The sequence below is a fragment of the Corylus avellana genome, chromosome 7, assembly GCF_965113065.1.
Source record: "Corylus avellana chromosome 7, dhCorAvel1.hap1.2, whole genome shotgun sequence".
Taxonomy (NCBI): domain Eukaryota; kingdom Viridiplantae; phylum Streptophyta; class Magnoliopsida; order Fagales; family Betulaceae; genus Corylus; species Corylus avellana.
In genome coordinates this window covers 17,519,886-17,591,974 of record NC_142496.1, presented here as the reverse complement: position 1 = coordinate 17,591,974, position 72,089 = coordinate 17,519,886, and the positions used below count along the sequence as shown (strand labels likewise).

Below are 72,089 nucleotides of genomic sequence, written 5' to 3'. Positions count from 1 at the left end.
AAAGTTTTACAATAATGAAAGTGTCATTATATATATATATATATTGATGACTTGCTTATTTTTTAACTAACATTGATGTTGTGCATGGACCTAAACATTTCTTATATCTAATTTTGATATGAAATACATAGGTAAATCTAATATCATCTTAGACATTAAAGTTATAAGAGATAATGATTGTATTATTTTATCTCAAACATATTATGTAGCACCCCAGATTTAAAATCCTCATTTAAAGATATTAATTTGAAGATAATATTATTTTAATATTTATATTAAGTAATGAGATTTGTTCTTAAAGAATTTATGGATTATATGAGTATTATAGGAATGAATTTTTATTCAAAATCATTACATCCTAAGGTTTAGGATAGATTATAACTTGATAATTTAGTTTGTGACTTTAAGAGATATGATGATATAATGATACATATTATACATTTGAAGGAAAGTTAGCTTTGAGGGATAGCTGATTTGGTGTTAGCAAATGAAGAAGGGTGTGAGAATTTTTAGATGAGATTAGATATAATTTTAATAAGGATTAGGCCCAATGTATTGTTAATAATGCTCATCTCTTATTATATAGGACTGGACCCCTTCATGCATAATGCACACCATTTTCTTTCTTTTCCTTTATTTATTCCTCTCTTTTACTATGCAGCCCCCACCCAGTGTCTTTTCTTCCTTTCTTATTTTTCTACCAACATACCAACCCCTTTCTTCCCCACCTTTCCCCAACGCCACTTACTACCACTCATTACTCCTTTCATTTTTCTCCCTTCCTTCTTTTACCACGCGGCTTGGACTTTTTTTCTTTTTTTTTTTTTCATATTCTTGACTTCACCTACTTTCATTGCTTTATTACCTAACGGAGAGCAAGAAACGAGAAGATAGAGAGAGTGAGCCTTACGGATGTAAGAAAGAGAAGACAGGGGAAGATAGATGTTGGTATAGAGTGAGAGATGGACAGAGAAGCATGAGAAAGAGAAAGGGGGAGAAACAGAGATTGAGAAGATGGTCAAGAGAGAGATTTCCAGAATAATAAAAATGGGTTCTTCAAAGGTAAAATTCTTCTTCCATTACCTATGGGTATTTGATTTTAAGTTGAGTAATAGGCCTTAGATGAGAACCTTTTGATTTAATCAGGATGATATTGGGTGGTTTTACTCTTGAGGATTTTGAATTAGTTTTGGGAGTTAATTCTCTATTTTTGGGCTGAGTTATAAGATGTTTTGAGTTGGATTTTAATGGGTTAACTTCCCTAAAGGAGTAGACTAGAGTATTTGATTTTGATAATTCCTAGTTAGATTTCTTGAGGCTTAGCCGAATGAGTTGTTCTTGATTGCTGGGTATCAATTTTTGGAAGAACCCGTGAGTGGTATTTTGGGGGCTTGATGTTTAAAGTCTTGTTCTTAGTTGACTTTTGGGTAGTGGGGAGTTAATTGATTTTCGTGAATTGTTATTAATTTAGTTTTGAATAAACAGAATAGAACAACAAGATATTTTTTTCAAGATGATTAATTCGCAGTTTAAAGACTGCTCATAGCTTCAGTCTAGAGGTAAGTAAATTCACTACCCCTTCTAAAATTACTTCATGTCATGCTATTTATATATTCTTGTATTAAACTGTAAATAATTATTTTATTTACCATCATGGAGATATGTTGCATGCATTGAAAAATTTCTAAATGAATTATTTAGAAAGCTTCTATTTCTTTTAAATTCTTTCTAAATACAGTAAGTTTATATTTGGAAAAGTTTCAATTTTAAGAAAATAAACTTGGGAAATGATGATGATTAAAAAAAAAAAAAAAATGCTGGTAAACTCTCCTACATGTTGTCCTAAGATGCATCAAGAAAAGTACAAGAGATGAGATGAATGTTTATAAAATAAGGCCACATGTATGGAGGAGAGTATTTTTGGCCCCAAGACAATTAAGAATGAGAGAAATTCGGTACGGATACTCGGATGGAGGCGAAACCACTGAAGGAGGCTATGCAAAAAGGTGGTATTCCATCAGCATAACCGTTGAGTGCACCAATAAGAGTTAATTGACGGTCGGGCATGGCTGAGGCCACAGTTCAGTGTCATGGTCACAATAACCTACAACACTCGTATACAGGAGTAACAGTGTAGATGGGCCATATTATGAGATAATAACTAAAGATAAATGCATTGATGATTTATAACGATGAATTATAATGATGAATTATGACGATGATCTATTGCTATATATATATATATATATATATAGCAATAGATCATATATATAATTGGTTGTATATTTATTTGTGAAAACATTTTTTCAAACGAGGGGACAAGGGGTAAAATTATTTATGGTTGTAGATTTTGCTTACTGGGCCCCTTTGGCCTATTTCTTATTCTCAGGTAAGGAGCAAACTGGAATACAAGGCCAGAATGGGAGCGAAAATATATTATCCAATAATTTGTAATAAGCACTCTGATAGACTTTATAGATCTTTTGCAAAAAAATTTTGTTGTAAAAGAAGAAAAGTGACAAACTCAGCCTTAACGGGCTGGGGATGTTACATATTATGTTGAAAGATGCTTAAAAGATTTGAGTACTTTGATTATCTGTCTATGTCTACACCATATGATTCAAAAGTACACTTGGTTAAGAGTCACAGTGTTGGTGTTTTGCGAGAAAAATTTACATAAATCATTGATACCTTGATGTTTTGACAAACTATACATGCCCTAATATTGCATATGTTGTTAGCAGATTGAGTAGATATACTCAAACCAAAAACAAATCCGAATTTCCATAGAAAGTGCCAAAAAAAGCACTATTCCAAAAATGTAGATGCCCAAAAATCTCAGAGTAACTTATAGATCGAAGATGCCCAAGATCTTAAAAGCGGAAGTGAAAAAGCTCTAAAGCAAGGTGACTTAATTACTGTCATGACGTTTCCGTCGATTCTCTGGCGGTGATTTCAGTCGTACTACAAAACCCAATAGCTCACCTTGAGATGGACGCAAGAATTGGTGGGAAAGATGAAGACGACGGCATGGACAGTGAATTGGTGGGGAAGATGAAGATGATGGCGGCACATGGGGATATAGAAGGATTATGTTTATTTAATTTGACGTGGAGTGTGTGTTGGAGCCTCAAAATGACGTGAAAAAACTTATTTATCATTTTTTAAAAGTACAAATAAAAAAAAAAATACGCGCCTTATTTTTATTGGGTGTGAGGTGGCAATGAAACCATTTTTGTTAAGTCATTTAACGGAAAACGAGTTTAGGGAGTAAAATATTATTTTGGCCTTACCTTAGGGGCCTATAAATTATATTTTAAACCACATAGAGCGACTTGTAAGTTAGGTCAACCGTATGGACAAATTTTGCATTTATCCCTAAAAAAAAATAAATAGAATTATAGATTCAGCCTAGCCAGCTAATCAAAACGTTTCTCCTTTCTCCTCGGAGCTACGAGATTTCTTTCTCTTCTTCAAACTTCTCCTCTCAAAATCCGTTTTGCCGGTAAGGCCATAGAAAAATTAAAAAAATTAATTCTCCATGGATATAATCGATGCTCATGCACAAGTAGCCTAAAAACAAAACCAGCTCTTCAACGCTGCTTCTTGTGAAGAGGGAAAAAAAGATTGGGAGAAAAACTCTCCAAAGGTACTCATTTCCCACTCTCCTTTATTGCTCAAAGTGACGTTCAAGTTTAGAGGTCTTTAATTTTGATTATATATTTTCTGATTGCATTTTGGTTCGGTGGGTAATTTGCCTACGCTATCAAGTGTTAGATATCAGTCATTGTGGGTTTGGTTCAAATTTCTTGGAAACAAAATGGGTATAATTACATTGATCCAGATTCACAGGCACAGATAATATCCACCAAAAGTTTGTCATTGGCTCAGTTCTGAAGCACTATGGCCTCAAGCTTCTGATAAGTAGCAATCGATTACCTTAACCCAGATATAATTCAAGTTACTTAGTTTCAAAAAAGTAAGAATTTTAAGCGAAGGAAAAAAAATGTGTGGAAAACGAAAGTATATCAAATTACAATTTCTGAATTATCCATGAACCTGTATGTCATTGATATATCATGTAATTGGTGACAAAAACCCCTACTTTCTTTTTGCCAATAGAAAAACTAGGACATATATGAGCTATTTGGGATATACATGCATACATACATATGTACACAAACATACATACATACGCACGCATGCATTTATGTACTTATGTATCGGTAGGATCAAACGAAACCGATATAAAACTTAGCTAGCGCAAAAAGCTAATGGCCAACTAACTAGTTTAATTCATTCACTACTGTTTTTTTCTCTCTTTAAGCCCTTCAAAAAAAAAAAAAAAAAAAAAACTAACTTAATTTGTAGTGCTATTCATGCATTGTGTGAAAAGCTGGAGATTAGTTATTTGTTTGTCAGTTGATGCCTTTGAAAAGAATATATGTACAATTGCATATTGTAGGTCGAAGGCGTTTGGTCGGTCTCACACTTTTACACATGTTAGTGAGGTTCATCCCTGCTTGCCTGAGTGTATCTCAGAAACCCCCGAGTTTGAACTCTCTCTCCAAACACATTGCATTAAGCAAATTCAAAAGAGGAATAAGAAGGTGTTGCCTCAAACGGCCTCAAATACTACCTTCTACTTCTGGAGATGCTGTTGGCTTGAGTGTATTTGTGCTCTCTGACTTGCACACAGACTATGCAGAGAACATGAAATGGGTGAAGTCCCTGTCAACTGTGAGACACAGGAAAGATGTTCTTCTCGTTGCAGGTGATGTGGCAGAAACATATGACAACTTTGTTTTGACTATGTCTCTCCTGAAGGATGGATTTGAGCATGTCTTCTATGTACCCGGAAACCATGATCTTTGGTGTCGGGATGGACAAGATAATGTAAGAAACATAATTTCTTTGCTAGGACTTTGCGTCCTCTACACTCAGCCGAATCTTTTATATTTAAGTATTTAATAGCTGAGAATGTACTAGGTTTATATATGTCTTCCTTTGCGTATGTATCTATGCATGTACACATGAATACTCGTTTAGCAATTTACCAGGTTATCAATGTGTATGTTGTTTATTAACCTTACAGTTTTGAATGAGTTACTGAGCAAGCCAAATGGGATCAAATGTTGGGATACTCTAGCTCAGTTTGGTTGATATTGAATCCAGTTGCTTGAATTATTAACCCTGTAAGTCTGGTGTTTGACAATGTTTAAGCTTGTTTATAGGTGTAATGGCGTAGCTTAGTGTTTCATTTATATGTTATAATTTGATAGCTGTACCATCATTGACTAATTTGTTTTTTTAATTTTAATCTTTAAAAAAAGAAGAAGAAGCAAACCATCATTGACTATAATTTACAGGGATAAGATATTTGTTATAAATTATTTCAAATTCTTGTGAATCCCATATTGAAAAGAGAGAAGCAAGGAGGTGCAGTAGTTCCTATGTAAGGGTGGTCATGCCATATTAGTACGAAAAGAGTAATGAGGGGGGGGGGGGGGGTGGGGACGGGGGAGGGATTTCTCCTATATGGGGAGGCATTTTGGTGGATTTTGAGGTTGAAATATTCCTCCATGTATGAGTAGTGTGGTGGCTTTTGGGATTGAAATATATCCACATGTGTGATTGAGAGTTTGTTTATTGTTTGAGTGCGAGAGCACTGCTGGGTCTATTGAGTTTTTGATATTGTGAGAGTTAGTCAAGTGTTTGTAATCAGTAAAAATAATATATTTTAGTTGGCATTGCCCATAGATGAGGGTATGGAGTTGGAAAAACCACATTAATTCTTATTGTCTTGTGTGGACGTTTCTTTTTTATTTTTTAATGTGGTGTGCTTTTGTTAGTCCATATTGCAACAATTCATAGCGGAACCCCCCCACCGCCCCACCCCACCCACACCCCCCCCCCCCCCCCAAAAAAAAAAAGAACTGGTATCAAATCGTGTTTGTTCAACAATATTGATGAAGCTGTTTCAACTGTTTATCATCTCTTCTGTATTTTCGACTTGAGAAGTAACATCACTGTACCATCCTTTTCTCAACTATTCTGTCAGCCTCGTGTTGCTCTAGCTTGGCTTGTCAACTGATTGAAATAGAAACTAAAAGCTTGGGTTTTGCTTCTTTAGGCTGGTGAAAGACAGAGAGAGCTTATTAATTATCCTAGCTTGAGCAAAATGCTTTTGTTTTACCTACTTATTACTAAAAGCTCTAATTTCTCCAATGTGTATCGTACTTGGTGGGGCGCCTAAGAAAGCTAACACTTGTGCAATTTGGGTTCAGCTTGATCTAAAAGCCAGCCCTTCTAAACTTAAGCTCCCCTTCCTTGATTATTAAATAACTCTGTAGGAGAATCTTAACAATCTGGACCTGATTCTTTAGACTAACTGCTTGTTTTGTTTAGACATCTGATGTGTAGTTCTGTTAGAGATAGACATTGAAAATTGCTCTCTCTAGTCTGGGATTTTCTTGTATTCATTCATCTTTGAATGCTTAGTAATGACATTAACTGCATCTGTTTCACAATGTGGTTCTTGTTAATACTCAATCTTCAATTTCTTTTTATGATACTTCAATGCTTACTTTCTACTTATGGAAAAAATCGTCTCAGCATCTAGAGTTGTATTTTCAGGATGATTCTCTTGAAAAGCTAAATAAATTGCTTGATGCATGTAGAGGACTTGGAGTTGAGACCAATCCCATGGTTATAGATGGCTTGGGAATTATTCCTTTATTCTCCTGGTACCATGAGGTGATTGGTTTACTGTTGTTCATTATACATCCTTTTTGCAGTTTTTAGCTACTCTATCATTCATGACTTGTTCCATCGGGTGCTTAATTATGCATTTATGTATGGATACACACTCTTGTATTGCAGAGCTTTGATCGAGAGAAGGATATAACTGGCTTCTACATCCCGTCTTTGGAGATGGTGATTCACTTTCTTTCTTACTAGTAAGGGTTTTCATGTGCATTTTACATCCTTTTCGCAGTTTTGGCCCCTTGATGACTTGTTCCATATAGGTTCCTATTGGTTTATTCTATGTGCAGTACATGATGTTGAAAGCCTTGGATCCAAGAACATTTTAATAGGACAAACAGCAGACCTAGTGTTTTCAGTGAAAATAATAATCACCACTGCATAATAATTAAACAGAACAAGCACTGTGCCGAACATTTTCATGTTGCCTAACTAGTTGTGTTTGGAATGAAGGTTCCATTACTAGATTGTTTGGGTTCTCAAAGAAAATCTTTTTGCATCCAACAAGCTCCATAGTGAGTAACCCAAAAAAAATAAAAAATTGCTTCTTTGCACCCTTTCTTTTCATTTTTATTAATAAAAGATGAATTGGACACCAAACAAAATGTTTAATTAGCACATGTGAAACAAATTACAGGCTTATGTTTGTTTATGGAGAATGTCATCATTCTAAGTGGTCATCTTTATAGGTATTCTTCTTTTTGATTGTTTTTTTGGTGATTTACTTGCCATAGAGGCTGCTTTTGGATTGTTTATTTGGTGATTTACTTGCCATAGAGGCTGTTATTTGTGCGACACTACATTCCATTTGAAATTGGGGTGTTGGACACTTGAGTACACAACATCTATGACTGGCACTTGAGTATACAACACCTATGTCTGACCCTTTTTCGGAGAGGTAAAACAAGTTTACCTTTATTAACCAAAATTTGTAGATTTATATGAGTGTTTTGCACTTTTGTTGATAAATTTATACATTTTTGACGTTTTCTGAACGTTTTATGTTTCTTATCTATGTCAGCACCCAAACATCCATAAACATAAATGTTATATTATTTACTCATGATGGAATATAGCAGGATCCCATACAGAAATCGTGGACCAGCTGCGTCGAGCACCCATTTCTGTGTCAAAAGATGGCCCTCATGTCCATTTCCACAAACCATTGCATATAGGCTGGATATAGATAATGTTATTTGAATTTATTTTTGTGGGCTGTTTTCACTTCCTGTATCGATCTATTTCTATATTATATTTGGTTACTTGGTTAACATCATTGAGGATTTCATTTGACTGGCTTATAACAGTAGGTCCTCTAATTATGAAATGGTTATCTGCCTATATTTTTTATTTCTCATGTAGGCATGTAAGGACTTTCATGCATGTAAGTGGCCTGGGGAACTTTCAAATGGGGATACCTCCCTTGCTTTGTACTTCGATGCAATTAACGAAAACAATCTGAATGAGATCAAGGAAATCCAGAGGACTTGTAGCCACATAATCACATTTTCTCACTTCGTTCCCAGGTCAGTTATTCACTCTTCTGAACATCTAATATTCTTTGAATAGGTTCCTTCTCATGTAAAATTGGACAGTTGGATAATGTGCTGATTGTAGTTATGGCCAGGTTCTAAGAATCTTATACTACTAGCTGTTTAGCACATTTATCAGAATCAATGTTTATAATCTTAGTCATTTTGGATTCAGTACTCCCCACTACCCACTCTTTTGTACTGAAAAAGACCCTTTTCATGGCCTTATTTTGATTGCCCAAAACTAGAGTTTTAAGACGTGCGATTGAAAGTAAGCAAGAAAATGGCTGCACATTAGCTTACTAACATGCAATGGCTTTCACGCTAAGGTGATTGGCCATTGCTTGTTTCCCTTTCTTGGTTACATGTAGTCCCTTCAGTAGGCACATATTCATTGTGAGGCCTGTTAAAATTCCAGCTATTACAATCCATTTTTCTGTTTGGTATGTCTTTAGTTGTATTGTATTGCTGAAATAGGATTTGGTATTGAAGCCCCACTTTTTCATTTTTGGGCAATACAATTTTTAGGCCTTCATGTAAGTATATTACTCTACAACATTTCAGTTATGGCTAATTTTTAGGTTTGGACGCATTTGTGGAGGAAATATCAATCAGTGGACCATGGAAAAATGCTACGCACACTCCCTGATGTGGCAATAACAATCATAATTGGATACAAAATTCAATAGTGATCCATCTAAAATCTAATGGTTATTTTTACTTCCACGTCAGGGAGTGTGTAGCATTTTCTTCTGGACCATGATTGTGTATGCTTTGCTCACCTTGGGCCTTGGCTTAGGTACTAAAGAGGTTGAGTGGGGATGGGGTAGGTTTTAGTTTCAAATCTTACAATTTAATATAGATGTATTTAGGTTTTCCTATATATATATGTGTGTGTGTGTGTCGTTTAATTTATTTTCTTTTAATTTTTAATATGGAAACAATATCCTACTTGCCAATGGTTGGCTGAAAATTCAGAACTCTTCCGTTAAAAGGGGCCCCTATTGTCCCATAGTTGAAAATTCTGAGAGGATCTGATGAAGGGCAGATTTGCATTTCCAGTAATAGCAATGCAGTGTGTTTGTAGGTTTAATTGGTGGTAAAGTTTGGGGAAAAGATTGTACTTTTTGAAGTTCTAAAGTATGGGAAAGGGATTTGGGTTTAAAATTGGCCCAAAAGGATTCAACCTTGATGGCATTTTAACTGCTGCAAACCAAATTGAAGTTGCAGGATTATTGGAATCGGTGAATCTGCGTATAACTGTTTTGGGGTGTTATGGAGGTCATCTTACAGGTCGAGTTAGAGAAAAAGAATGAAAAATATTTGGATTTGGGGTTGGTTTATTGTGTCACAGCACGGTTGAAAATTAATGGAAAGAAGAAAAGGACAAGATAAACCTATCAAGCACACTTTCTTATAGCTTCAAAAGCTACTGGAAAACCTCTCTAATCTTTGTCCCAGTTGACAGAATATGTATATGATATCCTGTATTGTAAAAGGTAAGTCTCACATAGGTGGACTATGAAGGCATGTATGTGCCAAGTTTTCCATTGATTGTGTACTAGATGAGACTGGATTATTTAAGTGACTTTAGGGAGCTCTAAACGCTTTCATGATTCATTACAAATGATAGTAGAGTTAATCTAGTAACATCATGTGGTGCTTGGGTATTGCAACATAATGTGGGTGTTGATGAGGATATCAGGCATTTGATTGAAGGAGATTATGATATCTCGAATAGTGAAAGTTGAGTCTCACATTGGATGGGTGGACTATGAAGGCATTAATGTGCTGAGTCTCAAATTGATTATGTACTAGGTAAGACTGGAGTGGATCTAGGTAGATCCAATAATAACTTTGACCCTTTTGGGGAATATTATAGATGTGGTTAGCACCGCCCTGAATTGTTACAATTAGGTTATGTATAAGCTGTTGTTTGCACCCCTCATTTATACTTATCAAAAAAAATAAGCTGTTGGTTACACCTTTCCGTAATAGGCTAGAAAAAAGAGAAAACTATTTAGTTAGTTTGACTAGGAAAAAGCTATAATGTACTCAGCAGTAAATAAAGATCTAGGACCAAAATAAGACTCATTAGCGATTGTCACAGCCAATTCCAGTATCGGATTACCCCTGGCCTTTTAAAATCAAACAAACTTGAAGAAAACTAAACCACTGCACATGACCTTAAGTAAAAACATAAAAAGAAGACATGCCTCAACCGAAAATTGGTCATACATATCTCCAAATAGGAATCACATTATTGACCATCTCACTAAACTTCTAGACTTGCTCGTACTCACTTTGCTCTTTTTGCATTATGTTTTCAATGTGAATTTGAACAAATTATAGTGTTAAATCAAGAAAAATATTTTTGAATCCTTGAAGAAAGGCTGAAAAAACTTGATATAGTTGCCTGGAATTTTGCTATTGGCTCTTGTACTATTTTGGGATTCACTGTTGGAAATCTTTAAAGCATGCATGGCTCGTCATTGGCTTGTAGTTGAGGTCAGACCAAGCTTAACATAAGGATTAGGACTGGTACCAATCATCTTATGAATTTTTTTTATTCGAGTGCCCTAGTAAGATAACTTTAGCTCTGCAAAACTTTCATCCTCTTCCTGCTTGTAGAACAGGCAGCTGGGTTGGGAATTTCTGAAAAGAGTAGCACTAGCACCCATGGCAAACTGCAAATTTTTTTTGGTAATGTTGAATATGCAGAACACATTGATGGCAGAGTTTTAGGAGTTGGCTAAACTGAGATAGTAGCAGAACTGGTGGTTCTAGTGGTGGCAGTAGTATTGCAAGTGATACTGCTGGCATTGGGGAAATATACATGGAATTGATGGTTTGTATTCAAATCTTAGTTATGGTAATTGTGATCTATGTTGTGGTGCTACAGTGGTGGGTGGTGGTTCCAGTGATAGTGAACTTGTTAAATTGGTGGAATGATGTTAGCAGCAGCGGTTGGACAGTCTTGGTGGTGCTCCTGGTAATATTAGAGTGTCTATAGTGTTCTTCATTTACCAAAAAAGACAATAAAATGATACAAATGGTTCATGCCATAATTTTTTTTTTTTTTTTGGTATGAGTAACTGAAATTTCATTAAAAGCAAAATAGGGTTACTTAGGGACACAAGGAATTTACAGGAGAAACACCTAGGTAGGAGGAGAAAAAAGAAGAAAATTATAAAAACTAAGCTCCTAGGGAGCTACAGATGCAGCTGCAACTATATAGAGTTAAAAAGAAAAAGGACTCGAGCTCAGTCAACGACCTCTCACAGTCCTCAAAACTTCTGTCATTTCTTTCTCTCCAAAAACACCAGAAGTGGCAAGAAGGCACCATCTTACATAGCAGCACTTTGTGTTCTACCATGAGTCCACCAAGAAGCAAACAAGTTAGCTACACTACTAGGCATCACCTAAGACAAGCCCAAAACAACTGAAAAAGGCATTCCATAAGGCGCAAGCTACTTCACAATGGAGGAGAAGATGGCCTACGGACTCCCCATTCATCTTGCACATAAAACACCAATCAATCACAATGCTATACCACTTCCTAAGATTGTTCTTAGTAAGGATCTTCTCTAGAGTCGCCGACCAAGCAAAAATGGCTGCCCTCAAAGGGAACGTTAGACCTCAAAATACTCTTCCATGGGAAAGGAGTGCCATAGAAGGAGCTAATAGTGAACGACCCTTTTCTGGAGAGGAACCACCAAAGCTTGTCCTCACCATCTCGTCTCATTCTAATTGAGTATAACAAATTGCAGAACGAGACAAAGATATCCACCTCCTAATCTTGAGCCACGCTAACAAAGCTTACAATCCACTAAATTGAGTCGCCAGATTACTCCAAGTGAGCTGCTACTAAAGCATTCTACACACGAACAATGCCATATAAATCTTGAAAGGCTTCCTTTGAGGCCTTGTCTCCACACCACAGATCATGCCGAAATCTAACATAGGCGCCATCTCTCACCTCAAACCTAGTATGACTTGAAAATATGTTCTAACCCCTCCTAATCTTCTTCCGAACCCCCACTCCATACGAACCAACAAGCTCATTCTTCCAAACTCTCTCACATATTAAGCAACATGGAACGTTAAGGGTGTATCAACGCAAGTTCAAAAGACTCTGCAAAAAGTGTTGACAGGCACATTTGTGGGTTGACTGAAGGAAGAAATAGTAGCGGAGGTACGTACTGCTAAACCAAAAACTTTGAGAGAGGCGTTTGGGGTGGCGTGCATGAGGGACAAAAGGCTGGCTCGAAAGAAGAAACAGAACAAGCTCGAGGTGCATAAAATGACCTCACTGCCAAAGGCTAGCCTTCCTGCATCCACAGCTATGAAACCAAGTTCAGGCACTGAAGCTTTCGTGGGAAGAATTGAAACGACGATGGGAAAAAGGCCTTTGCTTCAGCTGCAACAGAAGGTTTACACCAGGGCACAGGTGTAGATCTCCCCAAGTGTTCTTGCGTGAAGGTGGCCCAGCATGGCAAGCTGAAGATAACGAGGAAGAGCAGGTATGCCCAACCAGTAACGACGAAGAGCAAGGTGTCTTAGAACTTCTAGAAATCATGTTGCATGCTTTAACGGGATGGATGAGACCAGAAACCATGTGGGTAGTGGTCTATATCAATCGGCAACCCGTGATGGTATTGATTGATAGTGAATCTACCCTTAATTTTATCCACTCTAAGGTTGCTCTACTACTACGCGCCTTCCAGTCACTACAACCATGGGATTCACCGTAAGAGTGGCTAACGGGGAGGGTCTGGAATGCAACGAGAAGTATGAAAGAGTGGCCATGCAACTCCAAGATTTTGGGTTCACTGTCACTCTTCCTGGCCTGTCATTCAAGGGCTTGGATGTCGTTTTGGGTGTTAAATGGCTTGAGAGCTTCGGACCACTACTCTACAGGTGAAGAACTTTGACAATGGAATTCAAGTGGCAGGACAAAGATTTTGCCCTCACAGGACCACACGCAGGACCTTTGCAACATGTATCAATTTGAATCATTACCAAATACGTTTTAACTGGAGGGGAACTATTTGCACTCTATTAAGCATAACAGGTCAGTGAAGAACAATAGGTTCCCCATGGAGATTCAACAGCTAATGCAGGATTACTAGCTAATTTAGGAGCTGCAACCGCATGAAGCAAATGGCCAATGCACATAGGAGGGATGACAACTTTAATGTTGGAGACTGGGGTGTTGTTTGGTAAACACCACACCACTCTCAAATACTATTCACCTCTTTTTATCAAAAAAATCAATATCAAAATTTTCTCACTTTTTATATCACATCATTCACTTTTTATATCACATATTTTACTTTTTACTGTTCATATAAAAAAATTACTACAAAACAAAACTTTCCCAATTTTCAATATCACCTTTTTACTTTTCTATACTAGTTAGTACTCTCATTTTTTTTCACCAACTCGTGAACAATGTTGTGGTGTTTACCAAACAACACTTGGGTCTATTCGAAGCTCTAGCCGTACCATCAAAATACTGTGTTCCGTTGAGCTCACCAAAAGTTAGCTAAGAAATTCTTTGGGCCATGGGCTTGGATGAACAGAGGAGAACAACCGGGAAGTAGTAAACATAGAAATAAGCAGTTATTGGGGTGATCGTGCACAACATGAAGGGTAACCGTGGCTGAGTGGGTTACGTAACTGATGTAGTGTAGCATTATATGTTCAGTAGTTTGTTAGAGTTATGTTTTAGCTATGGTCATTTGTCTTTGTACTGCAGTTTGACTCCCACCTCAAGTGGAGCCTTGTATCTCATTTCGTTGTGTTTTTAGTGCAACTCTGTGCCTTTATTCCCATCATATTGTTCGTGCTACAGTGGTTCTTGTGAAGTTCAATAGCATTACTGAATGAGGCAGTTTAAACATCCTGGCTAATATATTTGGCCAATTATTAACGTTGTCAAATAACCCCTGAACCCGATCACTTATTTTGTTTTGTGAGTTGAGTGTCCTATTAATCTCTCTGGTAGGCATAGATCTCATAACTGATTACATACCTTGTTTCAAAAGGCAAGAGCTATGTCCAGAGAAGAGGATGCTATTCTATCCTAAGCTCCCCAAAATCATTGGCTCCGATTATCTCGAGGTTCGCATACGGTCTATACATGGAATCCAGGGGAGTGCATCTGCATGTCATGTGTTTGGTCATACCCATTTCTGCTGGGATGCTGTGGTTGATGGTATCAGGTATTGTTTCTCACTGCTTCACTCCTCACCCACTTTCGTCTCCAGCATGCCATTTGTTTGGTCATATACCCGATTCATGTGTGTGTTTTGGCTTGGATGTAATGCAGGTATGTGCAGGCACCATTGGCATACCCAAGAGAGCGGAAGAGAAGAATGAATGGGGGTGAAAATTGGCTACCATTTTGCATCTACATTGATGGGAAATTTGCTGATACACTCTCTCCCTGTTATTGGTCCGATTATTACTCTGCCAACCAAAGAACACCTCACAACACCAAACTTGCTCCTTGGGTTGCCAGATTCTATAACCAAACATAACACATAACACGATACGAATCGTGTATACCCGTTTGTTTTCATTTATTTTAAAAGTAATGCTATTTAGTAGATAATTTTACAACTCTCATACAATTGAGATGACGGGGCAATAAGAATTAATCTTTAGATTAACAAGAAATAGTTTTTTAAAAAATAATTAATCATTAAATTTTATTGCTACGTCATTTCAGTTGTATAATAATTTGCTTATAATAATCTACTAAATAGCATTGCTAAATAGTATTAAAATGATTTCATTTTCTTCCCCTCTCTGAAACAATTATTACTTGCACCCTTCATTCAATGTTACGCATTTTTTGTTTTCCACTCTTGGAGAAACAATGGTAGATTGGCTCATCTCTGAGCAATTCATTCTTTTGTAGAATTTATACTCTACACAGTTCATTGTATCATAGTGATAAAATTTATACCCAGTTGGCCTTAAATCTTTTGTAGAATTTCCTTGTTAGTCTCTCTAATGATTTTTTTATTTTTACCGACGTTATCCATATGCTATCAACTATTTTACTGTGATTCTGGAAGCAGCCAAAATGATTCTAATCCATCAGTTATCAACCATATATGTTACAGAAAAAACTAGCCTTTGTATATTTAACCTGAGGTTTTTTTTTTTTTTTTTTTATTCATAAGCAATACATTGGAAAAATTAAAAAGAAATTACAGAGGGGGGAACAAAAGCAGCACTAATATGATCTGGAGCATAAAGTTACTGAAGGGAACAAGGTTTGCATTTTATTAACAAGTAACCAAGTACAACACTTGCAGACAATGGATAAACTAAGAAGATTCCGACCCAAAACATAAATTAAACATATAAATAAAACCAAACATAGATGTGAGATAGCAAACAAAAGCAAAGGCCTAAACCACATGCAATTTTATTACAAATAGAAACAAGAGGCCGAAACTAGTAATCTTCAGGAGCCAAGGGCTGGTGGGTGTGATGGGGGACCTCTGTGGGAATCACCATGTACTCATACACTAGGCCTGCAAAGCCACCGCCTAGAAGGGGACCAACCCAGTAGATCCAGTGGTTCTTCCATCTCCACCCGACCAAAGCCGGTCCAAAAGCTCGGGCAGGGTTCATGCACGCTCCGTCAAACGGCCCGCCTGCCAGGATATTCGCTCCGACGATGAAGCCGATCGCCAGCGGCGCAATCGTCCCCAAGCTACCCCGTTTGGGATCGATGGCAGTTGCAAAAACAGTGTAAACCAGCGTGAATGTCATAATGATCTCGAATATAAGCCCATGCCACTCCCCTACACCTGCCGTTACGGAGAACCCCACTGGTCTCTGAAATCAACACCAAAAACATCATAACAATAATTTCAGCATTTTCTTTTTCTTTTTTCTTTTTTTTTTTTTTAAAAAAAGAAAAATTATATCTTCAAAAAGTGTTTTTACTAAATAAAAAAGTTGTGTTATGCAAAAATTAGTCCGTTTAATAAAAAAAACTTAAAAAGCACCTTTTTTGCCTTCTTGAAAACAAGATTTTTTTTAAAAAATAAAATAAAATAATTATTTTTCTGAACAATCTCAAACACGTTCTAAGTAAACATCCATAAAAGGAGATGAGGTGGGAGGGATCCTTTTAATTTTTTTAAAAATTTGAAATTCTTAAATTTATAAATTCGTGTATCTTACTAAGCGTCTAAGCGTCTAAAATAAGACATGTTTTAATATTTAGGCTTACTAAATTGTTTAAGAGTACCTTTCTCACTAAATACTGAAACATGGCTACTTATCTACTAAATACTGAAACATAGCTATACTTAGATGAAATGTGAGATTTATAAATTTGAGAACCTTAGAGGATCTCACAAGGTAGGGTCTCAGAATTTAGTTGAACCGAAGGCCTTGGATAACCGGATTTAAAATAAATAAATAAATAAATAAAGGTGGTGTGGGCATGTTGTACCATGTTATTGGTGACAAGCCTGAGCAAGAGCGCTGCCACAACAGCACCCAAAAGCTGGGCAATCCAGTAGAAGACGGCGCGGAGAACGGAGATCCTCCCGCCGAGAAGGGTGCCCATGGTGACGGCAGGATTGACATGGCCGCCGGAAATATTCATGCTGACTGACACTGCCACAAACAGAGAGAATGCATGCGCCAGCGCGACGACCACTAGCTCCGACGGCGTCGTCCCTGTATCCTTGTAGTATATCTTCCCTGCCAAAACACAAACCACATGAATTTTATACAAACACCATAAACGATCTAGGGAGGATGGAAAACAACTGAAGATATATAATTACCCAGAGCTAGTAAAGAGCCTTCCCCTGCAAACACAAAGATGAAAGTGGCGATGAATTCCGACAAGGCGGCTCTCATTGTGTCAGGGTGGGTGGCATCTTCCGCCCTCCCAAACGCATATCTCCGTGGCATGATGGCAAGAAACAATTAAATACTTCTTCTTTTTTTTCTTTTTTTCTTTTTTGGCAGTTTTTGAAGCCTTTTTCGAACAACCTCACTACTTTCACAGCAAAATCCCGCCGATGATGATTATCCCTGCGCTGGCGGAATGAAAATGGTGGAGAGAAGGAGGAGATGATATGAGGAAAGCAGAGTGGGTGAGAGTGTTTGCATGGCTGAAAGGTGGAAGTTACTGAATAAATCGGCCAAATGGGGGATGGGGTTGGAAGGACACATGGCGGCACGGCGTGCGCCGAGGTTGACACGTAGATGTATTAACAATTGATTCCAATTCCAGCTGGAAGGTACAGTCTTTATCTATTTCTTGCTTTGAAAGTATTCCCCACATCCAAACGGATGCGTTTGGACACAAGCTTAACTTTGTCCTGGACTGGATATGGATTATAGTTATACATGAGAAGATTATTTGGTGTACTCAATCCTATCTATTATACCCCCGGATTCATACAAAGTACTCCATCCTCCCGGATCAAGTTAGACTCTGACTTCGTCGGCAGATTCTGTAATTTGTAGTTTCTTATATTACAAAATTTAGGCTATTTCTTTATATTAAAACGATTGAAAAATGTTACTTATTAAAATTGTAGGTATGTTATTGAGGCAGTTATAAAGAATTTTTGTTAGAAAATTATTTTTTCTTCACTTTTGCTGAGATGCTTATTTTTCAGAAAAGCAAAAGACAAATTTTTTTTGCTGAAAGCTTTTTTAGAATATAGATAATTTCTCAAGAAACTGATAAAAATATATTCAATTCTCAATTGTAACATGCCACATTTTTAGTAAGTAGCATTTTTCAATAATTTCGATGTAAGAAAATGACCTAAATTCCGTAATTTCATGTATCCAATCATGTCGGTTAAACCCGATTTCGTGCAAAGTACTTTATCCACATGAATCAGGTTAGACTCTGAGTCCACCACAAGCGTGGTCCTAAATAATTGTTTACACCGAAGAGGATTCGTTGGATTATGATTCAACATAATTTCCTTTTTTTTTTTTAAAAAAAAAAATTGTAGTAATTTCTCAAATTACAGAATTTAATTCATTTTGTTTACATCGAAATGCTTGAAAAATGCCACCTATTAAAATTGTAGCATGTTATCGAGGCAGTCAAAAAGAATTTTTCTTCGAAAATATTCTTTCTTCACTTTTTCTAAGAAGACGCTTCTTCTTCAGAAAAGCAAAAGACAAATTTTTTGCTGAAAGATTTTTTAAAATATAGAGAGTAAGAAACTAATAAAAATATATTTAATTCTCAATTGTATCATGTCACCTTTTTAGCAAGTAGAATTTTTTAATCATTTCGATATAAAGAAAATGACCTAAATTCCGTAATTTGATAATCGTAGGAAATTAGAATCCAATAAATTGACCTTCTTGCATAAATAAACAATAATTGCTGCTATTTATGTAAATGGGTACATTCAAATAAATGTTACAAGCTCTTTCCATGTCTACCTACTCAATGAAAGTGCAAATGCCGTCAAGAGTTTCTCAACATTCTTATGAGCATTTCTATAGTATCATTGCCCTAGTCATTTTCTCTGTTTTCTTGCTCGATTGCTTCTATTCTTCTCAATTAGTCATTTTCTCAGTTTTCTTGCTCGATTGCTTCTATTCTTGTCAACACTTCACTCATATTTGGACGCTTCTCTGGCACCATTTCTGTACACTCAAGAGCCATCCCTGTGAGCTTCAACATCTTATCATGCCCTTCTGCTGCTGCTACTATCTCCAAATCCAATATGTCCGTTGACCAATCGGTGTTCACTACCGTTTTGACCCATTCCGAAAGATCATCAATTTTCCTGCCATCTCCCCTTGAAGTATCACCAGCCACCCTGCCAGTTATGATCTCTAGTGACACTAGTCCAAAGCAATAGACATCAGTTTTGTGTGTCAGCTTCTTTCCCTGAGAAAACTCCGGTGATTTGCTGATGGCCAGCCTTTCAGAGGATTTCCTAGAAGGCAGGAGGGGTAAGATGCCAAAATCTGTCAGCTTAGAATGGTAACCTTGGCTGCTGCAATGTATGAGGATGTTGGATGATTTAAGGTTGCCATGGGGAACCTTGTGAGAAGGCAAGGATTGATGAAGGAAACTAAGACCCTTTGCTGTGCCTTTGATGATTGCCATTCTTGTAGACCAGTTCAAAGGTATTCTTCCAACTCCTCTATTTTCTAGCAATTAATCACATATTTTGGATGTTAATTAACACCTTCATATATATATATATATATATATATATATATATATATATATATATATATATATATATATTAAAATTAGTGGAAAGAAGTGATCAAACTCACCATGTAAAAGGTCGAACAAGTTGCCATTTGGGACAAACTCGTATATAACCAACTTCTCCTCCCTTGAATGGTAGAAAGAGAGAATCTCCACAAGATTTTCATGCCTCACTTTTCCCAGCAGCTGCATTTGCTGGACAAATTCCTTCTTGCTCAAGTCATTCATGTTTTTGAGCCTCTTCACTGCAATCACAGGACCCGTTTCCATTGTTGCTTTATATGTAGAGCCTAGTTGCCCCTCCCCCAACACTCCCGCAGATGCCCTTAGTAAATCATCCAAGTCAAAGCTTGGCACCTCCTTGTTGAAGAATTGCAACTCCACTGTCCTTTCAGAATCCTCTGTTCTCTCTGCATGCGGCATTTCCTCTGCCTGCTGCTTCCTTTCTGTTTTTTCTTCTCCAAGCACCCTTTTGCAATAGCACAAGAAAACTAGCATGACAAGTGAAGGAACCAAGACAGCTGCTGTCACAATCAAAGCAATACTCCATTCTTTGAGACTGTTCTTCTTGTTGTCCTGCGGTGGAATGACAGGAGCAGGAGATGGAGCAGGACATAATGTTTCCAAAGGGCTTCCACATAGATCCGAGTTATGATCATAGGAGCTTCTAGAGAATCTTTGCAGCACACCCGTTTCAGGAATCCGGCCTTCAAGATGATTAGAAGACACATTGAAAGCCGTCAGTGTTGGTTGATCAAAAGGAGGAATCTGCCCATCTGCATAATTCTCTTGCAGCTCCAGCTGTTTTAGCACAGGCAACTTAGTGTAATCCAAAGGAATTGACCCAGAGAAGCGGTTAACTGATAGCAACACATACTCCAAGCGCATGAGATTTGTGAGATTTGGAAGAGAACCATAGATTGAATTGTTCTTAAAGCTGAGTTTGCTTAAGAAAGTTATGTTCTTCAGAAATGTAGGCGGGAGGAAACCTGTGAGCTGAATTCCTTCAAGTACAAGGTGGACAACATGCCAGTTTGAGCAAACAATGCCAACCCATTGGCTCTGATTGTTGATACAAGGTGGTCCGGTCCAATTATGATGCAAATTTGCATTGGAAGTGACAGAATCCCTCAGCTGCAGCAAATCATCTCTTTCTTCTGGGTGGTACTGCTGAACCTCAATGGATATAGTGATGCTGGGCAACTGAATCAATGAAAATACAGATACTAGAATTATGTTTAGAGCCAAATTCATGTTGAAATAGATGGAGAAAAAGAAACAAGGCACTGTTTTTCTGGGATGAAAATTGTAGTGCATAAAGTCATATGTTGTCTCTATTATATGATTTATAACAGAGTTTTGACGAAGTGTGCGAGGAAAAACTTGTTAATTATACTCAAAAACGTAAGTAACAAAGAGTGTTTATGTGTTTTTTTCTTTACATAAACCAAAAAAATATGAGAGATTTGGACTTCGTTGCGAATGCCAGCTCAAACCAAGCATGAGGTTTCTATATATATATTGTAATCAATTGGAATCGACTTGCCAGTTAATTAAGTTTTATTACATTTATTTAATGAGCATAACTGCTCATGTATGCGGACCAAAAGTCAAATTATTATTATTAACATGTTGATGGAGTGAGTGTATTTGAAATTGATCAAAATTAAAAGGAAAAACTTTCACTTACCCTTGAAGTATAGGCGCTTTTGCAATCATACTCAAGAAGTTTAACAATTTGCAAAGCTGATATCCTATGTTTTAGTCTCTTTTTATTACACCATTCCGTTATAATTTTACCATCAACCCTAATGTTATGCAAGGGTGTAATTAAAAGAGACTAAAATATAAGAATACAAACATTAAAAATTTTTAAATTTCAAAGAGATAATTGCAAAATCGCCTCTACATAAAAAATTTCCCATTTTAATTGTCTAAAATGGTCTAACCATGTGCAATGATGCCAATGAAGACCAATGATTGTGCCAATTAAAAAAAAAAAAAAAGAGAGAGTGAGAGATTGTCTAAAGCCTCAAAGATATTTGGAATTTTGTTTTTTTCTCTAGGCAAAGCTTACTTTATTCTGCTTAGGTCACGGCAAACCTACATTCTTCCATATTGATTTAAAGTACTATTTAACCACTTTCAAGCATTAATAAATAACGTAAGACCACTATTCACACTTGTAACATAATTGAACACTTTCAACCATTTAACTCTTTTTGAACGGTATTGAAAAGACTTAAAATATCTAAACTGTATTGTTAGTATAATGACCGTACACCGATCATTAAGAGAGGATTTTGCAAGAGAAGGAGATTAGAGGGTTTGCCATGGGTGGAATGGTGGAATGGTGGATTCAGCAAGCTAATTAGGCGTAACTAAGTGAAAGCCACTCTGTTCTATTTATGAATTTTCACTAGTAATTTGTTAATAAAATGGAGATTTCTTCCTTATGTTTGTTAGGAGTGGGCAAGCCGTTGGCTGAATTGGTGGAGTGAAAAATTAGTTGTTGGACATTATATCTTTGTGACAATGCACTTGGATCCTTGCTGATTGTTTGGGCGACAAGCTATTAAGCCTTCTAGACTCTTTAACGATGCACTGTCATCCTAGTTTGCCTTTCAATTGTGGCCTGACAGGCCCTTTGGTGGTTTGACTCATTAGGAGATCGTTGGTAATTAGGCCCTCCAATAGTCCCTCAATTCTCTTGAACAACTTGAGCTGATAGTTGTTAATAGGAATTTATGTTTATGGGCTTGTTGATAATCCCCATGCCAATTCCCTTAAGCGACTTGGACTAACAATCGTTCATGGGCGTTGAAGCATTTTTTGGATCTAATAGTCTCCGTTTGGTGTGATCTTCACGTTTTTCGAGGTGTCTCTAATCAACGACCTTCGGGCTCCTACAAAATAATAAGAGCATCAAAGGGGTCTACGGGGAAGGCCCCGTAGACCCTCCGATGCTTAAGTTAGCAGTCGTATATAGGGTCAAAATGTAGCCGGAGCTAGCAATGTATTGAGAAATAATGACCGATCCCCTTTACCTATGTCTTGAGTTCTCTTTTATAGGGTTTTATCTCTGTAACTGCTTCCTTGATCTTCTCCCTTCAGATGATTGAAGAATCAATTGAAATAGTTGGGAGATAATGTGAGGTAGTTGAGATAACGTAGGACCTTATGAGATAATTAAGGGTTGTTGAGAGATAGTGGGACCCATAGTGGATTTTATCCCCAACAGTTACCCCCCGATTTCCATGGCTGACTTGTCCAGTTGGTCGGGCATCGGGAATCTTATGCGTATTTGGGACCGAAGCCCTGGAGCTCTTGAAGCTGGCCTTTCTGTTTTGTAATTATATACTTGGAATCCTTAAATATAGGACTTTTTGGGTCGATCAAACTGTTAGTCATTTCATTTGCTTGCAATGATATTATTTATGCATTACTCCTAGCAATCTCGACAGTAATTTATGAATTACCTGTGATTGCTCAGTAGAGTGCTCTTGGCTAAGTGCTAGGCCTCAGGAAATATTTAACCTTTTTCGAACACACCTTCCTTGCAGGATTTACGTTCTTGATAGGTTATTTGTTTAACCTTTTTCGAACACACCTTCTTTGAAGGATTTACGTTCTTGACAGGTTAGTTGTTTAACCTTTTTCGAACACACCTTCTTTGAAGGATTTACGTTCTTGACAGGTTAAACTTAGAAAGGTGCCTTAATTATGTTTCCCGAGTTTGATCTCAGGAAAGTTTTTTGGCAGTGTCTCCTTTAGACTCCGGAAAACTTCGGATGTACTTCCCTTTTGACTCGGGAAAACTTCGGTTGTACTTCCCTTTTGACTCAGGAAAACTTCTTTATTTTTCTCAAAAGAGAATGAGTTATAGTCTCTTCGACTGTGTTCCTCACAAACATCCTCAGGAAAGCGCCTCGAGTATCTCACTGAGTTGTTCTTGGGGAATGTCTCTTGGCTATGTTCCACCGAGGAGCCTCTTTTGATTGAAGTGTCAAGCCGCTCACTCCTGCTATGTTGTCATGGTTTCTTGGGGCTAGTCTCGCTTCTCCTACAGCATATCAAGGTGTAGCTTGAGGCTTTCATTATTGCACTTGAGCCGAAACGCTTCTTGATCCAACCCTGGCTGGGATGACTGCCTCATTTGCGCTCACCAAGCCGTTTCTTCAAATTTCAGAGATGATCTTCAAACTAGATACCCCCCATTCTTGGATATGTGACTCTCGGGATCCTTTTGTTCGGATTCCTAGAAAATCTTGGGATCACGTGAGCTTTTGGCAAGATCCGACGATAGTGAGCGAGGGTGAGGCGATCATGGACTTAGCAGGGAGCGGCGAAGCTCAGCGAAGCTTGGCCTTGGTGTGGTGAAGCGATGCTCGGCCGTATGAGGCAGAGTGATGCTCGGTCGTATGAAACTATATGCTCTTTGATCATGTTCTTCTACGCCACCAAAAGCAAGTTCCACTTCTTGGAAATGAGCTCCCTTTGTCCACCATGATACCCCATAAATTGTGAAATGGCTTTTCATGAGCTCAATATTTATAGCAAAATTAGGAAGCCCAATCTCTTCGCATCTTGGGATGGAACTCCTTGGTGTGCTCGGGGTTCAAGGCTTTAGTTGGTAGAGCTTCTTGTTGGCAACCATTTAATGGCAGCTCGGGAACAAACTCCTCATACATTGAACTGTTCCTGCATGTATTTGGTTATAAGATGCATATAATATAAAAATAGAATATCTACCCCCCATTCTATGTGGCAGGAGTGGCATCAATGACGAGACACTTAAATTGAGTAATAAGTTCAGTGGATAGGAGTTGCTCTGGCTGATACTTCCTGGCTGACATTTGCTCATCTTTGTGCCTAGCCACTTTTGGCATGCCTTCACGCAAGCTTTTATAACAAGCCTTGGAAGAGTGAGCGTTAGCTTGGGGCTAAGCTGATAGTATGTCTGCCGAAATGGACAACTTCTTCTTGCCATTCTTTGTTTTGAACCCATATGGGTTTGTGCAAGAAGGGTTTAACCATTAAGCCATAGTTTTGTTTTGGGGTCTGCACAAAACTACAAACACTAACCATACGAGTCCTTTTAGACTGCATAATAAATTAGTGATAGAACATAAAACTTTATCATCTACTGAGATGAAGGTTAGTATAGAGATTCCACAATTATCATGAAACACTTTTAATAGCTAGTGTTAATGAATCAAATCTTGAAAATAAAAGAGGATACAAGGGAAAACAACTACTTATCTCAGATGTTGTTTATTGGTATCTATCAAATGTGTTTCTTTACTTCTCGGTGATCCAAGAAGTCACCAAGTGTGGGTAGCCGTCGGTGCCGAAGAGGGGTCGGCGCTAGTGGCTCTGAGGAGGGCTTGTTCATGGGAGCCCGAGAGCATATTTGCTTCTCTGAAATGAGTTACTCGGTTGAGTTTGTTTCAGAAGGTTGGGTGCTATACTCTGTCGGGCTTGAGTAGAGGCACCAGATCTGCTTTACACTGCTCAGATTTCAGGTTTGTGTCATCTCGGGATGGAATGAAGTGCTTTTGTACTCTAAGCCACATTGTGCACTTTTTCCTCTCAGTTATTCACTGCACAAAATTAAAAGAAGAATATAGAGCATGTTGCACTAAAATCGAGTAACCGCATGCCTTCTTACGGTGTATGAAACACAGTTGACTATTATTAAGCCCAAGCAACCATAATCCCAGGAAATCAGAACTAAGGATGTAGAATGCTATTAAAGCTAAAATATTACAAAGTTGTTTTCACGAGAGGAGCAGGCCTCTCACAAAAGGACATATTAGACACTCAATGATTTTTGAATTGCCATTGGCTTTCACCAAGACCAAAATTTAGTATTATTCTAATCAGGCATGCATTTATTTTAATGCATTAAAACACATCTTCAACAGAGACATTCTTGTATTATTGTCTTTTCATCAAGAGCCACGAGCATATGTATTTAGAATTGTAAATTGTGCTTTGATTATGTTAAATGACATAACCATTTAACCATTATAAATATAAGTATAGTTATTTATGGCAATTGATGTAAAAAGAAATATTGTTTTTGGTTTTAAATGCAGAAGGAATCTTCTTTTTACGAATCCCGTAGTCATCAACCTGATGAGGTCAATGAGCTTTTGCTTTTAAACAAAGCTTGCAAAAAGGCAAATTAGGCGTAAAGAGATATGCGCTTTTTTTTTTATATGTGAAACCTATGCAAGAAGTGAACATGCTTTTTCACAGTTGGCTAAAAAATCACATACAACTAAATAAAATAAGTTCACATAGACTTATCTGGCAGGGCGAGGCTTCCTTGGGAGGCGGAATGATGTGCGGGCCTCGGGAGGTGGAGTGATCCTCAAAATATTTCTCCTCAGGAAATTTGCTCCTTAGAATTTTTGCTTCACGGATTTTTGGCTCGGAAATCTCTCGAAAATTCATCCATAGACTCTTGGAATTTTTCTTCGAAAAATTTATGAGTTTGTCTAGGAATTTCGGTCTGAGTTTTTTTTGCACAAAAGGAGAAAGACACCAAGCAAGTGCATGCATCCAAGTAATATAATAACGAATTGAGCATTAATAAACCTAGAAAATTATTTTCATTTTGGTTCCTTGAAGCTAAGGACTTCGTGCTCTCAAAGTAGTTGGCTCTTGGGATTTTTTCCTTGGAATTGTTCCTTTCGAGTTGTGACTCTCAGGATTCTTCCTCATAATTTTTCCCTTAAGAGTTCTCTTGAGATCCTCGGAATTTTTCCCTTAAGAGTCATCTCTTGAGATTTTTCCTCGGAATTTTTCCCTGAGTTGTGACTCTCGGGATTTTTCTTTGGAAAATTTCTTGGAATTTGACTCGAAATTTTATTCTCGGATTTTTCTGCACAAAATGAGAACAAGTGCATGCATCCAAGCAAAATATAATTGATAATTATAAATCTAAGAAGAGGGGTCGATGAACCTGAGTTTGGGTTGGCGACCCGAGATTGTTTTGCCGAAGGTCAGACTTGGCAAGACTTGGTGTCCGGCGAACCTGAAGTGGCGATCGGCATAGACTGAGGGGTTGGCCACTGTGAAATGTTTGAGCTTCCTAGGCTTGCAACCCAAGTTGTAGGATCGCATGCGGGAGATCGCGACCCCCTGGAATAACACTGCAAGCCCATTTGCTTGAGCCCGTAAACTTAATTCAGGACCGTTTCACCACTCATCTCAAGGTGAGTTGGTGGCCATTCGTGTGGATCGGCAAGCTTGAGGGGAGTCGGTCAGGTGCATCATGTCATGTAGTAATGCTGATTCTATCTTACTCTCATTAACTTAGCTTGGCAGTATCTTTCAAGCAGACGATGGTATTGCTGGCGAGCCTCTTGAGATTGAACCATGGACATCACCCGTGAGACAGCTTCATCAATAGCCACATCCACTTTCTCTTTTTTGCGACTTAAGAATGTCGTCATCTTCAGACCGTCTGAGGCCCTGCTCTGCAATCTTGGCAAGCTTAGAAGCTGTGACTCGGCACACCTGGTGACTCGGCGGACTCGGGCCTCGGGTCTCGGCTCTCAGCAGACTCAAGGCTCGGCTCTCTCAGGCCTCGGGTCTCGGCTCTCAGCAGACTCAGGACTCGGGTCTCGGCTCTCTTCAGCCTTAGGCCTCGGCTCACTTAGGCCTCAGGTCTCGGCTCTCTTTAGCCTCAGGTCTCGGCTTTCTTCAACCTCTGGTATCGGCTCTCTTCAGCCTCAGGTCTCGGCTCTCTCTAGCCTCAGGTCTCGGCTCTCTTCAGCCTCAGGTCTCGGCTTTCTTCAGCCTCAGGTCTCGGCTCTCTTCAGCCTCGGGTCTCGGCTCTCTCAGCCTAAGGTCTCGGCTCTCTTCAGCCTCAGGTCTCGGCTTTCTTCAACCTCTGGTCTCGGCTCTTTTTAGCCTCAGGTCTCGGCTCTCTCTAGCCTCAGGTCTCGGCTTTCTTCAACCTCTGGTCTCGGCTCTCTTTAGCCTCAGGTCTCGGCTCTCTCTAGCCTCAGGTCTTGGCTTTCTTCAACCTCTGGTCTCGGCTCTCTTCAGCCTCAGGTCTCGGCTCTCTCAGCCGAAGGTCTCGGCTCTCTTCAGGCTCAGGTCTCGGCTTTCTTCAACCTCTGGTCTCGGCTCTCTCTAGCCTCAGGTCTCGGCTTTCTTCAACCTCTGGTCTCGGCTCTCTTTAGCCTCAGGTCTCGGCTCTCTCTAGCCTCAGGTCTCGGCTCTCTTCAGCCTCAAGTCTCGGCTTTCTTCAGCCTTGGGTCTCGGCTCTCTTAGCCTCAGGTCTCGGCTCTCTCAGCCTCAGGTCTCGGCTCTCTTCAGCCTCAAGTCTCGGCTTTCTTCAGCCTCGGGTCTCAGCTCTCTCAACCTCAGGTCTCGGCTCTCTTCAGCCTCAAGTCTCGGCTTTCTTCAGCCTCGGGTCTCAGCTCTCTCAACCTCAGGTCTCGGCTCTCAGCAGACTCAGGTCTTGAATTTTTGCAGACTCAGGCCTCGGGTCTTGGCTCTTTTCAGCCTCAGGTCTCGGCTCTTAGCAGACTTGAGTCTCGGATTTTTGCAGACTCGGGCCTCGGGTCTCGGCTCTCTGCAGACTCAGGCCTCGGGCCTGGGACTCTTCATCCTCTGGCTCTCGGACTTTTTTGCGGGATGACCCAGCCTCGAAATTTTTTGGCTCTTTTTTTTTTTTTTTTTTTTTGCAGGCTTGCTAGTGAACCTTCAAGCTCACTGGCCCAAGTCACCGAGTGTGGGTAGGAGCCGGTGCTGAGACTGGGTCGTTCATGGGAACCCGAGGCTGGGTCGGTGCCGGCAGCTCTGAGGAGGGCTTGCTCGTGGAAGCCCGAGAGCAGGTTCGGCCAAGGCTTGTCTGAGTGAAGTTCAGACATGGCGATGAAGCAAGGTCGGCGAGACTGTCACGTTGCAGATGGTGATCCCGGAGGCAGCGGATCTCTGCCGGAGAGGCTCAGCCATGGCGAGTCCAAATGACTCCCGGCAAACCTGAAATGGCTTGAAGCGGGAGCCAGCGGCAAACCTGAATCTTCGTCCGGCCGGGGCTGTTCTGAGGCAAATTTGATGCTCAGGTCGTGGGACACCTGCCTTGGAGCATTCTGGCTTGCCGGTGCGTGGCTCAACGAGGAGGATAAGTACCATGCAAGAGATGATTAGCTTTCTTCTTTTTTCTCTAAGAAGACACACGTCAGAGCTGCTAAAGTAGACATTGTCTCCTTTTGGTCAATTGGATCAGATCTTGAGGCTTTCTTGGAGCCACTTTATTAATATTTTTTTTCTTCTAAAAGGACACATGGCAGAAATATTTTCTCTACTTGCACCATATACCCTTTTGCTTTATTGCTTTATGGTGCGTTAGATGCGAGTAGGGCTGTAAACGAGCCGAGCTTGGGCGAGCTTTGGCTGTCCAGGCTCGGCTCGTTTATTTTGGAGTCAGGCTCAAGCTCGAGCTCGAGCCCGACTATGCTGCTCGAGCTCGGCTCGACAGGCTATGTACCCTGCTCGAGCTCGAGCTCGAGCTCGACTACTTTGCTCGATCTCGAGCCAGGCTCGAGCTCGAGCTCGAGCTCGACTTTGTTTTTTTTTTTTTGTAATTTAAATGTATTAGATTATAAAAATCATCCAGAATAATTTACACCTTAAAATACTAAAGAATATTAAACAAACATATCAGATTAATGTCAACCTTACAATTAAAACTAACAAAATCAACTAAAATGCTAAAGGACATTAAACAAATATAATAGATTAATCCCAACATCACAATCATCCATACAAAATCAACTAAAATGTTAAAGAACATTAAACAAACATAAGACAGACGCAATCCAATGCATAGGTAGCGCAAATTCCTCTTCAACCCAAAAGCCAGGATGAAGTTCATGTCCACAACTCAAAGGTTTGGACTAAAATTCACATCTACGACCTAAAAGATCTGGATCAAAGTTCAGTATTTCAGTTCACATCCAAGTAGGCAGATCGAGTGGCCAAGCCTTATTACAAAACAGAAGCAAGAAAACCGAAATACTCAAACTCTAAGTAATAAATTCATATGATCTAATGGTCGTATACTCATACTTAAATTTTATGATCATATTATCTCACAATTAATATTAATATTATCTTAGATCTAAGATCATGTGATACATCATATATGTTTTATAAGAATAAAGTATATAATTATAATGTATTGATTAAATAACACAATAACTTATGCAGATATACCATATGATTATATAATGATTAATGATCATGTGATATATACGATTCCAATTTCCAAAGTATAAACTATCTAATTATAATATTTGTATTAAATGACACAATAACTTGTGCGGTTGTACTATATGATTATATCATATGATAAAATGATTAATGACAATATCATATATATATATATATATATATATATATTTCTTATATGTTTTTATATTAATATATACATATATTATATATATAATATATATACACACATATACATAAAAAACAAAAAAAAAAAACAAAGGTATATAATATATTTGTTATTATTAAGTAAATGAGTAATGTTGATTATATATTGTTATTTGTTACTTAATAAAAAATATACGAGCCGAGCTTAATAAGCGAGGCGAGCCTTATACGAGCCGAGCTCACGAGCTGCTCACGAGTTAGCCGAGTCGAGCTGAGCTTGTTTCATTTAATATTCGAGCTAGGATTTGTGTTCACGAAGTGCTTCATATAATATTCGAGTCGAGCACGAGTCGATCTTATGCGAGCCGAGCCCGAGCTTGCTCGCGAGACGCTTCGCTCACTTAACAGCCCTAGATGCGAGGCAGCTCATAAAGGGGCAAAAATGTGATGTTTTCTTTGCGTTGGCCGAGACTGTCAGCTTTTTTTTTTTTTTTTTTTTTTTTTTTTTTGGCCTCAAGCCTTTTGCTTTGAAAGACCCCTAGGTGTGTGCTTTGCACACAGCCACGCCTCTCGCCGGTTGAGAATTTTTCTCATATTCTTTCCCTGCATAGTCATTATCTAGGGGAGAAGCATAATTCCCAATAAAAAAGTAGAGATTATCACAAGGAGAAGTAAGATAACGCTGAGATTTGTCATTAAAGACAATTTTCTATTGAATTTGATACCAGTATATGTACTTTGTGGTGGTCGTGCTATGCATATATGAAGTGCTCAATATTCTATATGCATAGTCATTATATAAACCCGATGCATATACAAGCTTTAATTTATCTCTTTCTTTAACTTGGCTTAGTCCACAAATAATTATGGAATTACCCTTGGGGGTTTCTTGGGGAATGATTGCTTCCTTTCCTCCCTTCATATTTCTTCCACCTCTTTCATGTAAAATTAAAAGTGAAGAGGAAATAAACAGAGAAATCACATTCTTTTTGTTTATAAATCTTGTGTTTCTAGGGATTGTTGAAGCAACTTATGCGTTTAATATTCATAAAATTTAGCATCTATTTAAATCACTAAATGTTGAATATTAGAAACTTTATACTACAGGGTTGCCTTTAACAAAGAAAGTAGAAAGGCTAGGTAACACGTGGTCAGATAAGCATAGGCTCACATGTTTTTTAGATTTCCCTTAAAAGTGCCTACGTAACAGAATATGAGAAAGCAATATAATATTTGCTTCTTTTAAAGAAAAGTCCCCTTCGTCAAAATCAAGATATAACATTATTCAATTACTCTATGTCAGATTTGTATTTACTTATACGTTTATGACAAATATGAGTAGAAAAAAGAACAACTTATCTTGTGTAGTTGACTGAGGCGGTGGATCTGATTCAGCGTCGGTGAATGCAAATTTGTCATCTTTTGCCCGTCGGGTAAATGTAAATCTGGCGAAAGCAAACACGATTTGGTATATGTACACGCAGATCGCCATGGAGTGGATATGGGATCCATGAGTATAGATCTGTGCAGATCTAGTTCCAGTTGGTCAATGTATCGCCCGAACGCATGATCACCACCATAATGGATTTTGATTTTGTAAGAACGTTGTCGTTTCCCACAGACGGCGCCAAACTGTTGAAGCATTTTTTGGATCTAACAGTCTCCGTTTGGTGTGATCTTCACGTTTTTCGAGGTGTCTCTAATCAACGACCTTCGGGCTCCTACAAAATAATAAGAGCATCAAAGGGGTCTACGGGGAAGGCCCCGTAGACCCTCCGATGCTTAAGTTAGCAGTCGTATATAGGGTCAAAATGTAGCCGGAGCTAGCAATGGATTGAGAAATAATGACCGATCCCCTTTACCTATGTCTTGAGTTCTCTTTTATAGGGTTTTATCTCTGTAACTGCTTCCTTGATCTTCTCCCTTCAGATGATTGAAGAATCAATTGAAATAGTTGGGAGATAATGTGAGGTAGTTGAGATAACGTAGGACCTTATGAGTCGTATATAGGGTCAAAATGTAGCCGGAGCTAGCAATGGATTGAGAAATAATGACCGATCCCCTTTACCTATGTCTTGAGTTCTCTTTTATAGGGTTTTATCTCTGTAACTGCTTCCTTGATCTTCTCCCTTCAGATGATTGAAGAATCAATTGAAATAGTTGGGAGATAATGTGAGGTAGTTGAGATAACGTAGGACCTTATGAGATAATTAAGGGTTGTTGAGAGATAGTGGGACCTATAGTGGATTTTATCCCCAACAATGGGAATTTATGTTCTTGTGTTGCTGTCAAGTTCCGGCAAGACTTAGGTTAGAAAGTTTTTTTTTTTTTTTTTGTTTTTTTTTGGAACGATTTAGGTTAGAAAGTTGTTATAGTTTAAAGGCTCGGAGGATAGTCAGGTGATGTACCGTTTGACGTGAATGTGCTTTGTATTAGTACCATATGACTTGGCGAAGTACACAATTAATGCAATCGTTTGTGAAATGATGTCGTTTAGGCATCGCTAGACCTCGGTGGCATGGGGAAGACAGCTAGACATACGTTGCTAGGTGGTGCCATAATGGATGTTGGGATTATATATCAAAGATACAATGAAAAGGTCTCAAAAATAGCATCAAGAAAGCATGACATCATATTATACAAAATAAAAAACTGCAAGAGAGATTCTCATAGAATTTTAAGACTTCTAAACCTTATCCTCAATTCTGATTAAAAGACCAAAAATGTCAGCTCTAAAAAGGCTCACGTCTACATAAACTCTCTTTAAATAGGCTCACGTCTCCTAGTAAAAGTAGTCTTAGGTTTCCTTGTCATAAAAAGACTTGGCAAACCTAACCTCCAATCTATCATATACACAACCACGTATGGGGAAATACTTGTGCAATAAATCTAGGACTCTAGGTCCCCTTATGCCATTTGCAACCAGATTGGAGACTGCCCAAGAACCAAGTGCAATGACCAACTTTTCAGTTATAGCATACTTCTCTAATATATTCTTTACTCTTGAGTACGATTTTTCTGGACAAAAATTAGCAATAAACTGGTTTAGCTACAAACTAGTTAATAAATTGTCAAGTGTTCCTTAACATGTGAGAAGCACATGTTACTAAAAAATTAGATTTTGGTTTGTTTTAGCGTAAAATATTTTATGAAAAATATTTTGCGTATTTTTTGGTGTTTGATGTGACAAAAAATAATAGTCAAACGAAAATAGTATTGAAAAATGGTTTCCGTTTTTAAATTTTGTAAACCATTTTTCGACAATTTTTCATTCTCAAACCGCTTGACCACTACCAGTTCTCTCAGACTACTACTGGACCATGCCTACCCTTTGCTGGAGGTTACTAGAATTTGCCGACCTTTTTTGCTAGAATTCAGAAACATGGGCGAGAGGAAACCTGTGAGCTGAATTCTTTCAAGCACAAGGTGGACAACATGCCAGTTTGAGCAAACAATGCCAACCCATTGGCTATGATTGTTGATACAAGGTGGTCCGGTCCAATTATGATGCAAATTTGCATTGGAACTGTATGGCTCCATTTTGTGGATGATTCAATTAGTTTTTGCAATCCAGCTGCAGTCTAGGACATCCGGATTACTCTTGACTAATCAGCACACACAAAAGTCACTTGAGAAAGGCTATACTCGCAGTTAATGATTACAACTCTTTTGAGATTTGGAAGAGGGTAAAGATTAGTACTTTGAAGAATAGTAAACTGTATTTCTCTGGTGTATCATGTTAAAAGCAAAACAAGCATACATGATACAACCTCTTACCCAAAAGTCTGGTCCACCGCCACTCAAGGAAAAAACGGTCAGCTCACACCGAGTTTCCGTTTGAGGTGGCAGAGAGTCAGAGACAAAAAAAAAAAAAAAAAAAAAAAAAAAAAAAAAAAAAAAAGGAGGTAACTTCACTTACATGTTAAATAAGTCAGATGATGCGTTTTTTTCAAACATTCTAGTGTTTAAAAACTCTCACTTAGGTGTATCAAACTTTTGTTTCGTTTCAAATTTCACAGTCCATTAAGATTTAACAGTAAATCATAACGGAAGAATGTGAAATTCTTAAAATACCCTAATTTTCTATTAAAAGATAATTTTTGTTGTTTTTTTTAAAAAAAAACTCTTAATCCGTGGGTTCACTGATGGATCCAACCCACTCCTCTTATGGCCCACAGGTCATATTATTATTATTTTTTTAAAAAAAAAACCATCATGGGGACCCTCCTTAGTGTGTTTGTTAAAGGGTTTTAGTTCGATATTGTAGCAAAAATTGATTTATGTGAAAAAAAAAAAAAGAGTAAGAACGTTAAAAAAGTAAGAATGTTTGGTATGGAATAATGAATTTTTTTTGTTTTGTAGTGATTTTTTTATTTGAATAGTGACAAACGGAGTAGAGATTTTCGGCTGCCAAGAGTCAGCCAAGTGTCTGCCAAGTGAGATTTTTTTTATTTTTTAGTTTTTAATTGAAGAGGAAAGAGGTTACAATGGAGATTATGGATGACTGAATTTGAGGCATTAGCACCAAATTTAGGATGATCAAATCCCTTTAAAGTGATACTATCCCTAAAGAGTTAACATTCCACCTCTAAGTTTTAGTTTTGAATCCAAAAATGAGTTTTGAGGCATAAGAATTCAAATATTAGCTCATAGAAATTTTGCTAACAAAAAAAAAAAAAAAAAAAAAAAGCAACAGAATTTTCATTTCATTTTTTTTTGTTATTATTATTATTTTAGTTTTTAGAGGCAGCCACGTGTTGGACGACGCTTGGCTGCTTCAATTTGGCCGCCGCATAAACAGACCTAATAAAAAGTGATTACTTTGAAACGCCTCCAAATTTAAAATCCTCATTTAAAAGAGATTACTTTGAATCATCATATCTCTTAGTAGAGAGAATTAGCAGACGTACGATTGATTGCTTAGAATTAATATCCTTGTACCACTCCTTATTTGCTTAAAAAAAATAAATGTAGACGATTGATTATTTTAAGAGAATTATATGGATTATTTCACTTTTCTTCCCTTCCCATTTCTACAACACCTTGCCGACACCACCTTCTGATTCATTTTATTATTTTTATTTTATATTATTTTTTCCCTTTCCACCCCTCAAACAACGCACCTTTGTCATCTTTATATTTCTTTTACTCTCTTCTTATTATTTATTATTTATCTCTTCGTTTATTTCTCTACACTCTCTCTCTCTTTTCTCATTCTCCCTCCTCTCTTTGCACGGCAGCTCCCTTTAGAGGAAGAAGAAAAAAAAAAAGGTGAAGAGAAAAAGAAGAGAAGCAGCAGATTGAAGAAAAGCAGAAGAAGAAAAAAAAAAGGAGATGAGAAGAAGAAGAGAAGCAAAAAAAAAAAAAAAAGAGAAGAAGAAGAAGAGAAGATAAGAAGATTTTTTGGGTTTTTGAAGATTAATTTGTTGGGTTTAACCGTTTAAGTTTGGGTTTTTTATTTTTCAGGTTGATTTTTTTATTTGGGTTTTTTATTTTTTGAAGATTTTTTCGGTTTGAGTTTGAGTTTTTGAAGATGGAAAAAAGAAGAGAGAGGGAGTGAGAAAATGGAGAAAAAGAGAGAGCAGGAGAAAAGAAGAGAGAGAGAGAGATCGAGTGAGAAAATGGAGAAAAGAAGAGAGGGAGAGCTAGAGCTAGAAACGAAAATGGAGAAAAGAAGAGAGAGTGAGAAAATGGAGAAAAGAAGAGAGGGAGCTGCGCAGCTCCCTCACGGCATGCCGTGCAGAGAAATTACAAAAAAAAATAATTTAATTGAAAAATAATTTAAATTAATAAATTTTTTAATTGAAAAAAAATTTCAGAATTTTTTTTTTTAAAAAAAGAAAAATTATTTTTTTTAATAATTTTTTAAAATTTGCTGACGTGTCAATTTTGACACGTTAGTAAATTTCTGACGTTTATATTTTAACATGTCAAAATTGACACGTCAGTAAATTTTGATGTGTTAAACAGTAACACGTCAATAAAAAAATTTTACTGACTCCTATGTTTCTGACATTTAACACATGTCAGAAACGCCACATCAAAAAAGTTTTCTAACGTATTAGACACCATGACATGTCAGAAAACTCTAGTAAGAAAAAAAATGATTTTTTGTAGTGAAACATAAATATTTTTCGTTTAAGAATGGGTTAAGAGTGTTGGATGGAAGTTTCACACCGTCAATTCACTTTTATTTAAATTAAATATTTTACGTGTTGAGAATTACCTATTAAAAGAGAATTTAAGCCTATGTGTGAGGGGAAGTGTTAGTAATAATTGAGTGATTAATTTTACCTTTTCTTATCAGTTTAAGCTTTTAGAATAACTGATAATTTAACAAGGTACTTTCCGTTTGGTTTGGGCTTTGAGGTGGTGGAGACAACATGAGTCCCTCACAAAAAAAAAAAAAAAAAAAAGAAGTCAAATTAAGCCATCGCATAACTACGCGTTCTTTCCACTACTGATCATAAAGGAGATGGTGATTTTGACGTATGTGCCCAACTACGTGGTTCCGAGATCGTTGAAGATCTGGAGAGTTGACCCATGGCATGGCATGGTGGGTAATTGATGTTTGAGTGTTAAGTTCATGTCATGGTCATGTCAAAATATGATAAACTTTAATTTAATTTATTTAATTAAATGAGATAGATTTTTAATTTCAATTCGTTAATTTCACATGGAATTTACAACTCGTATAAAAAATTAACAACCTAAAAATTGCATGTAGAGTTTAAGCTTTATCGAGATTTAGGTACTAACTCACTAAATTCATGTTAAATTCAAGTTAATTCACGGGTCAAATCAAAAATCTAGTCCGCTGCTTTGCTGGGTTACTAGCTCAACATGAGTCATTAAGAAGATAAGCTAAGGCTTTACTAAGTTCGATATCTAGGGGTGCTATCAAATTCTCATTTGTTTATAGATTTTGAATTGTGATCTTAATTTTGGGTTTTGGTGACTGTTCTAATGGAAGTCATGATTGTCCTTTGACATGTGAATTGTGAGTAGTATTGGTACTTTTTATCAGCATTTAATGCTTTTGTGTAAATAAAGTTGAAGAATTGCACAAAATTTTTATTGTCACGGCTGGAGAAGGAAAATCTTGCAAGGGATACAAGGAAAAATTTCAAAATACTTGAAATTAAAATGAACTAAGAACATATGAAGAGCTTACTTGTAAAGTACTTCAACAGGTATAGCATGAAACCCTATAGAATTATAACAATGAAAATTGCAATTGTCTCCTAGTTCATGAATTAAGCGAAAAATGGATTTTGTACAACCTCAGTCATTCTGTTGTTGCTACCATAAACTAAAGCTCCGTTTGTTTTAATTTCAAATCAAAGCACTAATAAGAATAATCGAAAACGAAATAAGGAAAACTTTTATACATTACTACATTAGATTGAATTTCAAGCTCAATTTTCAGTAAGGCAAAAATATTCTTATAAATTCGAAAATAATAATAATAATTAAAAAAAAAAAAAGGCACGCCACCCCTTGGTTTTTCATTTTTCCTTTTTTTTTTTTTTAAATTCTTTTTAAAAAAAATTAGAAAAGATTTATTATATCATTATTTTATGATAATACTCCAACAAGGTAATATTGTGGCATACAAGTCACAGTATCTTATACTTTCTAAACTATGCCATAAACATTATACTTAATAATGTGGATAATTTTATCATTACATAAAAAAATAAAGAAAATATAGTATTGTGGCTTAGAGATTGCATGGAAGTTTGATCCTCCAAGACTTACCCTTGCAAACGCTCCAACAACTCTGAGTCACCGAGCTTGTATTTTTGATATCGTTCTCCTTTAATCCTATAACTGAAACAAATAGTAGTTACTTTCTTGACTTTTCAATAATCTTTTCCTCCATTTGGCTGCATACCGCAGCATACGTAACACAAATTCTCCCTGCATTTCATAGAAGTTGAGAATCTTTAGGCTTTTCAGGTATTGGATTCTAGAGGGTACCTCCTCCATCTGTGGGCATGGACCAATCTCTAGTTGCTCAAGACTAGGTAGTGATCCCTTATCTATTTCTACCATCTTTAATTTTCTCATCTCTCTGAGTGTAAGCCTCTAGAGTTTTCAAAAATTGCCTTCATTAAAGTGCAGTTGCTCCCCATCATTTGCATGATTGAGGGAAAGGGTAACTAGATTAGGCAAAGCCTAGACACGCGATAGAGACTTGATGAAAGTTGAGAGAGAGAGAGAGAGAGAGAGATCACCTGGAGACGAGGTTATAGATGAAAGAATTAGGGTCACTAGATCTTAAAGACTTGATGAAAGACAACATGTTCCCAAGAAAAACCCATGCATCCACTCAAAAAATTAAGCTACAACTATCAACCACACAAAATTCAATTCCATCTTCATCAATTTCCTCTCTTTCTCTCTCTCTCTCTCTCTCTCTCTCTCTTTTAATGAATAAGTGACTTTATTAGCAAACAAACCAATCAACAAAGTACACCAATTACAAGCCTTTTAAACAGGCTGAAAACATGACCTCACAAAGGCCTAATCAAACCAATTAAAAAAAACCGGAAAGAAGACCAAACTGCAGAATAGCATGGAGACAGCAAAAAACTACAAGCAAACCCAAACTACATCACCATCATGCCTCCCCAAAGGTCTAGAAACCCTCACATAGGACTAAACTCTATCCACAAACCAAACCAGGCACCACAAACTGCAGAACAGCTTACAATAGCAAATCTGCAGGTAAATTTCACAAAGAAGCTAAGGCCAAATTCTCTCTAGTCCTAGGAAATTTCTCCTTCCCAATTATTCTAGTTCTCACTTCCCAAAGAACTTTCTTCAAAATCTGCTCCTCAAAGCGAGGCTGACCAGAGTGCTTGATTTCATTCCTTTTAGGCCATAAATTGTAGATTACAGAACCTAAAACAAGGCGGTAGAGGAGACCTTTGAGAGCCTTATTTCCCCATTCGCTGATTCCTAGCTACAAGACCTCATCCCAGATAACAGGAGAATTGGTTACTTGACAATGATGCATACAAAATTTCCAAATTGGAAGTTTGATTATGACAAAAAAGGCACTTAACCTCAACTTTATATCCCTACTTACTCAAACAATGCCCTGTGAGAAGCCTATCCTGCATAGCAAGCCACAAAATGAAAGCATGCTTGGGAATAGCATGTGGAAACCACACCAATTTCCACCAAACAGCCTCATCCTTCTTTTCTCTAAGAAAATCCCAAGTTTCTGAGCTAACATAGGTGCCTTTCCTAGAGACAATCCATAAAGGTTTATCATGAGGACCAAAACTTATCTCATGAACCCTAGCTTGAATCTCAACTAGAGCCTCAGACCTATCTGGTCTCCAAAACCAGTCTCCATCAAGAATGACAGAAGAGAGCTTAGCCCCCACACTACTATAGGCATCATAGACAGCCCTATGCCCAAAAACCTCAAACAAAATTCCAGAAGGATGCCAAGAATCCAGTCGAAGAAAAATATTCTCCTCATTACCAACCTCAAACTTCAAGATTCTTTTAGCAATATCCCTCAACTTTAGGATCTTCCTCCAACTCCAGGAACAATTTTGAGGAATACTCACACTCCAGAAACTCCTCCCTTTCAACAGATTTTCTTTCACCTAGTCTACCCATAAAGAGCCAGATCTAGCAAAAAGACTCCAAACATGTCTGAGCATAGAAGTTTGGTTCCAAACTTCCAATCTTTTCAGCCCCAAACCTCCTTCCTTCTTAGGAAGAATAAAAATGCCAGTCCAATAAACTTCCAGACTATATAGGACATATGACAACAATTGGAGCCTACCTGCATAGGAGAGATTCCTAGAAAGCCAAAAGTCAATGCGTCCAGTAATTCTATCCAACAAAGCTCCAGAATTTGCTGCTAAAAGTCTAGCAGATATAAGGCGAACCCTAAGATACCTAACTAGAAGATGACCTTCATTCATCTTTAATTCACCCAGCAGTAAGTGTTTCATTCATTCTAAAATACCATAACAAAAGAAAGAACTCTTTGATGGATTAGCTTTTAGACCAGATAACTCTTCAAATTCAAGCAAAGCATCTTGCATGGTGTTTATAAACCTCAAACTGGCTTCACAAAAGATAAGGAGGTCATCTGCAAAACATAGATGAGTAAGTTTTTGTTTCAAACATTTAGGATGAAACTTGAAACCTGAACCACCGCCAGTACGATCAGCCATAATCCTAGAGAAAACCTCTGTGGCTAGAACAAACAAATAAGGAGATAAGGGATCCTATTGCCTCAGCCCCTTCTTTCCTTCAAAATAGCCAACCAAAGTACCATTTAGGCATATAGAAAACCTAGGAGATGTAATACGCTCCTTGATCTAGCTGAGGAACTTCACTGGGAAACCAAAGCAATGGAGGCATTGAATCATGAAATCTCAATTAACAGAATTATATACCTTCATAAGATCAATTTTTAATGTGCAACGAGGAACCCCTTTATCTTTGTGATAATTTCTAACAAGTTCCTGGGCTAGCAGAACATTTTCAGTGATACTTCTTAACAGAATAAAGGTTGACTGATTCAATCTAACTAGATCACTCAAAAGGGGGAGCATCCTATTAGAAATGATCTTAGTAATACACTTATAAATCATTTTACAGCAAGCTATAGGTTTGAAGTCCCCCGTAGTAGATGGATTCACCTTCTTAGGAACCAAAGTGAGAATGGTAGCATTAACTTCTATGAGAAGCATACCAGAAGCAAAAAAACCCCTTAATAGCTGCCACCACCCCCTCTCCAACAATAGATCAAGAGGCCTTAAAAAACTCTGCAGAATAACCATCAAGACCAGGGGCCTTGTTGGCTGGCAATTTCCTCTCTTCCTCACTCACAATATGTAATCGTAATAGCTCCTCCCTATCTATCTGGCTAGGTTAATTGTACTTAGTCATTACAGGAATGGATTTATTAATGAAATCCAAAGCATGTTGGGGGTGGAAAACAAGAATCGGGATTGCAGGGATCGTTCCAGAAAACGACACCATTTTTCGTTTATTAAAAGAATATAACTTGGTGTAGATAATCATGATTCATTCCTTATAGAAGTTAAACACGAGAAGAATTAACAATAATTAATGTGACGTTTCAACTAATTGTTCAAATTTGAAGAGAAAGAAAGAAGTCACCACCTCTCAATAATAAAACAAAAATTTGCAACAAATAGAACATAAAACCTCAATGGCCTCTTATTCCAGCCGCTTTGCTAGGTCACTAGCTTAGAATCCAACCCACATAACCCATTTATTTTCGAAGAACAAGTGAATAAGCAAGACTGAATAAAAATGTTGGTCTGAATCATTAAGAAGACTATCAAAGGCTTTATTGAATTCAGTATCTAGGTGCCATCAAATTCCCATTTCAAGCACCCAGCTCTTATTTTAATTCATTTGGTTCATTTTTTTTTTTTTTTCCTTCGGATCTTGAATTGTTGTTATCTTAATTTCGGGTTTGATGACTATTCCAATGGAAGCCATGATTGTGCTTTGACATGTGAATTGTAAATATTGGTGCTTCTTATTAGCAGCATTTAATCACTCATTCTTTTGGGTTTTGGCTCAAAATTGCACAAAGTTTTTACAGTCCTTGTTAGAGAAGGAAAATCTTGCTAGGGATTCAAACAAAAAATTCAAAATGCTTAAAATGAACTAATTTACATATGAAGTGTTTACTTGTAAAGTACTTCAACAGGTATAGCATGAAACAACATAGAATTATAAAGTAAATTGCAATTGTTTATGGGTTCTTGAAATTAGCGAAACTGATTTTCTACAACACCATTGATCTGTTGTCGAAGCCAAGCCGTGAACTGAAAGATTTGCTGTTGAAACAAAGCGCCAAGAAGAACAACTGCAAAAGACACAAGGAAAAACTATTGTACATGAGAATGCATTTCAAGCTCCTCACCCTGATTAAACATTGTCCACTCAAGATGCCAATTTAGCCAAATATGCAACCTTTTTTTAAAAAAAGCATTTCAGTGTTGTTTTAACATTTTAGTCTTTGTAGTTATACTATAATGCAATGTTATTTTAAGGCAATTTTGTTCTATTATAATTAATGGTGCGAGTTAGAAGGTCTTGAATATTTCCAATTTATGGGAAAATACATCCAAAATATAACTCTTTTATGAAAATACTCCAACGTGGCATACAAGTAACAGTTTCTTATAAACTATCCATTATAACACATTGGTTTTGAAGCCCTTAAAACTGTTACATATGAGAATAAAAATAAAAAATAAATAAAAATTCATGGAAATCTTGTTGCTAATTAGAGGTGTATACCTTGTTTATCACTGAAACTACATGGCAGTTTGATCCTCCAAGGCTGACCCTTGCAGACGCTCCAATAAGTCTGAGTTACCAAGCTTGTATATTTGATATCGTTCTCCTTTAATCCTATACCTGAGATGGATAGTAGTTAACTTCTTGACTTTCCAATAATCTTCGCCTCCATTAGTCTACATACGTAGCACAAATTCTCTCTGCATTTCATAGAAGTCCATAATCTTTAGGCTTTCAAGGTGCTGGATTCCAGAGGGTACCTCCTTCATTTGCGGGCATGGCCCAATCTCTAGTTCCTCAAGACTGGGCAATGATCCCCTGTCTATTTCCATCATCTTTAATTTTTTTCATCTCTTTGAGGGTGAGCCTCTTCAGTCTTCAAAAATCGCCTTTCTCAAAATACAGTTGCTCCCCATTATATGCATGATTGAGGGAAAGGGTAATTAGGTTTGACAAAGCCTGGACACATGGTAGTGGATCTTTCTCTAATGATGACATAAATAAGATTATTGTGACAAGATTTTGAAGCTCTGGAATCCATTCGAGCAGCTTCTCCAATCGCCCCCTTAGAGAGAGATGCTCTATAAATAGAGGTGGTGATGAAATTGATTGCAAGTCTATAACTTTATCTTCACTGATTGAGCTTACAATCAAAATTTTAAGGTGGACCATGTTTTGTATGGCGGCACATAGGGCCCTCCCACGTTCTGCGATCATATTTGAAATGCCAGAATTAAGGTCAGACTTACCTAGGGTTGAATTGGGCACAAGTGACATACTTACCAAACGACCCACAATGTTGAAATACTTGTGTGTGTATATATATAGGGTTTAGGTAATTTGAGGGAGTCTCAAATAGATCGCGCTATTTGGGATTAGGTAATTTGGCAGATTATTGAATATCTATTTGCTTTAGCCTTTACCTAATTACATGCTATTGACTTCCAGTGCGCAGCCAATGACTAAATAAACTATCCATTATAACACATTGGTTTCAAAGTCCTCAAAACTGTTACATATGAGAATAAGTCCCCCCAAAGAATTAATCTTTTAATTATAAAAGGTCATCTGTGTTGGCCCAAGTCTAATCACAACTGCTAGATCCTTGTCGTAACATAGATTAGTATCAAACTATTTTTAGTGAGGACAAATTAAAATATCAAATTAGTAGAAGAACAAAAAACAAGGAACACAATTTAGAGAGCAAAAAGAGTTGGTAGCATTTCAAAATGTAGCTTAGGTGGGAATTCATCGTGCGACCAATGTAAGACTTTCTTAGTCAGCCACATACTGTTAAGAATTTTATCATTATATATATATTAAAAAAAAAATCATGAAAATCTTGTGGCTAATTAGAGGTGTATACCTTGTTCATCACTGAAATTCTACATGGCAGTTTGATTCTCCAAGACTCACCCTTGCAGACGCTCCAATAAGTCCATGTCAACGAGGTAGTATATTTGATATCGTTCTCCTTTAATCCTATACCTGAGACAGATAGTAGTTACATTATGGACTTTCCAATAATCTTCGCCTCCATCAGGCTGCATACGTAGCACAAATTCTCTCTGCATTTCGTAGAAGTCGATAAGCTTTAGGCTTTCAAGGTGCTGGATTCCAGAAGGTACCTCCTTCAATAGCGGGCATGGCCCAATCTCTAGTTGCTCAAGACTGGGCAGTGATCCTCTGTCCATTTCCACCATCTTTAATTTTTTCATATCTCTGAGGGTGAGCCTCTTGAGCCTTTGAAAACTGCCTTTCTCAAAATGCAATTGCTCCCCATCATACGCATGATTGAGGGAAAGGGTAATTAGATTTGGCAAAGTTTGGACACACGATAGTGGATATTTCTCTAATGATGAGGAAAATAAGATTAATGTGACCAGATTTTGAAGCTCTGGAATCCAATTCGACAACTTCTTCAATTGCCCTATTAGATAGATATGCTTTAGAAATGGAGGTGGGGAAGAAATTGATTCTAAGTCTACAATCTCATCGTCACTTATTGAGCCTACAATCAAAATTTTAAGGTGGACCCTGTTTTTTATGGTGGCACATAAGGCCCTGTCATGTTCTGCCGTCATATTTCAAATGCCCAATAGCCTTAATTGACTCAACTTTTCGAGCTCTTTAAATAGACTGACCCCATGATGGTTTGCCTTAATCAATGATAGCATCTGCAAGTCCTTTAAACATCCAACACTTTCATGTAATTTTACTCCTTTTAATGAATAAAGGCTACTTTTAATTTCGAACTCATGAGAATGAGCCAAGATATGTCTCAGCTTATAAAGCCTAAATATCTCAGTTGGTAGCTCACACACTGCGGTTTCCACAACATTTAGTGTCTGATGGTTTTGTAGCCTACTCACCGACTTTGGAAGTATCTTCACTTTTGTTCTCTTGAAACTTAAGTGCTTCAAGTGGAATAAATTACCCACTTCTTGAGGAAGATAATCAATAGGAGCGTCTTCAAAATCCAATACTTTCAAAAGCTTGAACTTTTTAAACAATTTAACTATGAAAGACTTGAGCAATTCAGTAATGTTGAAGAGAAAAATAAAACGAACCCGTGAGTACTCACTTGACTCAAAAACATTTTCTGTAGCATCATGGATTGATAGGCATCGACTTTTTCATGAGAAGTTGTGTCATCTGCATCAAGAACTTGACACAAATTCAACTCTTGAGCCTTTGAAAGGATGATTTCATGTAAGAGATCTTGGATTCTGTATTTTTTGTGTATCTCATAATCAAGCTCCCCAAATGAAAGTTGAACCAAGTTTCTGTGGATGAGCTCCAATAAAAATTCTTCCGCTACATCTTCCAATGGTTTTTCCTTCTTTCTTGTAATAAATCCCTCAGCAAAACTTGCCCCCAACATTCTTAATTTTTTTCATGCCAAACTTGCCCCTAAAGAAAAGAAACTTTTAATAAATGCTTTGCATTTCCATCGTATTCCAAATTATTCATTGGCAAGTGGCAAACCTATTCATTCAGCCAATGACAAGTTTTCTATTTCTTTTTACGAAAATTACACAAGTTCATTTTAGACATATCAACCAATGCCTTTTCAATCTCCTCGAATTAAAGCACATATAAGAAGAATTGGAAAAAAGAAAAAGATCGAAAGATTGAAAACTTTTCTACCATAGAATGCATTTCAATCTCCTCAACTTAGTTAAACATTGTCCACTCAGAATGCTAACTAGCCAATGCATTTAATCCTTTCTCCAAAACATTTCAATATAGTTTTAATGTTTTAGTCTCTGCAGTTATATTATAATGTAATGTTGTTTTACGGTATATAATTATGTTCTTATATAATATAATTGGATGGTGGATGGTGCGAGTTCCGAATTCTAGATCAATATATCCAATTTATGGAGAAATATTAGTAATATTACTCTCTTATGAAAATACTCCAACAATGTTATACTGCAATAACAACACAGTTTCAAAGCCCTCAAAATTGTTATATATGAGAACAAAATGGCTGAAAGAATTAAGCTTTTAATTATAAAATTAAGATCCCATATCTGGCCGAAGTCTAATTACAATAGCTATATCCATGTTGCAACATCGATTAGTAACAAACTATTTACGGTGATGAAAATATTAAAATATCAAATAAACAGAAGTACAAGAAAAAATAGCACAGTTAAAAGTGTAAAGAGGTTGTGTTAACAATTCAACTTGTAGCTTAGGTTGGAATTCACAGGCCAATTGTCTTATTAACCCTGAAAAATTTGATTATAAGTCAGCCACAATGTGAAGAATTTTATCATTACATATAACAAAAGAAGAAAACTTTCATGGAAGTCTTATGGCTTAGAGGTGCATACCTTGTCCATCATTGAAACATGAAAGTTTGATCCTTTAAGACACACCTTGCAGACGCTCCAACAAGTCCGAGTCACCGAACTTATAGTTTTGATATTGCTCTTCTTTAATCCTATACCTGAAACAGATAGTAGTTACTTTCTTATTAACCCTGAAAAATTTTGTTATAAGTCAACCACAATGTGAAGAATTTTATCATTACATATAACAAAACTACAAAACTTACATGGAAATCTTGTGGCTAATTAGAGGTGCATACCATGTTCATCACTGAAATTACATGGCAATTTGATCCTTCAAGACTCACCCTTGCAGGCACTCCAAAAAGTCCAAGTTACTGAGCTTGTATATTTGATATCTTTCTCCTTTAATCCTATACCTGGGACGGATAGTAGTTACCTTCTTGACTTTCCAATAATCTTCGCCTCCATCAGGCTGCATATGTAGCACAAATTCTCTCTGCATTTCATAGAAGTCGATCGGCAATTGATAAGCGCCGAATGTTGCACGTTCAAGCCCCCTAATTTGCATATGTTAATTCCTTAGCGTTGTTATTTGTTTGATTTTGTTTTGTTTTTATTGTTTTCAGGTTATAAATAAAGATGCACTTAATTCTATTGATTTTGGGCTTAAAAGCACACTTTGGGAAGACCTAGAAGATATGATTAAGTTTAGCCAATCATAACAGAGGACCTAAGGGTGTAAATGAGCTGAGCTTGGGCGAGCTTTGGCTGTCCAGGCTCGGCTCGTTTATTTTCGGCTCAGGCTCGAGCCTAAGCATGTTGCTCGAGCTCAGCTCGATAAGGTTGGAACCCTGTTCGAGCTTGAGCTCGAGCTCGACTATTTTTTTTGTAATTAAAAAAAAAAAAAAAAGCAACAACAAATCTAGAATCCAGAATGTCTTAAGAGTCACAAATCCAAAAATCCAATCTTTGCATGTAAAATTAAAATTAGAAAATCCTATCATGGCATGTAAAATCCAAACATTAATTTTTGGATTGCTGTAAAATTAAACTAAAAAAATCCAACCAGCAAGGAGAGACAGAGACCGGCCACAGAGACAGAGAGACAAATATTAGCGACGATCCAGACAGTGACAATCCAGATAGGACGAGTGCGAGCACAGCGACAAAAACATTAAACAGAGACAAAGACATCGAGCGCGAGGAGAGACGGTGAAGGAGACCGAGGACCAGTGAGGAAGGCGGCAGAGACATACGGGCAACTTGTGAGGACTGGAAGGCGGCATAGACAATGAGACACGAGCGTTTGTGTTAGGTTTAGGGTTATATGAAAATGAAAATGAAATGAAAGTGATGAATTTATACCCTTAGGGCCTTAACAAAACTATGTCGTTTTTGTTGTTTGTGTAAATAAAAATTGGTAAAAACAAATAGTTTTAAAAATGACTAAGAAATCAGAGGAAAAGTTTTTTTTTTATTTTTTTTTTTTAAAAAAAGAATTAAAAAATTGTATTATATATGTATAATTATAATTTATATGAAGTTATAATTTTATAACATAAATTTGTATTGTTAATTCAATGTCAATTATTTAATTTAATATTATACAAATCCCATTATCATTATATATGAATAATATTATTAAGTATTTAAATTGTCATTGAATCACATGATTAAGTATTGCTCTCATACATTTATATTATTTAATCAGAATATATGTATAATTATAATTTATAACATATATAGACTTATAAGTTATAAGTGTTTAACATACATTGGAACTAACTCTCTATGTACTTAATTATTGTATTAGTATGAACTTGTATACTTATGAGTCTGTATCATTATCTAATTTATATGGGTAATGAGTCAATGTTAATTGTTATAACTTATATACTTATATTCTATGTTTTCATTATCACAATTCATGATATATGATTTAAATTCAAATTGTTAAGTTTTTACTTAAAGTAAATTGTAATTATAATGTATAAATTATAAGAAACACATTAGTTACTTAATTATTAATCATTTAATCTAATAGTAATACTCAAACTCTAAGTAATAAATTCATAATGATCTAATGGTCATACACTCATACTTAAATTTTATGATCATATTATCTCACAATTAATATTGATATTATCTTAGATCTAAAATCATGTGATATATCATATATGTAAAATATATAATTATAATGTATTGATTAAATAACACAATAACTTATGCAGATATACTATATGATTATATAATGATTAATGATTATGTGATATACCGTATACGATTCCAATTTTCAAAGTATAAACTATCTAATTATAATATTTATATTAAATGACACAATAACTTGTACGGTTGTACTATATGATTATATCATATGATAAAATGATTAATGATAATATCATATATTTCTTATATATATATATATATATATATATATATATATATATATATATATATATTTCTTATATGTGTTTGTATTAATATATACATATATATAATATATATACACACATGTGCATAAATAACAAAAAACAAAGGTATATTTTCCCTTCCCCAATTTCCCTTATTTGAATTAAAAAAAAAAAAGGGTATATAATACATTTGTTATTATTGAGTAAATGAGTAATGTTGACTATATATTGTTATTTGTTACTTAATAAAAAATATATGAGCCGAGCCCTAGAATTTGTGTTTATGAAACGCTTCATTTAATATTCGAGTCGAGCACGAGCCGAGCTTATGCGAGCCAAGCCCGAGCTTGCTCACGAGACGCTTCTCTCACTTAACAGCCCTAAGAGGACCAATATATTGTGGTTAAGTTTAATCAAATAAAGAAAAGAATTAATTCGAAATTTCTCAAATTGGAGTCAAAATCGGATTTGATTCAAATTTGGATTATGCATATGTCTGGGTATTTTGGCCATAACTTTCAGCTCAAATATCCGATTGAGGTGGTTCAAGTGGCATTGGAAATATAACTCAAATTTCTACAAATAATTGTGAAATATCATTTTCCTAATTCAGAGTGACGCAATGCCAAAATCGCCACGCAATATAGGAACGCAATTTTGGGCGAATCCTATTCCGATTTGGACTTAGGTTTTCTTTATCCTAATTGGACTTGGACTTAAATCTCTGAAATTTCTAGGATTACTAGGGTGACTCTCCTAAGCCCTATAAATAGGCCTCTAAGCATTGAGAAAAAGGACACACCGCTTCCTAGTGCTAGAAATCATAAATTTATTTTTGAAGCTTAGAAGATCATGAACGCCTAAACCCCTTCGTGGGGTGTTGATGTAACCCTATCCAAACAGAATGATTTGATTGTATTTAATTTTTAGATTTTAAATTTGCGCATGTTGATTGTATAACTATGAGAATTTCTACCTTTTGATTATGTTTTTAATTATTAAATGCAATTGTTCTTAAAATCCAAAATCAATATTTGCAAAATTCTTCTCTTGTCTTAGAAAGTATTTTACTTTTATTGATCTCAAATTATTCTTGTTTTCTGTGATTATGAGGATGATGGTTGTACAATGGGTTTAATTGACATATGATCAATAGGATTTGATAGACAATGCCTAGGGAAGACGGATTGTACTACACCCTAGTTTAGTGTAATTTAGGTGGACAGTCTGTGCCAACCGAAGATGGGTTACACTTATTCATTGATTCTATGTATCCTGTTAAAGAATTTGATAATTTATATTTAGGGAAGACGGGTCGTACCACATCTTAGTAGTTAGGTGGACGATCTGTGCCAATCGAAGATATATTATGCTTATTCTTTAATAAGGTAGTTTCTTGTTTATTTATAACATGCATAGAATGAATTTCTAGGACTAATTATGATTAATCATTGTTGTGGGGATAGAGGTGAAGTCAATACCCTATACTCTCTCTTATTTTAAATCTCTTTTTATTTTTATGTACTTTAGTTTTAAAGAAAATCAAATTAATTCTCTTTTTAATTAATTTAATTTTAATCTTTCGAATTTTGATAATAAAACTCCTGCAGTCCTTGAGGTTCGACACCCTCTCTATAGCCGTATCCTACAAAGATTCGTCCTATTGCGAGTGGTTATTTTTATAATTGATATTTTTTGTCACAAAAATACCACATCAGTAATCTTTAGGCTTTCAAGGTGCTGGATTCCAGACGGTACCTCTTTCATTTGTGGGCATGGCCTAATCTATATTTGCTCAAGACTGGGCAGTGATCCTAGTCTATTTCCACCATCTTTAATTGGTTCATCTCTCTGAGTTTGAGGCTCTTGAGTTTTCGAAAACCACCTTCAAAATGCAATTGCTCCCCATCATATGTATGATTGAGGGAAAGGGTAATTAGATTTGGCAAAGCTTGGACAGATGACAGTGGATATTCCTCTAATGATGAGAAAAATGAGATTAGTGTGACCAGATTTTGAAGCTTGAGAATCCAGTTCGGCAACTTGTTCAATCTCCCTCTTAGATAGATATGCTTTAGAAATGGAGGTGGGGAAGAAATTGATTCTTAGTCTATAATCTCATCTTCACTAATTAAGCCTACAACCAAAATGTTAAGGTGGACCATTTTTTGTATGGAGGTACATATGGCCCTCCCACATTCTACAGTCATATTTGAAATGCCCAATAGCCTCAATTGACTCAACTTTCCGAGCTCTTCAAATAAACCAACCCCATGATGATTTACCTTAAACATTGATAGTTCTTGCAATTCATTTAAACATCCAACCCCTTCATGTACTTTTACTCCTCGCTCCGAATAAAGGCTACTTTAAATTTCAAAGTCATGAGAATGAGCAAAAATCTGTCTTAGCTTATAAAGCCTAAATATCTCAACTGGAAGCTCACGCACTAAGGTTTCTAGGACATTTAGTGTCTGCAGATTATGTAGCCTACCCACTGACTTTGGAAGTATCTTCACTTCTGTTTTGCTCAAACTTAAGTGCTTCAAGTGGAATAAATTACCCACTTCTTGAGGAAGATAATCAATTGGAGCATCTTCAAAATCCAATACTTTCAAAAGCTTGAACTTTTTGAACAATTTAACTATGAAAGACTTGGGCAATTCAGTAATGTTGAAGAGAAAAATCGAGCGAACCCGAAAGTACTCACTTGACTCAAAAACATCTTCTGTAGCATCGTGGATTGAAAGGCATCGACTTTTTCCATGAGAAGTTGTGTCATCTGCATCAAAAACTTGACACAAGTTCAACTCATGAACCTTTGATAGGATGATTTCATGTAGCAGATCATGGATTATGTACCTTTTGTATATCTCATAATCAAGCTCCCCAAACGAAACTTGAACGAAGTTTCTATGGATGAGCTCCATTAAAAATTCTTCCGCTACATCTTCCAATGGTTTTCCCTTCTTTCTTGTAATAAATCCTTCAGCAACCCATACCCAAACTAATCTTGCACCACTATTTGAGTTGTCATCTGGAAAAATACCGAAGTACAAGTAGCAAAACTTTAGATAGCATGGAAGATCATGATAACTCAGAGCGATAATTTTTGTGACACTTGTAAGGTAGGGATTGCACTCTAGCTCATAACTGAGGCTATCAAGCAACTTTTTGCATTCTAATGGCACCTTCTCCTTTGTTGACAGAAGACCACCTATGGCAACAATTGCAAGTGGCAAGCCTTCAAATTTTTTGACAATTTCCATTGATAGTCTCATCAACTCACTGGGACATAATCTCTGAAACTCGGTTTGGAATGCCTTTCTGCAAAACAAGTCCCAAGCCTTTTCTTGAGGCAGAGGTTGTAGCTTGTGTACCATATCAATTAAAGATTCTTTACATGAAACACAGATGAGATCACTGCGTGTTGTGATGATAATCCTATAGCCTTTGTCATTGCATGGTAAAGAATGTTTCACAACTTTCTAGAACTCTTGCTTCCATACATCGTCAAAAATCTCAACATACCTCTTTTGTTGTAAACATTTCTTCAGCTGGCTAATTAGTGTAATCTCATCTGTCATGTCTATTTGTCCTAGAACTATTATTTCTTCGTGGTAGATTTGATTTGCCATGGACATGAGTATCTTTTGGACATTGTATGACAGAGATACTGTGATCCAAACACGGTAGTCAAAATGTCTTTTCACTGATTCATTCTCATATACTTTCCTAACAAGAGTTGTCTTATCAATTTCGCCCATGCCTACCACTGAAATCACGGAGCGTTTAAATGCTCCCCCGCCAACCAGCTTATGAGTTCATCCCTTGTAGACTCAATGCCCACAACTTCACCTTCCTCAATGAAAAGTGAACCCATTCGAGGGTCATGCCATGTAACATTTGTTGCACTGCTACTTAATCCTTGCTCTAAGGAACTGAAACCATATCTTTCACTTCTTTCCTTGATTTCACGAACTGATAATTTGATATCTTGAATCTTGGTAGCTATGTCGTGTTGTGGTTTTATTTTCTTCAATAAACGGCCAATTTTATGGAGGAAAGCAATAAAACTTTGTTGATGATGACGACGTTGTGCCACATGAAGAATGTATTCATCTATTACATCTTCTATATGGTAGGCTACTTATCTCATTTGTTTCACCGACATTTTGACGCCATCTTGGAGGACTCCTTTTTCTACATCTTTGAGTAAACACTGGATGCTTTCCAATTTATCTCTAATGTCTACAACTTCCCGATGGACATCCTTTAGCAGTTTTGATTCATGGATGATCAATTTAACCAGCTCATTGATGACAAGGGCCACAATGGTTTCTATCATGGTTTCTTTTATATATGATCTTCACCTAGTGAATGATACTGCCACAATTAGAATTGAATTTGGGTTAATTGTCACGTCCTAAGCCCAAAGCAAGACCCGAGGCTTGCTTAGAACTAATATATATATATATATATTTTATAAGAAATCAAAATATCATTAAAAAACGAAAACGCAACTCAGGTAAACATAAATTATACAAGAGAAACATCAAGCTAGAAGAAAACAAAAAAAAAAACAAAAAATCTTGAAAAACTAAGTAGATTAGGAAAGAGAAATACAAGTGTCCAAAAGTAAAGAGTAATGAAAAACAAAGAATATTTATACTAAGGACTAACATTAAACCTAATTGAAACATTTCCTTAGAATTCTATTTTATCCAATAACCAACTATTTATACTACCAAATTGCTTATAAACCATCAATTAGAGATCTCTATATACATAATCCAACAAAACTTAAAAACAGAATACATTATCTCGTTGAAGTTCTCCTAACGGCCAAACACAATAAATCAAAAATCGCAAATCGTCTCTAATTAAGGCATACTCTCCCAGCAGCATAATATATATGGGCCCAATTTTGAAATTTTAAAAAACATAAAAACCAAAATGAACTAATGTTTAAATAATTGTTCTTATTAAGAGGGATATAGAGTTTTTCTTCTCTCAAGGGTTCTCTCTCAAGAAACCTAAAGGTGAAGCGGCTAACCTCTATCCTTTTCCAAGGGTGAGAGGCAACTATAGGGATTCCTATCCATCTCGTTTGCAAATAGAGGGAGACATTGTTCGTGGAGAGGACGCATTATGGCGGAGGATCTGATGAAACAATGGGAGAAGTTGAGTCTTCTTGAGGAAGAAAGTGTGGAGGTGGATGTACCAAAATCAGTGATAGAGCCGTTGGTGCAAAGGGGCGCAGCGTGTGTAATCGGCAAATTGCTGGCTGACAGAAATGTGGGCAAGGAGATTTTGAAAACTCCATTGATAAGGGCATGGCAACCAACTGGAAGGGTCACATTCAAAACCTTAGGAGTTAATCTCTTTCTTCTCGAGTTTGAGAACGAGTGGGATAAATGCAGGATACTGGAGGGACAACCCTAGAAGTTTGATGGAGACCTGGTATCATTGGAGGATTTTGACGGTACAATCCCGCCATCTCAGATGGAGTTTGAAAGAGTAGCCTTTTGGTTGCGCATGTTCAACTTACCTTTGGCATGCATGAGCAAGGAGATGGGAGAGCGTATAGGGGCGTCGGTCGGTACGGTGGAAGATGTAGAAGTGGATGAAAATGGCGTCGAGTGGGGAGAATACCTTCGAGTTCGCATCATTCTGGATTTGTCAAAACCACTGTCAAGGGGAAGGTTTTTGAAGTTACGTGACAAATCTATATGGATACCGTTCCAATATGAAAAGATCCCGCGGTTCTGCTTTAACTGCGTAACCATTCGCCATGGTGTCAAAGGGTGCCAAAAACCAGGAGGAAGAAGAACAAAGGAGAATGGATCGGAACCAGAGTTTGGGCTATGTCTCCGGGTGCCTCCTCCAAGCAGCAGGATTGGAGGTGGTGGTGGACGTGGATGGGGGAGGTTTCATGGAGAAAGGACAGGCCACGCCAATTCCTCGAGTGCCTTTAATACGGCGCATTAAACCAAAGAGGAGAACGAGCAAGGGGACGGCAGTGCAGAGGAGGATACCGGAGATAGATTTACTGGTACTTCGCCGGCGCCGGTAAAGGGTCAGGACGGACCAACAGATCAGGGTAGCAGTCCGTCACTTTCCAAACAGAGCATCGCCATTCATGGGAGTCAAAAGGGGAAAGAATGGGAAGATTCTGCTAGGGGAGCCCAAAGGGCGAAAATCAGGGGAATGCCAATTATGGGGAGTAAGAATGAGGGAGATGGATCATTTAATACACGGATTATGGAGGAGGTCGTGCACAAAAATAGTAACGACAAGATCTTGGCCAACAAGGAAAAAAGCATTTATGTGGGTCAATGGGACACAATTAAGGAGAACATGATTTGGCAGGTCATGGGCAAGGAGGTTGACGTGGAGGATTTGAAAAAAAAAAAGAAGGGAAGTGGAGATCAATTCTCGGTGGGCCGCGCTCTAGGGGATGACCAAAATGTGGGTAGTGGTAGTAAAGGGGCCAGTAGTTAAAAAAAGAAGACCCAAGTGAAAAATAAAGGCTTGCCCGAAAATAAGGTTTGGAAAGAACTTACGGGGGGAGGAGAATTAACGGGCAAAAGGAAAGCTAACAGCGTCTCCTTTGATAACGCCCGCGAAGAAGGAAAACGAAACAAATATGGAGATGAGGTGCAGGAGTATTGGAGTGACGATTCGGCGGAGGCTATTCAACAGCCCCACCATCACCAATGAGTTTTTTAAGTTGGAACTGCCGAGGGCTTGGGAACCCTCGGGCAGTTCGAGATCTCCACCAGCTGGTGCGAGAAAAGAGACCCGACTTGGTCTTCCTTATGGAAACCAAGATACGTAATAAGAATTTAGATTTTCTGCGAATAAAGTTGAGGTATGATAACATGTTTGTGGTGGACAGTGTTGGAAAAAGCGGAGGTCTTTTACTACTGTGGAGAGAAGATGTTCGGGTAGTTATTCAAAATTATAGTCGTCGCCACATTAATGCTCTAGTCAGTGTTGGAAGGGAAGGGGCGGACTAGAAATTCTCTGGCTTTTATGGACATCCAGAGATAGCCAAAAGAAAAGAATCCTGGGCTTACTTCGCCATTTGGCTGCTATGGCACCAACCTCATGGTTGTGCTTGGGAGATTTTAATGAGATACTTACTTTACCCGAAAAGTGGGGAGTTGCTACGCGGGCGAATGGTCAAATGGAGGCTTTTAGAAGAACCCTAGAAGGCTACCAGTTATGTGACTTGGGGTTTAAAGGACCCAAGTTTACTTGGAACAATAAGCGAGATGGTAGGGCTTTTACCAAGCAGCGGCTGGATAGAGCCTGTGCTAATACAGAATGGAGATCCCTCTTCGTAAATATGGAGGTTCAAGTTTTGGCAAGCCGCAGCTCTGACCACAATCCCATTCTTCTAGTGCTTAATGATAGGAGGATTGGCGGAAGGAGAGAGGTAAGGCTGTTTTGTATAGAGGATAGTTGGTCGGTTAAAGCAGATTTCCAAGAAGCAGTGCACAAGGCATGGAAAGAAAAAACAAGAAGGGGAAATCACTAGGAAACGATCCAAGGTAAACTGAAGTCATGTAAAAAAGTGATTCAGATATGGGTGAAAAAGAATACAAAAGTAACCCATAGGTTCATCAATGCAAAGACCAAGGAGCTGGAGGCTATTCAAAGGGAACAAGGATCCGGCGGAAGTGCACAAGAGAAAGTCCTTAAAGAGGATATTGCTGAATTGTTGGAACAAGAAGAATTATCTTGGAAACAAAGGGCGAAAGCAGAATGGTTACGGCATGGGGATAGAAATACCAGGTATTTTCACGCATGTGCCACACAACGAAGGAAACAAAATTCTATTGATCAAATTCAAGATGCCGAGGGGAAGATGTGCACCATGGTCACTGAAATTGAAGAAGCTTTTGTGGGGTATTATAAGACGCTATTCACAACGGCTGGTCCAATTAATATTGAGGCATGTACTGCAGCCCTTGGTAAGAAGGTGAATGCGGATATCAATGCACTTTTGTTGGCTGATTTCACTTCGGAAGAGGTCAAACAAGCTTTGGATCAAATGGCTCCTTCCAAAGCTCCCGGACCGGATGGGTTTACGGCGGGGTTTTATCAAAAACATTGGGACACGGTGGGTCCCGAGGTATGTGATGCCGCTTTATATTTTTTTAATTCTGCATGTATGAATGGTATGATTAATGCTACCAATATTGCTTTGATTCCTAAGAGTAATAATCCGATCACTGTGGCCGACTTTAGGCCTATTAGCCTCTGTAATGTGTTGTACAAGATTATTTCTAAAGTGTTGGCAAATAGGCTTAAAGTTGTAATGCCTATGATTCTTTCCCCAAACCAGAGCGCTTTCCTTTCAGGGAGGCTAATTACTGACAACATCCTAGCAGCCTACGAAACCATGCATTCCATGCAAACAAGAATGTGGAGCAAGGTGGGGTTCATGAGGATCAAGCTGGATATGACTAAGGCATACGATAGGGTGGAGTGGCGGTTTTCGGAAGAGGCAATGAAGAAAATGGGATTTGACGTAGGATGGATTAAACTGATCATGGCCTGCATCAGCTCAGTCACCTACTCCATTGTAGTGAATGGGCAACCGGTGGGCAATATTATCCCGACAAGAGGATTGCGACAGGGAGACCCCCTCTCTCCCTATTTATTCCTCCTATGTGCCGAGGCATTGAGTGCTATGCTCACCCACGTGGAGACCACATGAGTTATCACAGGGGTTCCAATGTCGAAGAAAGGGCCACGATTGAGCCATCTCTTTTTTGCCGACGATAGCCTGCTCTTTTGCAAGGCTAACTCAGTGGAATGGAGACGCCTCACCAAGATCTTGGATAAATATGAGACAGCTTTCGGCCAGAAATTAAACAAGGATAAGACCTCGATCTTTTTCTCCTACAACACTGACAGGGCCAAAAGAGAGGAGATTACTCGGTTGTCTGGATTACAAGCAACGGATAAATATGAAAAGTACCTGGGACTCCCAACTCTAATTAGGAGGTCGAGGAACAAAGTTTTCCATGGTATTAAGGAAAAAGTGTGGAAACGACTCAATGATTGGAAGGTTAATTTCCTATCACAAGCCGAAAAGGAAATTCTGATCAAGGCGGTGGTCCAAGCGATTCCGGCATACTGTATGAGTGTGTTCTTACTCCCCAAATCTTTGTGCAAAGAATTAAATAGTCTTATGCAACGTTTCTGGTGGGGAAACAAGGACAACACCTCCAGTATCCATTGGATGAGCTGGAAAAAAATGGGGGTCTCGAAAGCAAAGGGTGGCATGGGGTTTAGAGATTTGACAATGTTTAATCAAGCACTTTTGGCGAAACAGCTATGGCGCATAATGCAAAATCCGGACTCCTTGGTGGCCCGAATTATAAAAGCCAAGTATTTCCCACAGACTAAGATTTTCGATGCAAAGTTTGGAACGCGGCCCTCATATGCATGGAGGAGTCTCCTCTCTTCGAAGGTGATTTTACAGCGAGGTGCTATATGGAGGGTTGGGGATGGGAAGGATATAAGCATCTGGGGGGATTGTTGGTTGCCTACACCAACGAATTTCAGGGTTCAATCACCGAAAACTCCCCTGCTGGAAAATATGCGGGTCTGTGATCTCATAGATCAAGAGCTGAAATCGTGGCGGAGACACATATTAGAGGACCATTTTCTCAGCACAGAAGTTTCAACAATTCTTAATATACCAATTAGTCCTCTACTCCCTCGTGATAAGCTGATCTGGAGGTGCACAAAAAATGGAGATTTCTCTGTTAAGAGTGCATATCACTTGGGGCTAGAAATGAAGGAGAGTCAATTACCGAGCAGCTCAGTGAAGGAAAAAGAGGATGAAGTATGGAAGATGTGTTGGGGTATGATGGTTCCTCCAGCAGTCAAGATGCATATCTAGAGAGCTTGCCACAATCTCCTTCCTACGAAGGAAAATCTATTTCGCAGAGGAGTGTGTGCTGACCAGATTTGCCCGTTATGTTTGCAGGATACAGAAACAGTGATGCATATCACTTGGGAATGCCCTTCTGCGAATGACGTGTGGGGCGGTAGTATTGTTAAGTTGCAAAAATCCAGCACAAGCGTAGGGTCTTTCAGGCAACTTTTCTCGGAAGTCATTAGACGGTGTGAGAAGAGGGAGGTTGAATTGTTTTCTGTTATTGCGAGAAAGATTTGGATGCGCAAGAACACAGTAGTGCACGGGGGTTCATTCCAACACCCCAACCAAGTTTTGAAAGAAGCGGAGATCGGGCTTGAGGATTTTCGGAGACTTAATGTTCCCACCAGTCATCAAGAAGACCACTCTGCTGAGGCAGACGAAGCGAGATGGCAGCCACCGCCTCTTAACACAGTTAAAATCAACTGGGATGCTGCGGTGGACCCTTATAATAAGAGTAAAGGTTTAGGTGTTATTGCAAGGGACAAGAGGGGAAAATTCCTAGTAGCTTACAGCAAACACCAGCGGATTGACGTAGAACCAATGATAGCGGAAGCACTTGCTGCTCTACATGCAATTATTCTATGTCAGGAGGAGAATTTCCAGAATGTGGTTTTCGAAGGCGACTCATTGCAGGTAGTGCAAGCAATTAATTTGGACTCCCAGTGTAATAACAAGTACGGGCACCTGATAGAAGACATTAAAAAAGGCACCAGGAGTTTAGCTTCTTCGATCTTCACCCACGTCAAAAGATCGGCCAACGAGGCTGTGAATGCTCTAGCTGCTATGGCTAGGACCCATGTCACGGATACTGTTAGATGGGATTTTATCCCACACAGTATTGGTGGTATTGTAAGCAAGGAGGAACTTAGTTCCACCTCTTGATTGTTGCTCAGTTGAGCTTTAATGAAGATTTTTGAATACATTCCTCAAAAATAATTGTTCTTATTCCTTAGTTTAATGACGACACATATGTTTTAAGTGAAATTGAATCAAAATTACTAAAAGATCATCACTATTCAACTTAATTAAAAATATATATAAAATTAAATGGGTAGCCGACCACCCACTCATCAGTGGGTGGTCGCACCACCCCTAGCCTCTTTAATTTGTCCACACCAATTTTTTATTTTTTATTTTTTATTTTTATTTTTCTTTTGTAAGTTTGAAATAAAAAGAAAAAAAATAGGGGTATTATTTTGAAAAATGGAGCCTATTCTTCGGCGTAAGTGATTAGTTATTCTCACGGAAATAACTATTTCTAAGAATAGGTCCTTACTAAATAAAAGAATGATAATTTCATAAAAATAGACATTCAATTCCAAAAATTTATTCTGCAAACCAAACTCCAAAGAAACGTCAGAAGCTCTTACTCAAATCCCAGAGAAGCATACGTCGATCGCTTTGACCATTTTATTCAACTATTTTTCGCTATTTTACGAATATTACTATTATGCCACTCATATTTCCTTCTTCCAACTACTTCTCATAAACGTAAACACCCACAATCTAAATCTTCCCCTCTGAAGCAAACCCAATGAAAACAAGAACACCCACAAACCAAAACCAGAAAAACCCACATAAAAATCCAACCTTTAAAGCAAAAGAGAAGAACATCCAAAACAGAAGAGTCACGTTCAGAAAGAACATTGCAGAAACTAGCTAGGGGAATTTGAAGCTTTTACTTTGAAGTATTGAGTATGGCTGCATTGAGCTTGACAAAAATGTTGCCAGAGGAAGGTAGCTTACGGGTGGCGAGATGGCTGGCTGCTGGCTGTTGTTTTTAACTTGTGTTGTAAGGTAGCCCAAACGATGGAGAAATTAGCTTCGATCAGTTTCAGTGTTTTATTTTTTTTTTCCTGAGCAGTTTCAGTTTTTGGGTTAAAAGAATGGAAAAGTTAGAGGCATATTGGCTTCTGATTTGCTTCTGATTTATAACTATATGGTGGTGAGTAGTTATGCTTCTGATTTACCTTCTACTGGCTCAACTATAGTTTTATTTTTCCATATTTTCATATGATTCTTTGGAGGAATTTCTGTCCAAAAAGTATTTCTCCTTGGAAAGCCCATTTGACCATTTCTAAGTACGTCACTACAAAAATTATGCAAAATAGTGACACATGCATCATTTGTGAAACGACTCATCTTCCTAAGTAGAGAGTAATTTGAAAGGAATCGTTTTACTGTTCAAACGACTCCTCCTTCTAAAAATAGTCGTTTTACTATTAAAAAGACGTATGATAAAGATAGTTTTGTTAAAACAACCCTATACCAAGCCGCCCTAACACGTGTTTTTTGTAGAATGTAGGAGAAGTTAGTCAGCACACAAGTAAATTGAAAAAGGATACACGCAATTAATGTATTTTTTCTTCAAAAGCAAAATAAGCATAAAACCTCTTCTTTTCCTTGGACCAACCAAAAGTCTAGTCAATTATTCAGTAGACCGCCAAACAAGGAAAAACAATATTGTCAGCTAAATAAGGTAAGTTTCCATTTCAGCTTTGATGCGATCGAGTCAAGAACATAACAAGAGTCGTCAAAAAGTCAACGCATTAACGACGCGTTCTTTACCCAGAAATCCGAAGCACACACGTCAAGATACAGTAACGTAGAAAAACCTATAAACTATTGGGATTGAAAAAAATGCACTAGATTTTTGCAATTTGAGTGAACCTAGTTGTATAGCAGCAATATATATATATATATATATATATATATATAGAAAGCCCGACCATCCGAGAGTTTTCCAATCCATCTCAAAACTGCTTGGAAATGTACATGTTTATATTGGTTTTCATAGGTTGTCTTTTAAAAGTTTGTTAAAGCACTTAGAGTAGCTTTCTTTAGCTTTTCTTTAAATTTATGAAATTAGGATAGTTTTGTTTCTCTATTCAAATAAACTAGATAAGAGCTTCTCTTATCATTTGCCTATATCATTTAAATATTCATTCAAATCTATGTTATAAGAAAGAGATCTCTAGAGATAAAAAAGATGAAAGAGAAAGCAGATGTTCTTTCAAATCTTTTTTTTTTTTTTTAAAGTGCTACCGAAGATCGCTTCAAGAACACCAAAAGAGTTGGTTGCAAGTGAGTTTTACGAGTTTTCTTTACATTTAGGAAATATATTAAAATTTAAATAGTCTATTGCTAGTGCTCTAGCAATTTTACTATTGGACATGTATCTGAAGAGGCGCAATTCAATGATAGTTTTTCAAGAAGAGCTAATTTATAAAGTGATGGTTGTAGGAAATTCTGACAACTCAACTTCTAAAAGTGACGTTTTTTTTAACATGTATAAGAAACACATTTTTTTAATAGTATATAACTCTCATATGTTTTTTAATAGCATTAATAAGAGATTATGTGCTTCTTACATGTTTAAAGACACATGCTAATTTTTTAGAAGTGGACTAAAAAAAAAAAAGTTTGTAAGAATTTTTTGTCCTTTTTCTAAATTAGGTGGCACTATGTACACAATGTTCTGGGAATGTAGATTAGGTAGGGAAAAAAAAATCTGAGATTAGGTGAATTAATAGCAAAGATGTGCTGTATTACAAACATTTGCCATTTGAGGTTGCATTATCAAAGCTTGGGTGCAACGGTGTTCAACTAGCTTGAATTGCCCACAAGTCACAATCTTACCAATTAAACCACCCACATTGTTGAAATACTTGTATATATAGTAGAAAAGATATTAGAAAGCCAGCTTTTATACATATATATATAAGGAGAAAGGGAAAAAGGGGTTAGCTTTTTTATATTATTATAGGGCCACTTGCGTGGATATTTAGGCTCCGTTTGATAATCAATATAATTTTTTTTTTTTTTCTAAAAATTAACTTCAAAGCATTCTTATTTTTTATATTATACCAATAACTTTTTACTATTATTTAAACAAAAAATTAACTACAAAATATAATTTTTTTGCTTTTCCTTAAAAAAAAAAATCAAAACTTCTCTTTACACTATATCACATCAATCATTTCTTATTACCATTCAAACAAAAAAAATTACTACACAATCATTTACCAAATCGAGCTTATGTTTGCGAAGAGTCGTGATTGGGAGCACGCCTGGCGTGCATCAACAGTGATGCACGCCAGGCACAAAATTTTTTTTTTTTTTTTTTTTCAAAAAAATTAAAATAATAAAATAATAAAAAAATAATAAAAAAAAAAAATTTTGTGCCTGGCGTGGCGTGGTCAATATCTTTACCCGTTTGCGAATAGGGCATTTGGCTGATCATTTAATGTCTATTTGCTTTACCTAACCTGCTATTGACTTCCGTTGCACAGCCAATGACTAAATGGCCTGGTACTATTCTTCAAAAAAGACCAAAAGACCTAGGTTTTGCTTTGGAAGAACCCATGGTCTGTTTGGCAAAAGACCAAATGGCCCAGTACTATTCTTAAAAAAAATTCAACTTCTAAACATTATTATTTTTTATATTACATAAATTACTTTTTACTACTATTTAAATAAAAAAATCTATACAAAACAGATTTTTTTTCATTTTTTCATACAAAACATTCTTACCTTTTTTTTTCCTTTTTTTTTTCTTCACATAAAACGTTTTGAGAACCTACGAGAATCCTAATCCTTCTTTCCTGTGGTCGTAAAGGAGCCATGGATCTTGATTTGTTTACCCGAGTACGTGGTGTAAGAATAAAATTGAAGTAACATTCTATAACTTCCAAGATCTTAACTATCATGAATTTTATAATAAATTATTAAAAGAAACATACTCAAATCCATTGCTTCTTTGAAGGCCTAAATATTATAAATCGGTTTTCTCTTGCTTGACCTACTTAAGATACACAAAGCTTACGAAAATTGCATATACTTATAGGGTAAAGAGATGACCGGTTTCCTTAATTTTGGAATGTAAATGAGCCGAGCTTGGATGAACTTTCATTGTCAAGGCTTGGCTTATTTAAGATTGTGTCAAGCTCAAGCTCAAGCTCGACAAGATCCTAAAAAGAGTGTTCGAGCTCAACTCGTTTAATTATATGTCGAGCTCAAGTAGTTTGGCCCAGATCAAACCACTCAATAACAAAACCCATTGATACCCATTGAACACCCATAAAGGGACATCCAAACCAAAACTCAACCTTAAACAAAATCTTGCAAATTGACATAAGAGGACTTATAACATTACTTGTTTAAGTCACCTAATCATTTTGAACTTCAATATATATTCAACATTCTTCTTTTCTAACCACAAATATATATATATATATATATATATATATATATATATATATATATAGTCCCACCAATTAGAATATTGAGATTGTGAAGGGGACGTACGTGTAGGTTTAAATAAAATAAAAAAAATAATGAAAGTAAAGGATCAATAAGGCTCATGATGCATGCTAATGAATAAAGGTCAGAAACCCACGTGTTTTTTGTGTTTGTTTTTTTTTTTTTTCTTTCTAAATAAGCTTTCCAAGGCTTGGGTTCAAATAGGTTGAATTGGGCACAAGTGACATACTTTCCAAACCACCCACAATGTTGAAATAGAGGGAGTCTCAAATAGATCAAGCTGTCTGCGATTAGGTACTTAGTTTGGCCGATTATATATTGAATATCTATTTGCTTTAGCCTTTACCTAATTACATGCTATTGACTTCCAGTGTGCAGCCAATGACTATTTTTGGTTTGGTAGATATATGCATTTCATTATCTTCATTCCTCCATTCTGATTTGCTAATCCTTTCACTTTCAAATCTCAGCAATTTTCACGACAAACATAGTAGTATTTAACTAATTAGCAAATTTTCAAATATTTGCTTTATTTTGTTGAAGATTAATTAGGAGACTAGTGTCGGCGTTGCTTTGTCCATGCTCACTCCTTGTAGTCAATAATATCGAGCGAGTCCTTGGTGTGGCAACACACATTAACATGTTGAGATAGTACTTTTAGAGCTTTTTTATGATTGTATTTGAAAAATAAAGCTTTTTAAGTCAAAAATAAAATAACTTCTATACGGGTGTGGCACTAACTCACCCCTTTGTGCCCACCAATGATAAGTTGATGCCTCAGCATGTAGCATATTGGAAAGAGTGCTGATGCTATATGGTCAAGGAAAAAAACTCAAGTTTTCTGCCTTCCACTCAAATGTTGCCACCTCATATTATTTCAACATACAAAATAAGCTTGGTTTCACAGGATAATAACCCAAACAACAAACTTCACCTGATAATATTCCTAACAAAAGCTTACCAAATTGTCTGAACCTGAAAAATTTCTCAAACTCCACTGCCCAGACCACATCGCCCCCTCCCCGCTGACATTTTTGGCAATTATGATGCCCATCATGGCAATATTTTTCAAATTACATACAAATTCATCCATTGCAAAGCCAACATCAATGCAAATTCATCCACTGAACAAATCAACCCACTGCAAAGCCAACATCAATCCACTGCAACTATACTAATTCATCGCATTTTTGCACCACAAATGATGTAAAAGCAACAAAATAACCTAAAGAAAGAGACTAAAAATATGAGAAATCTATGTGGATTTGCTACCTATAATCACTGAACAAATCAATCCACCACATCAATTCACTGCAATTATACAAATTCCATCACATGCACTACAAGTTGATGTAAAAGCAACTAAATAACCAGAAGAAAAAAAAAATCAAAAATCATCGAAGCGATTTCAAGTAAGAACCTTCCAACATAGGATCAAACAAGCGATTTCAGGCTGGGCGGTGGGCTGGGCAGCCTGCTGGTGCTGGGCAGTGGGTAGCCGGATCGAAGGGGGGATCAGCCTGCTGGGCAGTGTTGGATTTTCGAAGTCGATATTAAGCAATTTCGAAGCCTATTTCAAGTGATTTTAGGCGATTTCGAACAAGCGATTTCTACTTCAGGCGATTTTGATTTCAGGCGATTTCGACTTCCAACAGTGGGTTGGGCAACCTGCTGGGCGGTGGGCAGCTGGCTGGACGTGGGGATCGGCATGGGCGTGGGTGCCGGCCTGTTTCGTCTGGCTGGTCGAGGGCGGTGGGAGCGACGTGCTGGGCGATGGGCAGCCGGTGGGCAAGGGTTTTTTGTAAGAGAGCTAGTGTGTTTTTGGGTTACATTTTGTAAAGATGATTTTCATTTTAAGAGCAGGTGGGGTGGTATATTATGGTGTGGGTAAGTACATTTTGTAAGTTAAAATAAGCTGATTTGTCATCTTCTGGTTGGTGGGCGTAAATTGGGTCATTTACGCTAGGACCAAACGGAAGATATTTCCTATTGGAAATATAGACCCAAAACAATTGATTATATACTACAAAAAAATAATAATAATAATAAAGTTTACTAACGCTTGGAATGAGGCGCTTTAATAAAACATCCTCATATAGGGACGTTTTATTGTGTAAACGACACAAAATAAAATTAGCAACGCCTGCACAGAAAAACGTCCCTTTAATTTAGGGCATTCCAATATAGCATGCCCCAATTTAGTTAATTAAGTGCGCCTAGCTGGTAAGCGCCCTTAATTCAGGACGCCTGCTATCCAGGCACCCTTAGTTAGGAGCGCCTACCAGCCAAGCACCCTTAATTAGGGGCACCTACCAGGCGCACTTAATTAAGGGCGCCTAGCTGGCAAGCGCCCCTAATTAAGGGCACCCGGCTGGCAAGCGTCCCTAATTAAGGGCACCTGGCTGGCAAGCACCCTTAATTAGGGGCGCCTGTCAGCTAGGCACCCTTAAATAAGGGCCCCTGGATAGTAGGCGCAGCGAAATTATTTTTGTTAGCGCGAATTAAGCTCGCCTATGATTCCTTAGCTCTCGCCTAGTACTTTCCCCCTCAATATTTTCCCTCTCCCCATACAGTATCTTTAATTCAACTAAATATTATGAAATTTTTCGTTAATTCTAACCCAACGTCCACCCACTGACCACCGAATCCCTACCTATGAACTAGTCGCACGTACGTGATGGCCGGTTGATCCTGTTCGACTAAACCTTGACTGACAGAATGTGAGATTTGGTAACGAAATGGTAGTTTAATTTTATGGGGTCATAATGTAAAGTTAGTAGTTGATGGGGGTATATGATAATCGAGTGGTCGTAGTTCATTGATGGGAAATGATAATTACCCCTAAAATTTACAATTTTTATTTTTTTTATTTATTTTTTATTTTTTTAAATTTGGTTTGGTTGCCGGTTGTAGGGCTGGCAATTTTGACACGACCCGACAACTCGACACGAACACGACACGAAATTAGCGGGTTTGGGTTTATATTAAACGGGTTTTGGTCATAAACGGGTCGACCCGTTTATGAGTGCCTGGCGGGTCGTGTCACGGGTCGACCCGCGGGTGTCCCGCCAGACCCGTTTGTTTGTTTGTTTGTTTGTTTTTGTTTTTAACCTAAAAGAATTAAAGAAAAAATGAAAAAGTAAAAACACCACAAAGCGTCAAAGCCACAGATCGTGAAGCCTCCAGTCCAAATCTAGAATTATAAACAAAAACCCATTCGGCCATTCCTCCCTCTCAGCCTCACCGGACCTCACGCCACGCCATTGCCCACGCCACGGCCGCGCCACCACCGCTCCTCCACTGCCGGTCTCTCTCTCTCGCCGCTCCTCCACTCGTCAACCCTCATGCAGCCACGTCCCACGCCACGCCACGCCACCGCCGCTCCTCGCCTCCTCTACTACCGCTCTCTCTCTTCCGCCGATGTCGCTTCCGGTATGTATCTCTCTCTTCAGTCTCTTACTCTCTCAAGTCTGATGCTCTGATTTTGTGGGATTTGCTTGGTAGATGGTTGTTGTTTGCACATGATTTTGTGGGATTTTCTTGGTATTTGATTGTTGATGTTCACTTGTTTGTAGAGTGTGTTATTGTTAACGTATGGGTTAAGGTTAACGACTTGTGTCATGAACATAAATTGTTTTCCCCCTCTATTCTGAGTATTATGAAGTAATGACAGATGTATTTCTTGTATTTTGCATTAAATGAAAGCTTCTAATTCAACTGAGGGGAAAAAAAAAAAATGTTGAAAGGTTTCTGTGCTGATTGTGATTTTGGCTGGGAACCAAAAAAAAAAATAAAAAATGAAAGCTTCTAATTCAACTGAGGGAAGAAGTATGTGATTTTGCCCCTCCCACAGTCCCACTCATACTTCTTCACCTTTGTCACAGCTCTCTCTCTCTCTCTTTCTCTCGCTCGCTATTTCTCTGCTTTAGTTGCAGGATCTCCCAATGGCTTTTTCAGGTTTTGATCGAATCTGGGTTTTCTTCTTTCTAATTGTGTTATTCAAATTGGTAAAATTTCATCCATTCATGTGTCTCTTTTTAAAACGTATCAATATCGTAGAAATTGGATTTTTTCTCGATATAAATTAATATTTCATTCTTTCCCTTCTTTTCGGTTGCTAAGATAATTGATGGAAACGTGGAATGAAAAGGGTTTTAGTTAACGCAATTAGTCTTGTAGGTTGGTTGGTTGGCTTCTTTCTCGTGTAGGTTCTTTTTTTCTTTTTTCTTTTTTTAATTTATTTTAAGCTATCAAGTTATCAACAAGGGAATTGAGGCATTACTAAATCTTACTTAATTTTATTGAGCAGTTTATGTATTTATTTTACTTCTGCAGATTCACATCAAAAGCTTTGAAAAATTTACATTTCTTCTATCCGAACTTGGCCATTAGGTTTCAGACAAAAGGTTTTTTGTTTTTTGCTTTTGTTTCTGAAAATCAAAGAGAATATTACTGGTTCCCCCAAAATGAAAACTCAATCATGTTACTGCACATAATCTAGTTCCCCCATATTACTGCACCTCCAATATATATATATATATATATATATATATATATATATATATATATATATATATATATATATATATATATATATATATATATATATATATATATATATATTAATTGCTAAACACAATTTGATAACAAACAATGTGTTTGATGAATGACAAAGAATTAATGCTTACTTAATTCTAGTTTTGTGATAGCATTACTAAATCTGGTTTGATTCTTACTTTTGGAACTTATCTTTAACTAACTTACTAACGATTATGTGTGTAGGTGATTAACAAAGATTCGGTTGTATTTGATGATGATGTGGTTGAAATAAATACAATAGGAGATGAAGATCCTTCTGTTCATACGAATCCGATGACGAACAAAAGGGTCCAGAAGAAGCATAAGAAGACCTCAGCAGTTTGGACCCATTTTGATGAAGTTCGTTCTAAAGATCTAAATGACTCAAGGATATGGGCAAAATGCAAGCTTTGTGATCATAAATATATAGCTAACAGTTCACATGAAACTGAAAATCTAAAGAAGCATATGAACGTTTGTGGGGGGAAAAATGATCATGATATTCAGCAATTGCTCCTATCTAGAGATCATGGAACCCTGTCAGTAAGTACCTCAAAATTTGATCTTAAAAGATATAGAGAATTGTTGGTTGCTACGATTATTAAGCATGACTTGCCATTTTCATATGTTGAATATGATGGTGTAAGAGAGATGCATAGATACTTGCGTAGTGATGTACCATTAATCTCTAGAAATACTGCTAAGGCAGAATTGGTTAAGATGCATATGTTAGAGAAACAAAAGGTTAAGTCTTTGTTGACTGTTTGTCCTGGGAGGATTAGTTTTACATTTGATTTGTAGACTTCTTTGAAAACTGATGGATATATTTGCCTCACTACTCATTTTATTGACAAAAGTTGGGTATTATCTAAAAGGGTGATAAGTTTTTCATTTATTCCCCCACCACATAATGGTGATTCTTTGGCTGATAAGATAGATAGTTTGCTACAAGAGTGGGGGATTGATAAAAAGATTTTCTCTATAACATTAGATAATGCTTCTGCAAATGATGGTTGTGTTGAGGAACTGAAACAAAAATTAAACATGAGGAAAGCCCTTCTTTGTGAAGGTGAGTTGTTTCATATGCGTTGTTGTGCCCATATTCTTAATTTGATTGTGCAAGATGGATTGAAAGAGATCATTGATGCTATCCAAAATATTCGAGATAGTGTTAAGTATTTTAGAGGATCACAAGTGAGAAAACAAAGTTTTCTTCATGCTGTCAATCAAATGTCATTGGACAGTAACAAGGGGTTAAGACAAGATGTGCCAACTAGATGGAATTCGACATATCTTATGCTTGAGAGTGCTATTCACTATAGGCGTGCTTTTGCTTATTTGGAGATGACTGATAAAAATTATAAATTTTGTCCTAGTTCACTTGAGTAGGAAAGGGTGATTGATATCAATACTTTTTTGGGCTGCTTTTATCGTGCTACATGTGCTTTTTCTGGTACCAAATATCCCATAACCAATTTATAATTTCCTGTAGTTGCATTGATTTATGTGAACTTAAGGCAAGAAGTGGGTGAAGATGGGTATAAGTAGGGGTGTAAACGAGCCGAGCTTGAGCGAGCTTCCCTTGTTCAAGCTTGGCTCATTTAAATTTTACTCGAGCTCGAGCTCGAGTCGAGCTTAAGGGCGAGCCAAAAAAATCGAGCTCGAGCTAATAATAAGTCGAGCCGAGCCAGCTCGCGAGCTGGCTCTTATATTTAATGTTTTTATTTTTAAATTTTTTTTTAACTTCAAGTACTCTTAAACGGCTTAAGAAATTAGTTTGCATATAAGCATTTGCTTAGTCTGACTAGTCGAGTATGGAGCCTGTGTCAATACAGCAAGGCATTTGGTTTCAAAGAGAGGATATGCATCCTTTTATAGATAAACAAACTTGGAGACTGATGTTTTCTTAACAATGTGGGACAAGTTAACATGTTGCATTCAAACTGCATTGGGACAACACCCCCTACAAAAAAAATATTTTTTTAATGTTTCTCTCTCAATCCGCCTCACTAGTCACAACGGATCTTCCACTTAAACTCTCATTTTCCACTCTCTCACTCTCACTCACCAGACAAGTAGTGATAGTGTTTGGGTCTGTTTGATTCTTCAATAGTTTATGTCTTTCGCAATCTTCCTCAATAGTTTCTGCTTGATTATTATTCCTTACGTTTGGATATGCTCTAATTGAATCGAGGTCTTTTTAATGATTGCTCTCTCTCTTTGATCACGAAGGGTCTAGAATTTTTCATTCTCTAACGCTTAAATATAAATGCAATTTTAAGGTTTTAATAATTATGAGATTTATAATTAATTATGTATTACTTAGTTTATATATATATATATATATATATATATATATATATATATATATATATATACACACTCGAGCTTATACGAGCTGTTCACGAGCTTAGCCGAGTCGAGCCGAGCTTGCTTCGTTTAATATTCGAGCTAGGATTTGTGTTCATGAAGTGCTTCATTTAATATTCGAGTCGAGCACGAGCCGAGCTTATGCGAGCCGAGCCCGAGCTTGCTCGCGAGACGCTTCGCTCACTTAACAGCCCTAGGTATAAGAGATTAATGGCAAATCAAATGCTCACCAAATTTGAGAAATATTGGTCAGAATTTAATGTAGCATTGGCCATTGCAGTTGTCTTGGATCCTCATTACAAGCTTCGCCTTGTAAAGTACTACTATACGAAGATTTATGAAGCTGATTCTGAAGAGTATAATAATGTTTATAACAAGTTAATCAAACTTTTTATGGAGTATAGTACTCCTACAACTTCAAGCTCCATAGCCGTTCAGCCACAAGAAGACCCAGATTGGGAAAAGGTGAATAATATTATAAGTTTCTTAGCTCGTTAGTAACTTACTAACTTAGTATATTATATATATACTCATAACCACTTACTAATTTTATGTTTATATTCTCTTTGTTCATGTAGAAATTTCTAGCATTTGATGGAGTCGATTCTGATGCAAACAAGACTCAATTAGAGCTTTATTTGGATGCGCCCAAGTATGTGGAAAAGAATGCGACATTTGATATCCTTTCATTTTGGAAAGGAAATGAATTTCGTTATCCTGAAGTAGCTGCTATGGCTCGTGATATTTTGAGTATTCCTATTTCGACTGTTGCTTCAGAATCCACTTTTAGTGTTGGTGGACATGTGATTGATCAGTATAGGAGTTCACTTAAACCTGATATTGTTGAGGCATTAATTTGTACTAGAGATTGGTTATATGGAGAGCAAGGTAATATTAGTTATTTGCATATTTAATTTTTTTTCATTTACTTGTATTTTTTGTATCTTACTTTAATGACATTAATTTCTCTTATCTTTTGATATAGAACAAGCTTTAGTGACGGTGGATAACGAAGAAGAGGATGTTCTGACATTGGATAGTATCAATTCCTGTGAGATTCCAAGTTCATTTGGAGCATGTTAAAATGAGCATATTTGTGGATCATTCAACTATTCAAGAGTGGACAACAAGTGACAAAAATGAGAACCCATTTTGTATTTGTAAATTTGTAATGATGTAGTTTTTTTTTTTTTTTTTTTTTTTTTATTTATTTTTTTTTTTTAATTTGATTAGACAATTAAGCATATTAACTTATAACTATTAAGTGATTTGGTGTGGCTAGCCTTCTAGGAGTTTAATTTCAAGAGATAATTGCTAAAAATATTATTATTTTATTAAAAAAAAATCATTTTTAAGTTAAACGGGTAAACGGGTCGTATCGGGTCGTGTCGACCCGGCATGACCCGTTATTTTAAACGGGTCTCACGG

General features: G+C 37.1%; 4 protein-coding genes and 1 pseudogene across 6 annotated transcripts; 1 reads left to right on the top strand and 4 right to left on the bottom strand.

Moving 5' to 3' along the window:
- Positions 1-3,450: 3,450 nt before the first annotated feature.
- Positions 3,451-15,300, top strand: LOC132184010 (uncharacterized). 3 transcript variants are annotated; one of them, XM_059597489.2, is made up of 7 exons: positions 3,451-3,649; positions 4,700-4,896; positions 6,637-6,756; positions 6,883-6,936; positions 8,128-8,291; positions 14,348-14,524; positions 14,632-15,300. In XM_059597489.2, exons 2-7 carry the CDS (start codon positions 4,714-4,716, stop codon positions 14,840-14,842), a joined length of 909 nt encoding a protein of 302 aa, XP_059453472.1. In that variant the 5' UTR covers positions 3,451-3,649; positions 4,700-4,713; the 3' UTR covers positions 14,843-15,300. The 3 variants fall into 3 exon arrangements, with proteins under 3 accessions (XP_059453472.1, XP_059453470.2, XP_088374539.1); XM_059597487.2 differs by having other exon boundaries at positions 4,466-4,896; XM_088518413.1 differs by lacking the exon at positions 3,451-3,649 and adding an exon at positions 4,542-4,610.
- Positions 15,301-15,569: 269 nt separating this feature from the next.
- On the bottom strand, positions 15,570-17,447 carry LOC132184011 (putative aquaporin TIP3-2). The gene is made up of 3 exons (XM_059597491.2): positions 17,123-17,447; positions 16,783-17,036; positions 15,570-16,157 (listed from the first exon to the last, which is right to left on the bottom strand). The coding sequence occupies exons 1-3, from the start codon at positions 17,250-17,252 to the stop codon at positions 15,771-15,773; spliced, it is 771 nt and encodes a 256-aa protein (XP_059453474.1). The 5' UTR covers positions 17,253-17,447; the 3' UTR covers positions 15,570-15,770.
- A 1,388-nt stretch (positions 17,448-18,835) lies between these two features.
- Positions 18,836-20,799, bottom strand: LOC132185180 (putative leucine-rich repeat receptor-like protein kinase At1g68400). Its single transcript, XM_088518672.1, has 2 exons — positions 19,611-20,799; positions 18,836-19,478 (listed from the first exon to the last, which is right to left on the bottom strand). Exons 1-2 carry the CDS (start codon positions 20,797-20,799, stop codon positions 18,892-18,894), a joined length of 1,776 nt encoding a protein of 591 aa, XP_088374798.1. The 3' UTR covers positions 18,836-18,891.
- An 18,239-nt stretch (positions 20,800-39,038) lies between these two features.
- On the bottom strand, positions 39,039-39,902 carry LOC132185181 (uncharacterized). Its single transcript, XM_088518528.1, has 2 exons — positions 39,761-39,902; positions 39,039-39,556 (listed from the first exon to the last, which is right to left on the bottom strand). The coding sequence occupies exons 1-2, from the start codon at positions 39,900-39,902 to the stop codon at positions 39,039-39,041; spliced, it is 660 nt and encodes a 219-aa protein (XP_088374654.1).
- Positions 39,903-46,416: 6,514 nt separating this feature from the next.
- LOC148584599 (disease resistance protein RPM1-like) lies at positions 46,417-52,835 on the bottom strand (annotated as a pseudogene).
- Positions 52,836-72,089: the final 19,254 nt, after the last annotated feature.

What these genes read in the sequence shown, in the direction of transcription:
- LOC132184010 (XM_059597487.2), top strand. Translation starts at nt 4,501, where the DNA reads ATGTTAGTGAGGTTCATCCCTGCTTGCCTGAGTGTATCTCAGAAACCC. An exon ending in ACATCCCGTCTTTGGAGATG is followed by an intron (nt 6,937 to 8,127) that starts GTGATTCACTTT and finishes TTTCTCATGTAG; the next exon opens with GCATGTAAGGACTTTCATGC. An exon ending in GCTGTGGTTGATGGTATCAG is followed by an intron (nt 14,525 to 14,631) that starts GTATTGTTTCTC and finishes GATGTAATGCAG; the next exon opens with GTATGTGCAGGCACCATTGG.
- LOC132184011 (XM_059597491.2), bottom strand. Translation starts at nt 17,252, where the DNA reads ATGCCACGGAGATATGCGTTTGGGAGGGCGGAAGATGCCACCCACCCT. An exon ending in AGGCTCTTTACTAGCTCTGG is followed by an intron (nt 17,037 to 17,122) that starts GTAATTATATAT and finishes GTGTTTTGGCAG; the next exon opens with GGAAGATATACTACAAGGAT. An exon ending in GGCTTGTCACCAATAACATG is followed by an intron (nt 16,158 to 16,782) that starts GTACAACATGCC and finishes TGTTGATTTCAG; the next exon opens with AGACCAGTGGGGTTCTCCGT.
- LOC132185180 (XM_088518672.1), bottom strand. Translation starts at nt 20,799, where the DNA reads ATGAATTTGGCTCTAAACATAATTCTAGTATCTGTATTTTCATTGATT. An exon ending in CTTGTTCGACCTTTTACATG is followed by an intron (nt 19,479 to 19,610) that starts GTGAGTTTGATC and finishes ATTAATTGCTAG; the next exon opens with AAAATAGAGGAGTTGGAAGA.
- LOC132185181 (XM_088518528.1), bottom strand. Translation starts at nt 39,902, where the DNA reads ATGAATGAAGGTCATCTTCTAGTTAGGTATCTTAGGGTTCGCCTTATA. An exon ending in TAGGAATCTCTCCTATGCAG is followed by an intron (nt 39,557 to 39,760) that starts GTAGGCTCCAAT and finishes ATCTGTTGAAAG; the next exon opens with GGAGGAGTTTCTGGAGTGTG.